At 43.2% G+C, this 65,715-nt stretch overlaps 2 protein-coding genes across 2 annotated transcripts; one reads left to right on the top strand and one right to left on the bottom strand.

Annotated features, from left to right (window-relative positions):
* Window positions 1-5,175: 5,175 nt before the first annotated feature.
* On the bottom strand, window positions 5,176-30,803 carry LOC128330976 (vomeronasal type-2 receptor 26-like). The gene is made up of 8 exons (XM_053264344.1): window positions 30,738-30,803; window positions 28,924-29,158; window positions 20,481-20,580; window positions 16,620-16,911; window positions 14,111-14,959; window positions 12,774-13,001; window positions 11,957-12,083; window positions 5,176-6,080 (listed from the first exon to the last, which is right to left on the bottom strand). Exons 1-8 carry the CDS (start codon window positions 30,801-30,803, stop codon window positions 5,176-5,178), a joined length of 2,802 nt encoding a protein of 933 aa, XP_053120319.1.
* Window positions 30,804-31,487: 684 nt separating this feature from the next.
* Window positions 31,488-60,315, top strand: LOC128330975 (vomeronasal type-2 receptor 26-like). The gene is made up of 8 exons (XM_053264343.1): window positions 31,488-31,554; window positions 31,668-31,816; window positions 37,774-37,886; window positions 39,128-39,419; window positions 44,745-45,605; window positions 51,214-51,441; window positions 56,988-57,114; window positions 59,411-60,315. The coding sequence occupies exons 1-8, from the start codon at window positions 31,488-31,490 to the stop codon at window positions 60,313-60,315; spliced, it is 2,742 nt and encodes a 913-aa protein (XP_053120318.1).
* Window positions 60,316-65,715: the final 5,400 nt, after the last annotated feature.

Here is a 65,715-nt window from a genome sequence, read left to right as displayed (position 1 = left end):
CTAAATTAAAAAAATTAAATGAAGTACATAATTTGGTTAGTAATTGGTTTCAGTATCATCAGCTAAATGAGATTTATAAAAAGGATCTTAAAGTTGGATTTTTGGATCAAATGTCGAGATTTGAGAAGGAGCTGTGTGGAAATGATGAAAGATTAGTCTCTAAGATGTATAAGTTGTTGCTTTTGGAGGATACAAGAGATGAAGTGGTTAAAACGTCTATGATAAAATGGGCTCAAGATGTGGGTCATAATATAGATATGGCTGCTTAGGAAAAATTATGGAAAACTGATTTAAAGTTTACTGCATGTTATACTTTAAAAGAAAGTTATTATAAAATGATGTATAGGTGGTATCTGACACAGAAAAAAATTAGCATTAATGTACAAAAATGTTCCAAACAAATGTTGGAAATGTGGACAATGTGAAGGAACTTTTTTCCATATGTGGTGGTCATGTGAGAAGGCAAAGGCTTTGGGGGATATGATATACAATGAGTTGAAGAAATTTTTTTAAATGACATCTCCTAAGAGGCCAGAATCCTTCCTGCTGGGAATAACTCAAGGAGAGTTTTCCAGAAGAAATTTAACATTTTTTATGTACACAACCACAGCAGCTAGGATAGTATATGCACAGAAATGGAAAGATGCCAAAATGCCCTCAAAAGAAGACTGGTTGATAAAATATGCTGAGATGGCAAAGCTTACAGCACTTATAAGGGATGAACATTTGGAATGTTTCAAAGAAGATTGGGAACCATTTTTACTTTACTTAAAGAACTATCTTTTTAATATGGACTTTTCAGCAGGGTTTGAAATATAGTAATAGCGGGCTGGGTTGGGTAAAATCGAGCAGTAATGTGTGGAGTATGTATGTTTTGAATTATTACAGCAATGGTTTATATGTATTATCACCATGAACCATGCAGATAGGTAAGTGGGAAGTCAATATTTACTTAATTAAATAAATGAATGTAATTTGCATGTAAAGTTATTGTAAAAGCCAATACAATTTAAAATGCAAACAAAATGGCTGCTGCACCGATTTATGGATGCCCGAACGGGCCAAAAAATAACAATGTGGCAAGCAGTGGTGGTGATTTTAGAGGCTGGGGGGAGGCAGGGGAAAATTCGCAGACCCCGCCGTGGTCTATAGGATGCACCCCGAAGGGGCAGAAGGTTAAATTATTATTATTATTATTATTATTATTATTATTATTATTATTAAAAATTGTGAACAGGCCGACGGGGGTACCGGTCAGGACAGAACCGGAAGGGGGCAGTTTGGTTCAAATCCAAACCGCCAACCCCCCCGAACAAACCCCTGGACCTCGAACCCCCAGACCTCAAACCTCCGGACCGGTATTGCATATCCCTACTAGTTTTGTTTTGTTTTGTTTTTTAAATAAAATTCTGAGTGCCTTTCTTTATTTCCAGTTTACCCTATTTTCCCCTGTTCCTTATTCTAACCCTTGTTTCTTAATTCAGTTCATATACTTAGAAGTGGTTCAGTCTGATTTAAAAGGATCTGGAGGGTTACTTGCAAAACTCTTCCCTATGCGCGTTGTAAGGTCATCTGCTACTGTTGTTGAGTTATTTTCAGAATGATATACCATTGTCTAGGGCTTGGTTTGTGTGGACTACAGCTGTACAGTGCCTGTAAGTCCCAAGCCAGACTGATCCAGGTTGTTGAAGCCATGTCTAAGCCTGTTCAGTGGCTTTAGATCAGTCTTCAACGGATGGTAGCCTACTTTGAAGAAGCAGCATGCTTCCTGATTAGGATCAGGGCAATCTCCCTACTGAGGGAAGATTCAAGGAAAGCATAGAGTAGCCCCTTTTCTTCACACTAGCAATTCCTTGAAAGTAGATGTTTTGGGTCTCCAGGATAATAGAAGGCAGGGGACCAAGTTCCTTTCAACATCACCACAACAATAGCCACGGCACCAAAAGATGTTATTTTTCATTGGTATATCAGTACCCCAACCCTTTGAATGGAATATCTATTCAATCTATTCAATCGTTTTATAATTCTCTATCAGTTTGGGGGTATAAAGACCCTGACCTCAGACCAACAAATTCAGCAATCTGAGCAGAATATCCTGAGATGAACTATTCACAGAAGGTCTTTGATTGCATGGATCTCAGTCCCAGAGCAGTGTGAGCATAGCTACTGGGAGAGGCAGAGGGAGAAGGGGAGAGAAATGAGTGTGGGGGAGAGAACATTGCATAAATCCTTAGCTGCAGAGATCTTTGTCCCAAAGCCATCCACCTCCTTGCAAGCCGGGTGGGGCAGTTGTAGATGTGCTTTTGGAGGTCCTTGGCTCAGTGAAATCCTGCCCAAAGTCCTCCTTCAACTCCCTTGGATCCCCTGACCCTTCACCAACTTCAACCTAAGCCTACTTGCAAAGTGAGCACCCAGAACTCTTCTTCCAGACCAGAACATCAAGAGGAGCCTACACAGAACAGGGACAGGTATATTTCCCATTAGGGCAGCCCACCCTCTGTTTCCCTGTTTGAAACTACTCAGAGCCAAAACTGCTGCCACAGTCCATCCCCCACCTCCCTTTTGGAATAAAGGCCCATTCAGCTGCTCAGCCACCACAATTCCCTCCTTGCTCTCCCCTCTTGCAAACTTTCCCTTCCTTTCACTTTTTCTGTTCTTTGAACAATAAAGTAGGAATCCTGGGGGCCGCTTATTAAAACAGTGATAAACACTGACATCACTGTTCACTGATATTCATGTAGTCAGATGCAAAGGAGGGAAAATGCCTTAATGAGAAATAAAACCCCACTGAAGGGGACTATGTTGGGGGAAAGAACATCATTACCATTGCTGCTTTCTTTCTATGTCATTCTATGACCTTATTGGTCACCTCTCATACATGCATTGAAGATAAAATGTGAATAGAGCTGAAGACGTCGAAAAAAGTCAGAACTCAGGAGACAATTTTGAATGCGTGCTAACTGAGCAAAAATGCACCTTTTAAAAGTGGTGATTCTCTTTATTTAGCAGGGGGAGAGTAACTGGCCCTATCCATCCCCAGCACAGCATCCCATCCATTGGCTGTTGCTATTGTAATTTGTGATAGTTTAGCAAAGCACCAAGAGGAAGCTGCCCACTCCTGTTATGAAGTAGCACAGAGCCTTATTGTTGCAGTTAGTCAAGAACAAACATGGATATTGTAGTGCAGTATAAAGTAAATAAGATTTAATTTGAGATAGGAAAGAACTATCCTAACTATGAGCTACATTGTGAATAGGAGGGGAGAGAGATAGATCCTCCCATCTGCTCTCCAAGGAGAAAGGAAGTAGAACTGACTCGCTACAGGAAATACCTGAGAAGTCAAGGCAGGGGTCATAGAGTAGAAGCAAAAAAGGGACAGGTAAGGGGACCCTCAGTAACTAAATCTACTCCCAATGCCCCTAGTGGTCTTTATGATAGTTGGTGCAAAAGATTGATGCACTGGAACAGTTTCTGGTATCTTTCTTATGTTTCTTTTTTATATTGTGAGCCCTTTGGGAACAGGGAGCCATTTCATTCATTCATTCATTCATTCATTCATTCATTCATATGTAAACCATTCCATTTTGGATGGCAAACTATAGCAATATGCTCTATGTGGGGCTGCCTTGGTACCTAGTCCAAAAACAGATGTTGGTACAGAATGCGGCAGCCAGGTTGCTCTCCAGGTCAGCTCGGAGAGAATATATTACTCATGTGTTCAAAGAGCTACACTGGCTGCCAATAACCAATAACTATTGGTTATTGATTAGGTTATGTTTGAGATGACTCCTCTGTATGTTCCTTTAGATGAAGAAAGTTTCTTAAAAGAAATTGCCTTGGGTAATCAGATTAACAAATATGAAAAGGGGCACATGATGCGTTCTGGCACCCACTCCCTGGAATTTGCCTTTTGCACAATTGCTGCACACTGAATTGACACTTTCAATGAGCTGTCCACTAGGGATGTGTAGGAATCGGATATCAAGATTCGATTTGAGTTTGAATCAAAATGTACTGTTCAATTCAAACATGAATTGAATCAGCCCTAAAGTGGCTGATTTGATTAGGACTTCATCTGAATCAATTCAACCTGTACTGTATGGGGGGGAGGAAGGGAGAGGAGTGCCTCTATTTTCAGATCTTAAAAATAACAACAACAAAGAGGTGCAGGGGTTCCTGGAAATTACCTTTATTGTGCAGAGCCCATGGTGGGGGGGAAGACGACGATCTGACCTGCCATCCCCCTGCAGCCCGCTGGCTGCTGCTTTTACAAACAAGAGGCACAGAGGCACCTTTGAGCTGCTCATGGTGGGAGCAGTGCTAGCAGCAGCAGGGAGGCAGTGGCAAAACCTGCCATCCCTCCCCATGGCTGGCTGGCCTGGCCGCTCACACCAGGCTAAGCATGTAAGTGCAGGAAGGCCACTGAAGGGGATGGCCCAGTAGTTTTTTCACTACAAAACCAGTATTTTGTGTACAATAATATTGGTGTTCTCGCTAAAAGAACACCAGGCTATCCCATTAAATGCCCTCCCCACACATGCACAGAGGCTATTGAAAGGTCTAACCCAGTGTGAGAAGCCAGTCTGGCCAGCTGAGGGGAGGGCTGGTGGGGAGGGTCGCTGCTCCCCGCCACTGTCAACTCTGTAGTTACCACTCTCGCCAGGGGATTACACCTGCATGTGGGTTCTTCGGAGTAGATTGAGATTGTGTCTGTGTATCTTGCATGGATCTGCAATGTCTTGTGCAAAATGTAAGCCAAATTATTTTGAGCCTTTTTAAAAAAGTTTAAATATTTTTCTGCCCCTCTAGTACAATGCACAAAATTAATAAGAGCCCGACATTTGTGCATTGATGCATCAATCTATAAAACAGATGAATAGCAGTTAGTGCTATGCTGTTCTCAGCAGAAACCACTAAAAAGAACATCATCTCCTGTGAAATGAAATAGTAGTTTCAGGATTACAAGTAGAGAGGCTCAAAGGAAGTCTGGGAAAAGATGACTGGTGTACATAAAAGATGACTTCCCATTAAGAAAAACTTGGTTCATATTTCCATATTATGATCATGATTATGATTATTAATAATAATTATGGTATACTCATGTACACAGAAATACACACACAAATACAGACAGTTCTGAGTTGGAGAACAATGGAAATGACAGAGTCTTTACATTCAGTAATACCTTCTTCTTATTAGCTGTTCCCGGTTGTTCAGCTGAGGCTTCAGCATTATAATGTAACATTTAGGGGAAAAGATGCAACCCAGCAGCCCAGCACTGGAGGCTAAGATAGAAAAGATCTCCACAGCTACCATGTATTTCCCCTTAGTGCTCAGGTATGTTGGAACAAAGGATAACCAAACACTACAAAACACCAACATGCTGAATGTGATAAATTTGGCTTCATTGAAACTGTCAGGTAGTTTCCTTGCAAGAAAAGCCACTGTGAGACTCACAGTGGCCAAAAAGCCCATATATGCCAAGACAAAGTAAAGGAAAACTACAGAGCCCTCATTACATTCCAGTACAATTTTCTCAACCACTGAATGCATGTCAACATCTGGGTATGGGGGAGATATCACCAGCCACACAACACAAATCCCTGTTTGAATAAGGGAGCAGGAAATAACAATAGAATTGGCCAGTCTTTTCCCCACCCACTTTCTCATGCTGGATCCTGGCCTGGTGGCCATGAAAGCAAGAACCACCATGATGGTTTTTGCCAGCACACAAGAAACAGACATAGAGAAGATGATGCCAAAAGCAGTTTGTCGGAAGAGACACGTCACCTTCTCAGGATGGCCGATGAACAGCAAAGCGCAAAGGAAGCAGAGCAGGAGGGAGATGAGGAGAGTGTAGGTGAGGTTCCGGTTGTTGGCTTTGACAATGGGAGTGTTGTGGTGCGTCATAAATGTCCATAGCACCAGAACTGTGATGAAAGAAAAGGAAAGAGCAAAACTGGACAAAGTAAGCCCCAATGGTTCTTCATAAGACAAGAAGCTTATGTCCTTTGGAATGCATAAATCCCGGTTTCTGTTTGGATAGTTTTCATCTGTGCATTTATTACAGTCATTCATGTCTAGGAAAAGAAGAGATAGTGGTTATATTCTCAAAAGTATGTCTTAAATCTACCACACCCTGTAACTGTTTTTCCTTCCTAGTAAAATATTCTCCCTTCCAATCAGGGGCTCCATTCAATCCTGACCCTGTAATATAAAACTGGTGCGGGGGTGATGTTAATGATTCATCACAAACACCCAACATGGTTAGAAATATAAAAGTCTCTTTTATTATCGGACTTTTTAGATCTAACAGAGTAATTTTGCTTTTACTCACTAAGTGTAAAGGACATAGATTAAATCCCAGGGGTCTTGCTATATTTAGCTATATTCAGACATTCTGTTGTACCTATTTTCATGAACTGTATGTACACTCATATGTGTTTTTGTGTGAATGACTGCACCTGCACTAATTCTGAAAATGAATCGAGGATGGACCCAGCACACCTCAGAAAGCGGGTGGGGGTGGGGTTGCAGCTAGGATAAGCATCCCTGGAGACTGACGGATCCTAGTGGATTCCTGATGGCTCTTGTGGTTTTCCTACTGAGAAAGTGGATTGTTATGGCCATGCTCTTGTTCTCCCTCTGGTATGAAGAGACAGGTCAAGCAATTGACATGGTTGCACATAAGCGTCCACTCCCATCCCACTGAGCCCAAGTGGCCTATGGTATGTAGGAGAGGTATGGGTGAAGAAGTGGGCTTGAGTGTCATTGGCAGAAATCTCAGAGTGAACATGACTAAGAACAGGTTAGGCCCATATCAGGGCCTACTCTGTGGCAGTGGTGGTGGTGAAGAAATCTCTGCTACCATTGTACCTGCTCAAGGTCATCCAGCAGAACTCCTTGGAGTGCTTTGGAGGCTCCTAGGTGAGGGCCTCAAACACCATCAAACTGAACCATCAGCATGCTGTGATCAATTTGTGTTACTTAAAGATAAAAAATTTAAATCATTAATATTTGCTCCAACATGGTTGCTAAGATTTTTGCAGAACTAGAACAGAATGTTAGAAATGCCTGGTAACCTTCTAACAATCCTACTTGGTCCTGTTAGATTGGATACTTTTCAGATTTTGCTACATAAGGAGGTGGACAGGCGACTTGGAAATCTAAGAGCCGGGTCTCACGATCAGTAAGACCTGGTTTGCGAAGTTGAGTGGGGAGAGCGGGCTAAGCCTGCTCTCCCCGCACACAAGCAAGCGAGAGCCCTGGGCGGCCGGATTGGCTGCCCACACGTTCTAGAACTACCGTGCTAGCCCGATTTTCTGGAATCATGAGAATCGTCTCTAAGATTTACCAGATATAGGCTTGACCCTTTGCCCTCATGGTTGGTGAAGATGGCCAGAGAGGATCTGGGTAAAAAGGTAGCTAAAGGGTGAGATGCACTCTGGGCCCCATCTATCCAAAGGGCTGCCCACTTCCCCTACAATGAGGCCACCTCGCATGCCTGGTAATCTGTTTGACCTGGCCTTCTAGGGTTTTTAAACTATTTTTAGACTGTAAAGGTTCAGCCTGGTATTCCAGGGTTTTACAAACAGTTTTAATTGTTTTAATAATGGTTTTATATTGGTTTTACAGTTTTTGATATTAATAGTTAATTGATTTTAGTTTTGTTTTAATGTAAACCTCCCTGTGTCATTTTTGGATGGGTGGTATAGAAATCAGATAAACAAACAAATAAATTACCCTCACCCGCACTGCCAGGAGACAGGGTTTGTTGTGGAGGAAGCAGGGTTAGCTCTGTACTTTCTGTCAAACAATGTAAGAGACATAACAAGCAGAGGCTGGCAGAGATCCAATTCAGACATAACACAGAACTGTCAGTCCAGTGGTGGTTCTGTGCCCCTCCACCGCTCTCCCATTCGCAATCAGACATTGGGGACAGCTGCCTTTCTGAGTCAGCAAGATTGCAGAGAGGTGAGGGAGCTGGCTGTGTGAACGTCCTTCTTGACAGGACAGCCCCCACAGCCAATCAGGCCAGAGTGAGGGAGGAGCTTCCTCCCTCAACTCCAGGTCTGTGGGGCACAAACTGTGGTGCCAGCATTCACATGTAACGCTGCCACAACAGAAACTGAGTTTGCAATACCCAAATTCCACTCTGAACTGAAAGTTCAGAGTGGAGTCTGGGGAGGGAAACCATGGGTTGCTTTCCCCTACAATCTCAATTTCCCCAATTCTGGATGTTTGGGTTAGGAAAACAGAAGTGAAGGGACCTCGGTTTTCCTGATACTTCTGAATTAGGGGAGAGCTTAGCTTTAATTGAGCAAGGGGTTGTAAAAGCCACGAGAGGAGCCACAGGCTGAACAACAGTTCACTCCCCCTACTTTCTCCTTGGTCAGGTGGCAAAAGCATAGAACAGAACAGAAAGAGATAACATGAAGCCCTTCTGCTGCCAATGACTCAAAGAAGCCTATTGGCTCTCCTCCTCTAATCCCAGTCACGGGATTCCACATGGAACATGAATGCAATTGGAGAGCGAGAGAGCCAAATGGAGGGAGGAGCTGGACTGGTTTCCCTCAGTGGGAAAAGAAACAATTCAATGTAAGTGTGTGGGGTGTGGAGAGAGAGAGAGAGAGAGAGAGAGAGAGAGAGAGAGAGAGAGAACACATTTGAATAAGTGCATGTGTAGTGACCTGTACCAGGAGTCAACACCAACTCAATGGCACTTTACCTTAAACTATGTATATGTGAATACCTGTTATTCACATATGAGTATAATTGCATACGTATACACTTTATACAGATTGCATTAAAATTGAACATAACATGTGAATAAGGAGTTATTTATTTAGAATTTACACCAACACCTTCTAGCTTGCGTTTCAAAACAAGAAAGCAAAATAATGTTTCTCCCCAAATGAAAATATTTTTGATACTATTTTCATTGTTTTAATAATACAGCAAAATGGTAAAGAGGATTTTTTGCTGAATTAAAACTGGGGTGGTGGTGGTGGTGGTGGTGGTGGTGGTGTTGTTGGTGGTTGGTGGTGGGGTGGACTGTCTTTGCATAGCCTTGCCAGAAAGAGACATAAATAGAGATCTGGTTAAAAATTATTTCAGGAATAAAATGAAAAAGCATGCTGAAGCCAGTCTGGCCTTTTAAAAAGTGGAAATATAAAGGATGATCTCTGACTGATTGTGAGTATTTTGCAGGTTTTTCTGAGTAACATGATTTACTGAGATAGGGATTGGGGATTTATAGGGATTTATAGCTTCGTTAATATCACGAATTCATTGCTGAGGGAGGGTAAGATGCCTTTTTGTTTGAAGGGGGCAATGATTAGACCACTTCTTAAGAAGCCTTCCCTAGATCCCTCAGTGATGGATAGTTATAGGCCAATCTCCAATCTCCCATGGTTTTGCAAGGTGGTTGAGAGAATGGTGGCTAACTAGCTCCAGGCGGTTTTGAGGAAACTAGGCTTGTGCATTTCAATTCTGGCATACATCTATTTGTGCCTGAAAATGGTATTTTGGATGATTTGTCTACAGATCATGGAAACAATGTTACCTCACAAGGAATGTTTATGTAACAATGGAACTCACTGCTTGTGTAAGAAATTGAATCAATGTTGCCTCACAAGGAATGTGACTCACTGCCTGTGTAAACATGAATTGAATAGGGTGTTGGCTCTTTCTTGATAAGATAGGTATCCAAACCAAATTTACATCACTACCACCAACCACACTCCACCCTGGGCCACCCCGTCCCCCCACCGCCCCCGCGTGAAGCTATACTTTTCCTGAAACCTTCATTACACCCTATGAGGAAAATCTGAAATACTCTTAAACTTCAGAAATTCACCAAAAAGCAGCCATTTGCCCAATTCCTTTGAAATTTTTGTGGTATCTTCCACTCATTGGGCACTATAACCCCCATGCACTCTTTTGGCCATGTGACCCATTTTTTAATCCGAATTAATTCGGATTCCGTTTCAGATTAATTCGGACACAAAACAAAACTGGGGTGATTCAGAAGGCTTAATTTTGGACAAAATACAAAATGGTATTTTGTAAATCAATCATTGATTTGGATTTGGTAGAAATCAAAACTGAAAAAATACAAAATGTGCAACCCTAGAGGTAACTGATTATCTAGACCTATTTCAAACTGGCTTTGGGGCAGGCTATGGGGTTGGGTCTGCCTTGGTCGGCCTGATGGGTGACCTTTTGCTGGAAATCAATAGAGACAGTGTAACTCTTTTGGTACTTTTGCATCTCTCAGCTGTGTTCGATACCATTGGCCATGGTATCCTTCTGGATCGACTGAGGGAATTGGGGATAGGAGGCATTGCTTTTCAGTGGTTCCGCTCCTATCTCTCAGGCAGATTCCAGGTGGTGAGGCTTGGTGACAGTTCCTCTTTAAAATTGGATCTATTATATGGAGTCCCTCAGGGCTCCATTTTGTCACCAATGCTTTTTAATATTTACATGAAACTGTTTGGTGAGGTCATCAGATTTGGTACAGGGTGTTATCAGTATGCTGATGACATACAAATATATTTCTCCTTCTCATCATCATCATCATCATCATCATCATCATCAGGAAATGAAATTCACACACTAAATGCCTGCCTACAGGCAGTAATGGGCTGAATGAGGGATAACAAATTGAAGCTGAATCCAAGCAAGATGGAGGTGCTCCTTGTGGGGGATCAGAATTTAAGGAATGAGCTGGATCTTCCTGTAATGGATGGGGTTACACTCCCCCAGAAGGAACAAGTATTCAGCTTGGGAGTGCACTTGGTATCTCAGGTGGCGCTTGGGAGTGCCATGGTATCTCAGGTGTAGGCTATGTCCAGGAGTGCTTTCTATCAGCTTCGGCTGATTTGACAGCTGTGTCCATTCCTTGAAGAGAATGATCTCAAAACAGTGGTGTATCAGCTGGTAACCACCAGGCTTGACTACTGCCGTGCACTCTATGTGGGGCTGTCTTTGTACGTCATTTTAAAACTTCAGTTAGTTCAAAATGCAGCAGCCAGATTGGTCTCTGGGGTAGCCTGGAGAGACCATATTATGCCTCTCTTAAAACAGCTGCACTGGCTGCCGATATGTTTACGGGCAAAATACAAAGTGATGGTTATTACCTTTAAAGCTCTGAATTACTTGGGTCTGGGCTATCTTAGAGACTGCCTTCTTTGGAATGATCCCCATCACTCATTGAGGTCATCTGGAGAGGTCCGTCTCCAGTTGTCACTGGTATGTCTGGTGGACTCAGAACTGGGCCTTTTCTGTAACTGCTCCTGGTCTATGGAATGCACTCCCGGCAGATATCTGCAGTTTAGGCTCACTGTTGGCCTTTAAGAGAGCCCTAAAAACTTATTTGTTTGGCCTGGCCTTCCAAGGCTTGTAATGTGTTGTTGTTTTTTAATAGCATTTAAATTGGTTTTAAATGGTTTTAATTGTTTTTGAATTGTTTATATTATTTTTAGCACTGTTTTGAATTGTCTGTTTTTACATCTTTTTAAAAGTTGTTGTACACTGCCCAAAGCCTCTGGATAGGGCGGTTTCTAAATGTAATTAATTCATCATCATCATCATCATCATCATCATCATCATCATCATCATCATCCACACTTTAAATTAGACTCAGAAACCATCTGGTTGATAAAGTAAATGTTTGAGACCCCAAAAAGGCATCTCGGGACTTCTTATGGAAAGAAAGCATCCTTTGACCTATGCAAGGGAGCAGAAATATCACAAATTGATGCCCCAACTCCCTACCTGGAAAGTAAGTCCACATGGATATTATGATTGATAGAATTTGAAATTCATGAAAGATCTAGAATCAGCACACATCTCTCTCTGCCTCCTATCCTGTAACAGGATTCTGAAAGAATAACTATGTGGGTACCAAGAGAATCACCTCTTAGAATTAATTCCAGGATCATGTATTTCATACCCTTTTGGTCTGAAATCTCCCCTTCTGGACATGGGATGCAATCATAGCAGCAAAACGGCTCTCCCTCCTTCAGTTTCTTCCTGGAACCGGGATGGCAACTTTTACTACATAGAGAAACGGGCCGCGTCTAATCCATAAATGAAAAAGGACAATGATAATCTTGAGAAAAAGGAACTTTAAATACTTGATATTATGGGGTCGTTTTATCTATTTCTAGAGTAGTATGGGAGCCTGGCTTCTTCATATAGCAGCCTGTTATTAATGGAAATTATTGTTATGCCCAGTGGAGTGGCAGCAACCATAAGGGATGCTTCCAAGCACATCTTCTCAATTGTCACTTGACTGGAAAAGGAGAATGTCAACCTGGAAAAAATGACTGTATTATATGATCCACTCACATTGTTTCAGAAATTGAAACATTAGCATGACCTTGTGGGAATTTGAAGCCTTGTAGGAAGGAAAAAAGGGCAGGCAGCCACACTATTTCAGTGCTGATCCCAAATGGGAAGACTTCTTTAAACAAGGGCTATCACCTCCTGTGCCACCTAATAGCACAGAAGGGAAGTAACCTGCCTAGAGAGCAGGAGGCTGCTGGTTCGAATCACCTCTGGTATGTTTCCCAGAATATGAGAAACTCCTATATCAGACAGCAGTGATATAGGAAGGTGCTGAAAGGCATCATCTCAAACTGCACAGGAGAACGCAATGGTAAATGCCTCCTGTATTCTACCAAGAAAACCACATGGTTCTGTGGTCACCAGGAGTTGACACCGACTTGACGGCACAACCTCTCCTTTCCTTTCCTATCACCTCCTACCTGATTGAACTCTCTGTGCCATGATATGGCATCTTCACTGATGGTGAATGCTTGGTTTGATGGAGCCTTGTAATCCATCCTCCCAACTTTCACTCTGTGAAAGGATTTGTTAGCAGAAGTAACCCAGTTGATCACATCAAATCCAGCCACTATCTCACCATTCTGATCAAAGGAAACCTCTTCGCCAGCACTATTGTTAAATGAGATACCTCTCAGAAAGTGATGCAGCTAGATGGAAAAGTGAAAAGCAAGAGATTAGGAAATGCCACAGTTGCTGCATCTCCCCCAAACAGAAATACATTAAAATTCAATACTCCTACACTACTCTTTCTATGAATGTGTTTCTGTCCTCAACTTGTTTTTCAACTGAATGTTCACAGTAAATTAAAAGTAAACCATCACTCAGGGACTTGGAAAGAATTAGTAGAGTATTTTCTTTTATGTTTTTAAGCCATATGGTGTTGATTAAAGAATCAAGACAGTTTCTACTTCATTCATATTCAAAACCTAGTTGGTGTATTCATTTTCTCAGCTGGGAAAGAGATCAGAATTCAAAAAATTAAAACTCATTTCAGAGGGCAAGTAATAGGAATGTTGCAGAGAGCCATCAATGATCACATGCATTAGCGACTTTTAAAACTGAAATTAGAGGTCCCAACCCTCCCCAACATTGGTCTTAGATTGTTAAGTTTACAATCTTATAATAATGCTGTACCATTTTTAATTATATTTATTGGTATCCATCTCCTGCTTTAATTCCTACCTATAACTATATTTTAAAAGTGATTAACAGGGGACACAGCCTCTGAACAGAAAGAAATGACATCTCTATTTATTAGGACCTAGAGTGGACAAATTATGAAAATGCTATGTCTTGATATTTTCTGTAGGCAGCATGGAAAGAAATACACCAAGTCCTACACTGTGAAAGCTGTCAGGAGACAGAATCTGGGAACACACTGGGTACACTTTTCTCCTTAAAAATAAGTGTTCCAGCTTCATGATGACCACCTCTTTCTTGTACTGTCTAGAGAGTAGAAGTGATGTGGCAAAGTCTGTGTGCTTGACATGCAAAGAGTTATTTTATTTTTTCAGCATGAATCTTTTCATTATTTCCCCCACCAAATTTTAAAATGTCCTTTCCATGTTGTGAGGTCTTTTTGTCCCCAGTGACATAAGTATATGGTACATTTGTTTGCCTATGCAGTGTAATAAGGGTTGCTGGAATCCCAGGCTCTTTATTAGTAAAAAGTGAATTCTTAGACAGTATATTGAGGGAGTGGTAGATGAAACATCACAGAGTACTTAACCTCATTAAGGTTGCTTGAGTCCATTACCTGCCACCACTGTCGATTCTGGAGCCGTCCTCCACCCATCATTGCTCTTTGTTGAAGTCTTGATGAGATCATGGCATGTAAAGCATGGGCCGCAGTATAGACCGCATGGTAGACATTGTAGCTATGGCCAGTCATGCTCATTTCAAAAACACACCCAGGAAGACTCTGCAGCTTCTCCTCCCCTGTGCAAATATCCCGCCCCACCTCATCCAGCAATGCATTGGAAAAGACACAGCCAAAAACCTGTTCCCAGAAGTCCAGGAAAAAATCATCCCCTGCTGTCAGGTTTCTGTTCTCAACAAATTGATGAAATCCAGGTAATTCACTAGAATGGATCGTAAAGGTTATTGATCCGTGAAATATGTCTATATCCCAGGTCCTTTGAAAGACAAATGAAGTCGGCTCTGTCTGGGCTGTTCCTATCCACACTTTACCTTTTGGTGCATTTGTTGCAAGCTCTAGTTCTGATAAGTATCCAACAAACTTAAACAATGCCATGGAGTAAGATTCTCCATACGCCAGTGTCACATTGGCTTTGCTCTCCATGACTTTATCATGTATTTTTGCCCCATCTCTCATCATGTCCATAACGTCTGAGAGAAATGCTATTTGTGGGATTCTTTCTATGAACTCAAAGCAAATACCACTTTTGGAAAACAATGGAAAGACAGTCTCCACACATCTTTCTCCATTGTCATTGTCCATAACAAGGATCCCAATCCATGTCCAGCTGAAATGCAGAAGTAAAGAGAGAATCCCCTGATACTCAAGTTGTTCATTTGGGAACAACTGATAGAATGGAAGTCCTGGGGTTTTATCATTCATCACTGGAGCAGGACCATAGATGAGCTAAAGAGAAGGGGAGAGATAGGAAAAAAACTATTTATTAGCACTTCCAAGAAGTAAAACACTTCACAGACATTTATAGTAATTGAGAAGATAGAAGTGAGAGCTGTTCTCAGATCCTGCCTAAACATATCTGAGTGGTAGCAGCAAAGGTAACCTGAAGTAAGGTGACCTTCACAGAGGGAACTGGAACCATTTGTTACATCACAAATGTTACAAATGGAGGAATTTGGAAATGTACCTACTCACAAAGCCCCATGTAGACTTTCTGGAGCTCTGTGAGTAGGAAATGTGGTAATCAGTAACTTCTGGCAAGAATGTTGCCATTGGTGCTGCTGTCCTACTGTAAATAAAATAAATTAGAAGTGCATCTCCCACCACAGTAAGAGGAGGAGAGCCCACTCAGACTGCTCCGCAGCAAAGAATTCCAGTAACCTCCCTGCTGAATTTTATAAGTCTGATTTGGATTGGTCTCTGGGGTTGCCTGAAGAGATCATATTACAGCTATTTTAAAAGAACTACACTGGCTGCCAATTAGTTTCCAGGAGAAATACAAAGTACTGGTTATTACCTATAAAGCCCTAAACGGCTTGGGTCCAATGTATTTAAGTGAACTCCTTCTCTTTCATCAGCCCTGCCGCCTATTAAGATCATCAGAGGAGGTCCACTTGCCGTTGCCACCAGCTTGATTGCTAAGGGACCCTGAAACTGCTTCCTAACGGAATTAGAGTTTCCTCTTCTCTTAATGTTTTTTAAGTACTTGAAAGCATACCTGTTTGGTCAGGCTTTTAGTTTATCATTTTAAAGCTTGGGGTTTTAGAGTTTTGATTTGTATGTTTATATTGTTTTAATTCTGCCCATGTTTTAATGGTGGTTTTTAGGCTTGGACCCATGGATACCATTGGTCGATGGGTAGCCTGACAGCAGGTAGTGTCCTGTTCTGGCTGCCTGGTTTCCAATGCTGCAGGGCCTTGGAGCTGTCCAAGGGAACACATTGACTCCATGCCAGTCAGAGTCTATTCTCATGACTACTCTTGATATCATCACATGGCCCCATAGAATGTTTTGCCTGTGGTAACTATTCATTGTGCTGATTGTGGTCATGAGAACTCAAGTATATCTTGATTTATCATTAGAGTAGCTGGATTATTTTAATGGTTGTTGAACAATTAACATTGGGTTTCTAAGCTTAAGTTCATCAAATTACTTCCTGTGCATCCATTTTTGTATCCCAAACACAAAATCACATCTGGAAGAACAAAGAACACTAGCCGACCCCACACAGAGCATCTGTGCACTCTTTGGGGCTGGCGGTTACCTCTTCCCCCCACCACCACCACCTTCTGCCCCAGTCTCCACTTCTAGGCCCAGCCGCCTCTCCTCCCCATCGCCACTTCTCCCCCCACCTCGCCCACTTTCTCTACCCTATCCTGGGCCTTGCCTCCACAGCTTGGCTGGGCCCTCTGCTGCCTCTGGCCTCTGCGGCCAGGCCTGCCGCCGCCACAGCAACCAATCCTCCTGGGTGCACCTCAGCCAATCAGGCCCGTCCACCGCCCAGCCAATCAGCTGGGCGCTGGGAAGCACATTCAAAGGCACACCCAGGAGAATTATATATAGATGTATATCAACACTTAAATATCAGTATTTCATATATAAATATTACCTGTGGAATTTTGTAAATATCCAAGACAGTTGCCACATTAAGGGATGTTAAGGGGTCCAGTCCCCCAATGACTGCTTTCAGGTTATTCTGGGTATCACAAAGGTAGTTGGGGACAAATCTCTCCAATGAGGATGTAAGTAGCAATGTTGTATGATAAGTCCATTTTGCATTGAAATAGCTGTCATAGATGTGGAATCCCAAAGTTGCATTGGGTAAGATCTGAGGGTTTTCATTGATTTCCTTTACTGCAAATGTAAAAGCCAGGATGTGCTGGTAGTTCTTACTCAGTACACTAGAAAGAGAGTGAGATTCTTTGTCAGAATGACAGCCAAAACTTTGTGGCCACTTTATTAGCATGTTCGACATATTTTCCCATTATTTCTAATCGTTTCCCCTAACACTGAAGTAAATAGTCTCAAGGCAAAAACAGAGAATTTGGAGAAAGCATCTGAGAAAATTTTCACATTGGATAGATTTCAGTTCTGATCCTTGGTAAAAAATGATTTTTTAACAATGCATCATGTAAATAAAATTTAAAAAGAAGAGAAAAATATATAAACTACTTATGAAATGCATTGCTAAAGTTCAGATCGAGTTTTGCAGATTATAAAACAAAACCTGGCCACTGTATTAATATTTTTTTCATCTGGGTTAAGTAATAAAAACTTCAAATAAAAATCATCAGAGTGTCCTAAAAACTTAGACAATAAGGGGGAGATTAATCTTAAGCGGGCTTCCTTTAAAAAAATCACAATGTGAAGCTCACCCTCATTAGAAAACTGTGACAAGGTAATCTGCCTGCCTGTCTTGTCTGTACAGTGTAAACAAGACCTGTAATCTTCCTTCATTGCATACTTTATCTTGAAATCACATCTCAAACATCTTTCTCATTTCTTGTTCATGGTTGGCTTCCCCCACTTGCATCTATAAGTAGCACAGTGTATATTTAGGCTCTTCAAGAACCCAGCCTCCAGAGTCAGTTTGTCTCCACTAAAGAATATGGGATGTCTGTGAAATATACATATGTAGTAGGGATGTACATGAAATGTATCTTACATTTTGTTTTGAGCTGTAAATGAAATGCAAATGGCCAAAATGTTTCATCAAAGCAGCAGTCATACTGGTTGTTTCAACGGAACAAAACTCAAAATCTTTTGAGTGTTTCAGCCATAGGAGGGAAAGGGGAAATGTGAAACATCCCATTGTTCCCCAAAGGTAGCTCCTAATGACACAAACATGGGTTGGGTGGTAGGGCATGATGGGTGCTACCTACCACCTAACCCACAAAATAAATTGGCAAGTGGGAAATTTTCAATAAAATGTTAACCTTTCCCCAAAACCCACATAGGACCTAAACGGTAGTGTGAATGACCTTATTATATAGTTTGCCCGAGTGGGCACTGTAACAAGGGGTTATGATGAAGAGAAAGAGTTTCCTCTTTGGGTCCTTCATGTGTTCTGTTTGATTGGAATTTCTGGGTCATTTCTGTCAGGGACAGAGCCACCATTGACCTAATGGGTTCAACAAACCCAGGCCGCAAATGAAAAAGGCCACTGAGCCCACAGGGGGATGTGGCTCAGTCTCTGGAGAGGTCTGAGCGAGCTCTCCCCCGCCTATGCCCAGGCTCCTGAAAGCCCCAAGCGAGTTCTCCCCCGGTCATTTTATGAAGCATTTGCTGCCTGATAGCACTTATTTCCCATTCTTTCCCTCCAGCAAGGGAGAGAAAGGAAAATAAATGCTGTCAGGCAGTAAGCACTACCTGAAATGACTAGGGGAGAGCTCACTCAGGGCTCTCTGGACCCCGAGCCATGCCCCCAAGTGGATGATGTCACATTTTAAGGGACGCTACTAGAGGGCCTTCTGGGTGGAGCTGGAAACAGTCCACCATTCAGCAGGCTCCATGCCTGATTTCTGTTTCTGTTACTCTTTCAGTGGTTGTGTGAATCAGCATCTTTTTGAACTGACCTATACATGCCTTTTGTGTGTCAATTAAACCTGTTAAATTTCCACTGATGTTTGCTCTTTTCTCTGGACAAAACATACTCGGCAGCATATATATCTGTAGTAAGTGATGGTAGCTCGATTGAGTGCTTCACACACACCCCAGCCAAGCTTCACATTCTGTGAGGTTTGCGGAGCCCCTGAAGCATGTAGGATGCCAATCATAGTCACTGAGCCATGAAGGCCAATGGACTATTCCCATTGGACTACACTCTCCAAAGGTGCTCACCTATCAAACCCCATTACTCCCAACATCCACTACATGTGCCTAGTTGTGACCTAACTAGCTAAAGGGAACAGAAAACATAATGGAAGAGGGGAGGAAAACATCCTCAAATTTGGGAAATCTATTGAGGAGCAATAAATTTCTACTCAATCCCGATAAGGATGACGAGCAAAGCACATTTCTTGCCCTGGGGGGGAGAAGGGAAGCCTTAGTCCAGGGGATGAAATGTTGCAAATGGCCAGCCAAACGCCGCTGCTCCATGATCAGCCAATAGCCCCTAGTCTCTTGCCTTCCTCAATGAAGAGTGAATCTATAATGGTACCCTAGCACAGGACAGGGAAGAATGGTCACACCCTTCATTACAAGGTTCCTCTCCTCAATTTTCCACTACATACAGCCCAAAGGAAAAACCTGTGGAGCATATCATAGAGCTGGAGAGACTATACCTGGAGAGAAGCTGTTTGGGATGGAAATGATCCTAGGGTCATTCCCCAACATCTCCTGTTAAAGGCCTCCACCTCAGGCCTTGCAGAGGAGCTTCCACTTTGAATAAGCCCTCCTGCATTTGACCGACCAATAATCTACATCAGTATCAGACTGCAGCATATAATCCTTCAAGGACCTTGGTCATAACAAAAACAAAAAATCACCTTTAAGAAATGTGAGGGATGCTAAAATAATTTTGCTAGAATTAGTACTAAAAGAGACATCTCTGTAAATCTATGAGGCTATTCCCACGATCAGCCAAAATTGGGCTAGGGGAGCCTAGCCCGATTTCAGCTGATCGTGGGAGCCACCAGGCTTGCAGGCGAGCTTGGTTGCCTCCCTGCGGTTTACCTTCCAAACAACCCCTCCCCTTAAACCGGGTTTTTGGAGCGAGTTCTCTGCAAACCCGGTGTTTTTAATCGTGAGTAGCCACAACTCAGCTACTCATGAGTAGACCCCTGGAGGGGAGGCGAAAAGCCACCTCCCGGCTCCGGAGGTCTCTCCAGTATGCCCTGTGCACTCGCACAGGATCGGGGGTCGCGCAGCCCCTGGAAGCTCCAGGATGCCCTGTGCACTCGTGCAGGGCATACTGGAGCTTCCAGGGGCTGCGCGACCTCCGATCCTCCCAGCCCCCGCCAGCTGCATCCACCCAGAACAGACTGGCCCACTCTCCTCACAAACCCCATAGAGGCTCTTCTCCGTGATCATGAGAAGAGCCTCGAAAGTACTGAGGAGTGAGGGAAACATAATCAGTTTATATTTCTTTGGATTGCTGTGTCCTCTCGGAGAGACAAAAATGGATCAACTTGCTTTTTAAAAATTAACAATTTTTATTGAACAGCTATATGGTTAGGACATAGAATGCATGTCTGATGCAGATAGCAAAAAATAAAAAAAAATGCAAATGAGATTCAGATTTAGAGGGAAACCCTTAAGATGGGGGGGGGGAGAGAATAATGGTATGACTCTGAACATCAATATCTTAAACCAACAAAGAAGGTAGTTCTTATTTCCCCCTTAAATCTGCATTCAATAAATCACTCTATCTGGGTTGTAGGTGCTAGGGCTGATTATCCAGTCACCTGAAAGAAAAGAAGACAAAATGTGGAAATAAAGCCAACATGATTTTAAAAGTCTGATTCCTTACAGTAGTTCCTTGGGCAATGGAGGTGGGGGTTCTTCAGTGAAGTCAATTGAACTGGAGATAACAAAGGCCTGAGAAGTAATGCCACCAATGATGAAGTCTCCTGATTGAAGATACTCATGGAGTGGAGAGTGTGGGTCATTCACCATGCATTGGGCAACATGAGCCCCGCAAACCATATTTGGAAATAGTATCAGAAGCAATAACACTAGTATTACCATCCTGAATACATATCTCCATAGATACAGTTTCTCCTGCTGCTGATTCTGAAGGCTGGAGTGTAAAGTGTCAGTGATCCTCAATTAGTTTCATAGTCTAGCTCTGAATCCTTCAAGATACATCTGCAATATCATTCACAGCCAGTTATTAGCTGTGTACATGGTCACTGGAATTTTTCCATAGCATGTTTCGTGGGTAGGAGAATTAATGATAGACTATGTGATAATTAAAGAGAAGGAAGACAACAATTAAAAGTTGGAGACTCCCTGTGGAATCACTGAAGCAAATATGTTTTTCACATCAAGTTTCTCCCCCACATAACTGGAGAGGAAGTTACTTTGGCTTGAAATGACCCACAGAAATAATAAAGATTTATTCAGAAATTGTATTATACATACTTATCTGTAAAACTGTACCTGTTTTTGTTAATGACTGGACATGTGTTCGTTTTAAAAGTGTAATCTGCGTACAGGCCCCCTAGACTCCATGTTACAGATAGGAAGTGCACTACTGTATAGGGATGTGCAAAACAATTTTGGTACAAAATGATTTGTACCCAAATCAGGCCGTTTCAGGTGATTTGTCAACAAAACAAATTGCCCCTTTGCACCTTCCGAAAGTTCTGTTGCCCAAACAGATTCCCCCTCTTTCAGCTCTGAAAAATGTGTTGTTTCAGACCTCCATTTTCTAGTGATCTCTGAGTCAGTCTCCATTTTGTTTTTGATTCTATTTGAATTTCCCGCCTTCAGAACAGTGAACAAAAGCATGGGCTGATCTTCTGAGGATTCCCTCCTTGGTCCCGATTGATTCCTTTGGCTCTTGCCACCTCTGACTGACCCCACATTGTCCAGGGGAAGGGTCGAAGAAGGGGCAAGGGTGGGAGGGAGGGAGTTCAAGGTGGGATTCATTCATACATTTCATTCAGATTTAAAGAGGCAGCAGCCTGCCAGCCACCATTCTGCCTTGTTCATCCACTCATAGGAGGAGGGAGAGAGAGAGAGAGAGAGAGAATGAACTTTGCTTTGCTTTGCTTGCCAGCCTGCCACCATGCCATTTCCCCTAGGCCTATTGCCTTCTTCCTTGCCAGCCTGAGCCCAGCCTGCCCACCCAGCCTGCCTGCCTGCCCCTGCTGGCTAGTGGCTAGTGTGGCTACCAGCCTAGGAATGGATTAAAATTTCTCTCTACTGCATTGCTTTTTTGTTTTATTTATTTTTTAATTCTAAGAAGAATTCTTTTTTCACCCCCTTATGACTCCCTGTCTGTGCCAGCAGCCAGCAGCCCTAGCCCCTGTGGCCACTGGCCACCTGGACGGCCACCCCCATCCCCCCAATTTTCCAGGCTTTTGCACCAGCCCACCCACCAATCTGAAGACTGAAGAAGAAAAAGAAAAATTCAAGAAGATTGAAGAAGAAATAGTAGACTCAGAGACCAGACCACAGAAGTGGAAAACTGGGAGAAGCCCTAGCCTGAGTGTGTGTACCCCATTTACACACACACACACACACACACACACACACACACACACACCCCTCTGGAATTCTGTATTCTTGGGGTTTTTTCCTGTTTGGAGGGAGGTTTTAGGTTGCAATTGAATTTAAAAAGATATGTGTTGTTTATTTTAGAAGAAGTTTAAACAGGGGTTCTGTGTGGGAGGAATCCCCATTAGCTAGTAAGGTAGAAAGGTAGAAAGGTAGCACAGCCTTGTGGTTTTAAAAATTTTTGATCCATTTTTGATCCATTTTTGATCCAAATCAATTTGGATTTGGATTCAGAAAAAGTTGGATACAAATCGAATCAGGGGTGATTGGTGGGGTGGTGGTGGTCAGATTTGGACCTAAAAACAAATCGGGGGTGTTTGAATTCAGGTACAAATTGAAATGAAAAAATCGATTCATGCACACCCCTACTAATGTATATGTGTTGAACATAATTTGTGAATAACTCTATGTGTGTACAGATGTATACATATTACACTATACTCTGATTTTACATCCTTCAGAAACAGTGTGTGAATGACACTGGCCAACCCACACATGTGGTATGCAGTGATTTCTCCCCTTTGATAAATCACTAAGCTGGTGCAGTTACCTGGCTGGTGGAGGGTTCAGGGAACAGAGCCAGACAGCCACTGAAGCTCTTCTCAGCATTTGAGAGGCATTCCTGCCTTCCTCCATGGTGAACAATTTGGATCTCAGATGGTTATCCCTTTGGTGGCCAGCTAGGAATTTTGATTCCACATTAAATAGGCTGAGGATAAGGGATGTTTTTGCCAAACTCATAAGCCCCTTTTAGATGTTTAAAAGAAAAATGGTGTTTTTAGTCACAGCACTGAAAGTGGTGGGAAGTTCTGCCCTGGTACTGTTACTCACACCCTGTCTCTAGCCACTCACAGTTCCGGCAGCATCTGTGTGAAAAGAAAAGCACTGTAACCATGATGGATAAGGCTGAACCTTCCAGTCTGCTTTCCTCTTCCTGTCCAGGACCATGTGTCAGGAAAGACTGAGGTGGAGGAAAAGGTCAGTACCAAGTCTGCTGGAATTGGCAGTGGAAATGACCCTGAACCCACTGCACACATGGTCTCACCCAGCCCAATTACTGGCCAGGATGGAGGCAAAGGGGTTGGCTGGCTCTTGAGAGGCTTGAGGAGGCTCCTTCCTACTTGACTGCACCAGCTTCTGCTTAGAGAAGTAAAAATTGATTAAAATTGATTCAAGCTCGTATCAGGGTGATTCAAGTGATTCAAACCCAAATTTAATTGCCCCTAGAAGAAAGGACCTGATTTGTATTTGAATCAAATCAGTCCTATTTTGAACTTGAATTGATTCAAGTGATTCAAGTGGCAAGCACCATCTGGGAGGGCTGTTTTCCCTTGCTGATTGGTTTTCTGGCACTGACTTCCAATTGACTTGAGATCATTGTTATCATTCAAATCAAGTGTTATAATGTGCCCCCCAACTGTGCCCCCATTGGCTAGGAGGAGGGTGTGGGGAGGGCGGAGGCCAAAGGAATGATTTGCAAAATGTATTTAAGGGGCTGCCTTGAGGAAGAGAAACAGAGAGCTATTTGTGCCCCAGGAGAGAAAGATAACAGAGAGAGACTGCAGCTGCAGCCACACTGAGAAAAGAGAGTTGTGGTGGTAGAGAGAAAGAGATATTGGACAAATACTGGACTTCTCTCTCTCTTTCTATCTATCTATCTATCTATCTATCTATCTATCTATCTATCTATCTCTCCCCTTTTAATTTGCAGTGCCAACAATTGCTTTTATTTTGTTTCTATTTTTAAAAAATTGTATCAGCAGCCCCCAGTGGCTTTAAATTGGTTCCTTTAAAAAAAATGAATTTCTTGTTCTTGCTTGTAGCCAGCCCCCAGTGGCTTTAATAATTAGGTTCCTGTGCTGATTTTTTCTACTTTCTTAATTGTACCAGCAGCCCGCAGTACAATTATTATCTAGGAGGAAAGAGAACATCTTGTTGATAGATCACATACTGAACATGCTTTGAAATATAACGGTTGTTAGCTGCATTCAGTTTTGCGAGTCTAACAAAGGGACTTCATTTTTACCCACAAAGCTCTAAGGACCTAGATTAAATCCTAGAGTTCTGCTATATTTATCCACGTTCAGATATTGAGGTCATGCACACAACGAAGACTCGTGTGTGTGCGGGGGGAGAACAGGCAGGGAGGCAGGCATATGATCAGAGGTGCTTAGAGGACCCTGCCACTCACTGCACCACATGAGCAGCACTGCGGCAAACAGCTGAGCAGGGAGATGGAGGAGGAAGTCCTCCAGCATCCCTCGATGCACTGCACTAGGAGCATGGTGCATTGAGGATTATTCCATCAGTCTGTCACTCTTGCTATCCAGCTCAGTGTATGCTCAGGCTGCATGCAGCCCATGCAGGCACACAACCCCAGCACCCTCGAACCCTTAACCCTGGCTAAAGGCCTGGGTTAAAAATAGGGTTAGGTGGGGTGGGAGCACCAGTATCTGGAGCACTGGAACCACTCCACAGAGGCAGCATAACCCAGGCCCATCTGCCTGCCTAGCCTGGGTTAGGCTGCTCATGAGAACCTAAACCCGGTGACCTCTGTCCTACACACAGGAGCAGAACAATCACAAACTAGTATACCAACTCCCTTCCTGGAAAGACAGTCCACAGGGATACCATGGTTGATGAAATCTGAAAACTTGGAAAGATCTAGAAACAACATGCTTAAATTCTCTTTGCCTCCTTTCCTGTGAACAGGACACTGAAATGGTAAATTTGTGGTTACTAAAAGAACCTCCCTTTGCATGAGTTCCAGGATCATATATTTCTTGCCCTTTTGGTTTGAAATCTCCCCTTCAGGACATGAGATGCAATCGTAGCAGCAGAATAGCTTCTCCTCCTTCACTTTCTTCCTGGAACCAGGATGGAACTCTCACTAACATTGTAATATGGGAGCCAATATTCTGTGACTTCCTTCTCTGCCAGCATTTTAAAAAAATAGAAATTCTGGGGTTATAAGGGGAGGGGAAAATAATAGGGGATACATCCAATTGTCTTTTCTCAGTTGTCACTTGTCTGGAAAAAGAAAGTGTCAAGCAGGTGGAAATGAGTACTGTATATGATAAAATATAGTTCAATACATTGAAATATGAACATAGGTCTTTGGGAATTTGAAGCCATGATGCTGGGAAGCACAACTTTAGCCCTCCACCTGTTGTTGAGTTATGATCCCCACCATACACAGTCACAGTGGCCCATAGTCATGGATTATGGAAGCTGTACACAAGCTGGAGGCTTAAAATGCAGTCCTGATATATTAGAACGGGCAGTGGGGAGGCTCACATATTTGTGATACATCTTGGCAACAGATGGCATATCTTGTAATTTTTTAATGTCCTTTAAAATGCATTTAAAAATCAGGCATATGTCACAGCATAATTTTGTATAGTTGTATTTGTTGGGGGGGGGGTTGCGGGGAGGGGGAGATATGGTGTTTCCTGAGTTGCTAGCCTCTGAAATTCCCATAACAGAATACAATCAACAAAGGATGTTTAACATTGATTTTGCCCAGTGAGTGTTCTGGAGCCAGAGTTGGGAGGGGCAAATCCTGGTATGAGCTTTTCTGGTATTGAATGTACTGTTTGATAAAGGGAGCCAGGGAGCACACTGGCACTTCTAGAGCTAAACAGAAGTTCTCTTCCTCCTTCCTTTCTTTTCATGGGCTTTTAATTTCTCCCTCCACTGAGGCAGCAGCAAGGTACCTGCTCAAGGCTTGCAAACTGGGTGAAAGTGGCAAGTGGCAAATTGACTTTGGGGGGGTGGGGGCAGCAAGATGGCAAGGGCCCTTTTAAGGGTGTACAAAGCAGTGTCAGACTTCCAGAAAGTTTAATATGAACTTTCTACGTCAAAGATATACTGCCTATACAGTACATAAGGAGATTCCACTTAGCCAGCATGTGTAATAGCTACTGTTAAATTCCCAACAGTAAATCCCCACATTCCTAGTCAGAGTTTTCTTTTCAAAAACCTTGCAAATTCAGTCATCCAAAACCCTTCACGTTAAGATGCTTTCCATTTCCACTCATGCTCTAAAAAGCATAGAAATTGCTAGGTAGTTCCCATCTTAATTTCTGTTCCATATAAGCTATAAAGCCTATGTACAATCTTGTATATACTGAGCCCTTTCTCACAATCAGTGAGAAAGGACTTGAAGGAAAGTGGGGAGGAAGGCTGCTAGCACTTACCTCCCCGCAGATGATCTTTTTTTTGTCCTGGGCAGGTGAAGCACCCACCCAAATGATTGCCAGTAGCTGCCAGCAGCACAAAGGGCAGAGGGTTGGGGGATGGGAAGGGGCACCCCGCCACCCAAAACTCCCCTAATGCACCACACAAGTATAGGGTGCATTGTGAGGATTCCCATGACACCATCTGGGGACTCTGCAGTCTCCCAGCCCGGGTTACAAGCAACTGGGGCTGGCAGATGACCAAGAAAATGAGATCAAGAGACCAATTGTTCTCTCAGTACCATTTTGCAGGAGGGTTCCACCGGCGGGTTTGCTGTGAGGTGGTGTCAGGAGCTGCTTGCCTCTCACTGCTTCACAAGCAGCCAAAAGCGGGTTTGGCTGTCTTAGCCTGCTCTTAGCTGCTCATGAAAACAGCCTCACTGTAATCTTTGCTTAGTTAAAGCCAAATGTAAGTGAAAGCTGGAGTATGAGAGACACATCCAGTCCTGCTGTCTTTATGTCTGATCTGAGAAATATGTATGTTTCTCTAGAGAGATACATTTCTCTTTCCCTGAGGAAACCTGTTTCAATTCTTGAGGAAAGGATTGGTATCTCCCTCCCCAAGTATCCTAAGCAGATGGCCAGAGTAACTTTCGATAGCCTTCTGGAGCATTGACTATTTTTATCAAACCACACGAATATAGGAACATAGGAAGCTCCTTTCTACTAATTCAGACCATTGGTTCATCCAGCTCAGTATTGTCTACAAGCTACATTGACTGGCAGCGGCACTACAAGATTACAGGTTGGACTCCTTCCCCATGCCAACTGTATTGAGTCACTGCTGCTCGTCAGAAGGACAAGCCAGGAACTCATTGTGACTCCTGTTGTTGCTTCAGGACATTCTTACCTGGGGATCAGCAAAAAAAATCCCAGTGGGCTGGATCTTATGTTATACAGACTTGCAAATAGGAGTTGTCAATACCACAGTATCCATATTACTAAAAAGTACACTTTAAAAAATATTATGAGTAGGTGGTGGGGAAAACACCACAGAACTCTTAACCTCATTAAGGTTGATCCTGACCCAGAAGATAGTTGGAGAATACTAATACATTTTTAAATATTTTCCCCATCTCAAATGGGGTACGATTCACCCTCATTTAAACCAAAGGTTAATTCAGCCTAAATCTGCATTAACAGAACTGGGGGAGAAAAACTCAATAAGCCAAAAATACCTTGGAGCTATTCTGACGATAAGAACATAAGAACACAAGAACAGCCCTGCTGGATCAGGCCCAAGGCCCATCTAGTCCAGCATCCTGTTTCACACAGTGGGCCACCAGATGCTGCTGGAAGCTACAGGCAGGAGTTGAGGGTGTGCCCTCTCTCCTGCCATTACTCCCCTGCAACTGGTACTCAGCGGTATCCTGCTTTTGAAGCTGGAGGTGGCCCACAGCCCTCTGACTGGTAGCCATTGATAGACGTCTCCTCAGTGGCTATTCTGATGATCAAGGGTGCTTAGCCCGCTTTCCACCAATCGTGAGACTCACCGGGCTTGCAGCTGAACCCGGTTGAGTCACAGCGAGTCACCCGCTTTTTTAGCCCTCCCCTAAGCCCAGGTTAGCGGAGCGAATGCTCCGCTAACCTGGGCTTCCTGATCGTGAGTTGCCACGGTGCAGCTCCATGCCGCAGCTACTCACGAGTAGACCCCTGGAGGGTAGGCGAAAAGCTGCCTCCCAGCTCCGGGGGGCTCCCCAGTATGCCCTGCGCACTCATACAGGGCATACTGGAGCTTCCAGGGGCTGCGCAGCCCCCGAACTCCACAGCCCCCACTGGCTCCATCACGGAGCTGGCAGTCATGGGGGCTGCTGATGCGGCTGCCCAGGGCTCCCACCCTGCTCGTCTGCAGGGAGAGCGGGCTGAGCTCACTTAGCTTCACAAACCAGGGGCGATTCTCATGACCAACAAAAATCGGGCTAGGAGAGCCTAGCCTGATTTTTGTTGGTCGTAAGAACCACCGTGCTTGCAGCTGAGCCCGGTGGTTCTGGAGTGGGTAACCCGCTCGAGAACCCCTGCTAAAAAGCAGGTTTGCAGAGCAAGCACTTCAGCAAACCTGCTTTTTAGGCTTGTGAGTAGCCGCGGCATGGCTTCGCGCCATGCCTATTCATGAGTAGACCCCTGGCCGGGAGGCTTAAAAGCAGCCTCCTGGCTCGGGGGTCTCCCCAGTATGCCCTATGTGCTCACACAGGGCATACTGGGGCTTGCAGGGGCCGCGCGGCCCCCACTCCCCCTACTCCCCGCCAGCTCCATCTTGGGGCCGGCCATTGTGTGGGCAGCCGATCCGGCCGCCCAGGGCTCCCTGCCCGCTCGTCTGCAGGGCTTAGCCTGCTCTCCCCACAGTTCTAAGAAAAGCGGGTTTTACAGATCGTGAGACCTGCCTCCAGGTCTCACTCATTTAGTAACCCACTCATTCAAAATGGAAAAAGTTCCTTAACCAATGAAAATTACTTTCCACCTGCTTAAACAAGCTCTTCCTCAATATTGCCTCCTCATCTATGCTAAACGCTTGGTCTGGAGGAGAGTGGGGATCCATCCTCCCAACTTTCACTCTGTGAAAAGATTTTTTGGAAGACATAGCCCAGCTGATCACATCAAATCCAGCTACTATCTCCTCATTCTTGTCCAGAGAAAACTCTTCTCCTGCACTGTTGTTAAATGAGAAACTTCTGAGAAAGTGATGGAGCTAAATGAAAAGGAAAAGGCAACAGATTAGGAAATGCTACACGTGCCATATCTCACAAACCTCTGCCCCGGATGGATGGAGTTTTCCATTTTTCCTGCACAACACTTGAACAGGTGGACTGCGAGTAGAATAAACAGTGCATCTTTGAGCATCTAAACTACGTGACCTTCATTCTGTGATCATCAGTATTTTTTGCACTAATGCAGTGTTAGCTTGGATGTCAGCTAATATTTATAATATAAAGCTGCTTGAGCCTCCCTGACTCACCTGAAACTCCAAGACCAAACCATGGAAGACTGAAACATGCTATTTTCATGGGTATGTTTCAGATTTTGTCCAGACCAAAAAATCCAAAACCCCAGAAAAGTCATTACTTTCCCATAAAAGCTGGAAAAACCTTCCCACTGGAGAATACCCCTCCCCTTGGCCTCGTGCAGAGGGGAGGGCGATTTGTCCCAGCCTCTCTGCACGAGGCCCAAAAGAAGGCTCATGGGTTAGGGGACAGATGGGAGTGGGCTTGCGGCCATTAGGAGGCCAGCTCCCACCCCGAGTACTCAGTTCAGACCAGGCTTCGATGGTTGTAGGAGCTCCTTGATGGCGCTCCTACTCAGGCCTTGTTGAGGGCCCAGCGACTGGGGTGGCCAGCTTGGTGTGCTGGGCCGTGGTGGTGACTGTTTTCAGGGCGGTAGCCCCCTGGGCAGTGGCGCGGCTGGGGCTTTAGGCAGCGAAGCAGCCGAGCGTTTCCTGGGGCATCGGCCCCTTAGCGGCAATTTCGGTGGCAAGGCGGCAGCTTTTGGCGGGGCTCCAGCAAGGCCGGGCCTCTGGAGCCAGCCTACTGTGGTGTCGGCTGCACCCAGCAGCAGAGGCGGTTTGACTTTGGGGCTTTGCCCCTTTGGGGGCTTGATAGCTGGTACCCTTGGTCACTGGGCCCTCGGGCGCTGGTCGGGTCGGAGGCCTTAGCTGAGAGGTGCTGCGGTGTGCGCCCGGGGGTGGCTTTTGGTATACATTTAAGACTGATTGGGGTGTGTTTGGGCCCCCTCCCTGGGTAGTGGGGAGTAGTAGTTGGGTTTGGTATAAATTAAAAAAACAAACCTTAATTAATACAGATTGATATATAAGTAAACAAATATGCCCAGGAGGGCTAAGAAGGGTGGCAAGCCTGTTCAGCAGCCCAAGCAGCCTGCACCTCCTCCCTCTTCATCAGATGATGAAGATGAGGAGGTGATACTTATTCGGGGCTTGATCAACAGGATGGAGGCCTTGGAGAAGGCCGGGGCTGTGCTATCAGATAAAGGGGCGGGTCCTTTGGGGCTGCCAAAGAAGGTTCCTAAATGCACCTGAGGGGTGGCAAGAACACAATTACTAAAGTCTCTTTCTGATAGGCTAAGTGCATTGGTTCTACCGGCAGATCCTACTGTTTCAGTGGTTCCTGTTACAATGATGCCTTCACCTTCACCTGTGGTGCCAGATGTTCCTTTGCCTGCAGACCCGAACCTTTTGGATCCTTCAGAGCCGGTGGCCCTGGGTGAGCCCATTGCACCAACACCCCCCAGCGGTACCGGCCAGTGGCCTGTCTTACCCTGGCTGGTCCCTGCTTTGGGCGGATGGGGTCCCGCCCTTTGCTGGGCTCCTTACATACAGCCATGGGGGCTGCGGTTCACATCTGGGGCTTCTGGGTTCATACCAATTCCTCAAGGGGCGACCGAGCAGGTCTGGTCAGGAGTTCGGCCCACTACCAGCATGGTGGGGATGACTTTTGAAGGCCCAGCCAACTAGGGGACCTGCGCTCCTTAAGCATATGGACATTATTCACCGGGCGGTCTCCGACTTTGTTGGTTCATCTTGGATTAGATATGATGAAAGTTTTCGCATGTGGGCAGCGTTAGACCCCTCCCTTCCATGGGACACGCCCGTGCAGGAGTTGTGGCTGGTGATCATGTCTCCCACTTGACCTATTGACAGGGACAGCTCTGACAGTGAGTGTCTGCTTTCCAAACCACGTCTAGGAGTGTCTCCTGTAGCGGCAGGCCAGCAGGGGGTTCAACCGCACTTGGTCTGCTGGGAGTATAACAACGGTGGCCACTGCGCCACACCGGTCTGCCATTTCAGGCATGCATGTGGGCTCTGTGGTGCCAAGCACCCGAGCTCTACCTGCCCCAGAGCAAAGTCAGGGCGTTCGGGGTGAATTTTAGGGCAGGAGGTAATGGTAAAGGGGGTCCCCCCCCCCGGGAAAGGGGGCCCAGCCTGTTCAGGCTTGATGTCCTTGGGCGCTTGTTGCGGGCATATCCTTGCAAGGCAGTGGTGGCTTATTTGTTTTCTGGGTATAAGGATGGGTTTAGGATTCCTTCCTTATCTCTCTGTGTCGGTCATGTCCAATAACCTTCGATTAGTGGTAGGTATGGAAGAGGCAGTGCATAGGAAGATCCACAAAGAAGTTGCTTTGGGCAGGGGTTTAGGGCCATTCGATAGCCCCCCCCTTCAAAATTACGGGTATCTCCCTTGGGTGTAGTCCCCAAGAAGGCGCTGGGTGAATTACGTTTGATTCACCATCTATCGTATCCCAAAAGGTCTTCCATCAACGATGGGATACCGGATGCCCTGTGCTCGGTGCGCTACATTTCATTTGATGAAGCGGTCCGAATGATCCGGGACCTCAGGGTAGGGGCTTTATTATCCAAGTGCGATATCGAGTCTGCCTTCCATCTGTTGCCAGTTCACCCAGCTGACTTTGATTTGTTAGGTTTCTGTTATGAGGGCAAATTCTATTTCGATTTGGCTCCTCCAATGGGTTGTTCCATTTCTTGTGTGGCCTCTGAAGCTTTTAGCACTTTCCTTGAATGGGCACTGAGGCGTAGGGCGGGCCTGAGCTCCACCGCTCATTTTTTGGATGACTTTCTTTTTGCTGGGAGGGGCAATTCTGCAGAATGCCTGCACCTGTTACATTCCTTTATTCAATTAGCACAGGAGCTAGGGGTTCCCCTGGTCAAGGATAAGATGGAGGGCCCTGTCACCCGGCTTTCCTTCTTAGGGATTGAGTTAGATACCCTGGCAGGCTGTTCATGTTTGCCGCTGGATAAATTGCAGGTCCTTTTGAACCTGGTCGCAACCCTTGGACCTGCCCGTAAGGCCTCTTTGAGGGAGCTCCAAGTGGTAGCTGGGCACCTTAAGTTTGCTTGCAGGGTTGTTGTCCCAGGGTGAGCGTTTCTACGGTGCCTTTGTAATCTTATGGCGGGTCTTAGGGCCCCGCACCACAGGGTGTGCATCACTGAGTGTGTTAGGGTGGGTCTGGCTGTTTGGGAGTCATTTCTTAGGGATTATAATGGCATTTCCTTCTGGAGGTCCAAGCAGCTCCTGGAGGTTGAATTGCAGGTCCATTTGGATGCCGCGGGTGGGGTTGGTTTTGGCTTGTATTTTAGGGGCCGTTGGTGTGCCACTAGGGATTTAACTTTCCTAGAATTCTTTCCCATCGCAGTGGCAGTCCACATTTGGGCCAAGGAGTTTTCCAACTCCACGGTGCGGTTTTGGTGCGACAACCAGTCAGTGGTGCAGGTGGTCAACTCTCAGACCTCCTGTTCTCCATGGGTCATGGGGCTGCTGAGGGCATTTGTCCTTCAATGCCTTAGGGCTAATATTCTGTTTGTAGCGTGCCATGTTCCGGGGATCAAGAACGATATTGCTGATGCCTTGTCTTGCTTTCAGGTGGACAGGTTCAGGGAGCTAGCGCCAGAGTCTGCTCTATACCCGGAACCCATGCCGGCCGCTCTGTGGCATCTTGGCCAGTAAAGGCTCAGAGGGCTATAACAGCTTCATTAGCGCCCAGCACAAGGACGAGCTATGCTTCCAAGATAGCAGCCTTCGCATTCTTCAGGAAGATGGAGGGCCTTGATGAGGTCTGGCCAGTGCCAGTTGTTCAGTTATTACAGTTTCTAGTCCAGTTTCAGGATGTGGGATGGGTTGTGTCCACTTTAGGTGGCTACATCTCAGCACTGTCCTTTGAGGCTCAAGCGAGAGGGATGGGGGATTGTACCGGTGACCCGAGGGTTGGGAGGATGCTAGAGGGTTGGTCCCGTGAACTTCCTCCAGCTAGGGATCACAGGCGGCCATTTACCTTGGACCTGTTGTTGGTTCTGAGTGGGCAGCTTCAGGGGTGCTGTGGATCCCAGTGGGAAGTTAACCTTTTTCAAGCAGCTGAGCTTGTGGCCTTTTGGGGGGCTTTTTGGCCTGGAGAGTTGTTGCCTTGGAGGAGGCTTTCCCCCAGGGACTGGTGCTTGCAATTCACTGATCTGTCTTTGGGGAATAGAGAGGCGTGGGTCCTTTTTAATTCTCCAAGACTGACCAGCGTGGTAAGGGACACATTGTATGGCTCTTGGCGGCCAGTGATTCCACACTTTTCCCTGTAGTTGCCTTGCGGCACAATGTGGATATGGGGACCTTGGGGGGGGGGCCTTTTCGTTCAGGAGAGCGGAGATCCACTGACTCAATACCAGTTCCTGACTATTCTGCAGAAGGCCTTTGATTCCACGGGTGTTCCAGCCATGGGGCTGACTTTGCACTCTTTTCGCATTGGGGCTGCTACCATGGCTAGCTGTTTGGGATTTCAGGAGGATGATGTGTGAAGAATTGGTCGCTGGAAATCCAAGGCGGTGCGGAGCTATGTGCGCTAGTTTGGAGGATTGGAGGATTGATGCAGGTGCTGGCAGAGCAGCGGCTCCAGTTTGGGTCCTTGTCTGTGGCCATTCGTTGGTCTTCTGGGCATTCAAGAAATCCAGCACCTCCCAGTGGAGAACCCAACTTGGTTTGATGGGCCTCAGTTTACTGGTTGGGTATGCAGGGTATGGCATGGAGCCAGTTGCTCCCTGCCATTTGGGATCACTTAGCTAGTTTTCCTAAGCTGGATATTCTTGTTATTCACCTTGGTGAGAATGATTTAGACAAGTGAACTGGCCTCTCTCTTATCCAACAAACCTCCTCCAACTTTTTGACTCTGAAGGGCTGGCTCCCTCGTCTACGCATAGTATGGGTCAGCTGGCTGCAGCGTAGGGTATGGCGGGGGTGCAGTGCATGCGTGGAATAGAACAGGCACAGCGCAAGGCCTCGGCTGCCATAAGCAGGCTGGTTGTGGCCAATGGGGGAGGGGTGCTGGGTCAACCCGGGCTTTCAGCCCATTTCCCCCAACTCTTTCGCCCCGACGGGGTACATTTGTTCAAGGCTGGATGTGACCTTTATTTGCAGAACATTTGGATGGGGCTTGTGGAGTTTTTGGAGAGGTGTTGGGCAGGGAGGTCAAGCTAGGCTAACCTCCCTGTGTAGCAGGAACAGTGCAGGATGGGGGGTATATTGATTAGGAGTAAAACCTCCAGCATAAACAGCTCTTTTCACTATAACGAAAGTTCAAGTGTTGAAAGCAGAGAAGGAAGAGATAGCAATGTGGCTAGAAAGCCTGATTTTAGGGAGCACAGAGTGCACCCATCTATGCAGTTGGAACTGTGGGAATACAGTCTCCAGTTTGAATACTTCAGTTCATGAGATCATGAACTTTTCACCTGCCCATATTTGGTAAAAGCTCACACCTGGTCACTTGGCATGAGTAAAGCATGGGAGAATGCACCCTGAGGTCATAATAGCTAAGACTGCAAAGGGTCATCCCCAAGCCACTTGCCCTTGGAACCTACGTGGGGGAATCTGCAAGGCAATCTACTTGGACCTTCATCATACTGCTTCTCAAGTGTGTGAGTTGTAGCACTACACTATTTGCCCTCTATTTCTGCCTCTTTTCCTGTGAGATCTGCCCATGTAACCCATCAACAAGTACACTGAATGCACCAATGGGCCCAGGAAAGGTAAATCTAACCTATCTGCCTCTTCAAATCTCCTTGCCCCCTTTTCTCTCCCTACCTTCTAGCCTTTCTGCATCAAACCTTAAGCGGATTCACCTACAATTTTGACCTTAAGTTAAATTCCTCCTAGTCAGATTTGGTGAGACTAACTGTTAAGATGTTATTGCCTTGTTTAACTAACTTGCGCCTTCCTGTAACACCATTTCATCGTAAATAAATCTGTTGCATTGCACTGCAGAACCACCAAATTACCCAGTGAATGCATTAGCATGGACTTAGGCTATCCCGAATACAGAGCAGTCCCACAGAGAAATATCTAAATTGGATAATTAGAATCCTTAAAGAACTGGCACTCACCCAGATCTAAGGAGGACTGTTGCTAAAAAAAAAAATGAAGAGTTTTAACAGTATGTGGAATATTTCAGAATTCACTAACAGACAGAAAGAATTGCTTACCAAACTGATTTCTGGGGAGGAAACAAAAGAGGCAATATGATGCTTAAAGAATCATTCTAAAGGCCCAGATCAGTTGACCTCAGTCTATTATAAATACTTTCAAGAAATATTAATCAGCCCACTGACCCAGATTGTGAATGAGATGCTACATTGCCATACGTTGCCCTCCTCTTGGTAAGAAGCATTTATCTCTCTTATCCATAAGGAAGGGAAGGATCCAACGTGCCCAGAATCATATAGACCAATTTCTCTATTAAATGTGGACTACAAACTCTTTGCTGCGATTTTAGCGAGAAGATGTCACTTCTCTCTCAGTCCAACCTATTTCACGGGGTTGTTGTGAGGACACCACTCTGGGTTCCTTGGAGGAAGAGCAGGATATAAAATGTAGATCATCGTCGTTGTCATCATCATCATCATCATCACCATCATCTCCCTCCTGCCCTACTTCATTCCATTGCTATTCATTGGCCATCCTGGGAAGGTGACGTCTCCTCCAATAAACTGCTTTGGGCATCATCTTCTCAGAGGCTGTTGCTTGTATGTTGTCAAATACCACCACCGTGGTTCTTCCTTTCATAGCCACCAGGCCAGGATCCAGGATGAGGAAGTGGAAGGGGGAAGACTAGATCACTGCATTGTTCTCTGCTCAAGCAGGCATTTGTGCAGTGTGGTTGACAATCTCTCTGCTTTCCCAGATGTTAACATGCACTCAGTGGTTGGCAAAATTATATTGGAATGTAATGAGGGATCTGTAATTCTGTTTTACTTGGCTTGGGGTTACATAGGCTTCCTTGCAACAGTCAGTTTCATGGTGAGGTTTCTTACCAGGAAGGTGCCTGACAGTTTCAATGAAGCCAAATCTATTACTTTCAGCATGTTGGTCCTTTGTAGTGTTTGGATATATTTTATTCCAACTTACCTGAATACAAAGGGAAAGTACATGGTAGCTGTGGAGACATTTTTCTGTCTTAACTTCCAGTGCTGGGTTGCATCTCTCCTCCTAAATTTTACATTATATTGTTGAGGCCTGAGGTGAACAACAAGGAACAGCTCATAAAAAGAAAGGATTTGAGAATATAAGGTCTATCTTATTCGCTTAATCTTCAATTTAGATTATATATATAGATCTCCCTCCTTCCCTGACTCTCCTTGTGTGAATGTTTCCTTCTTATCAACTGCCTGATACAAATCCGCTTCAGACCTGGACTTGTCTCCAGCCTCATCTAGCTTCTGACTAAGTTTGAGTTGAGGCGAGGCGAGGCTGGAGGTGAGAAAAGCTGGAGGTGCCTCCAGGATCGCATCAATCTTCCCACCTTGACACGCCTTGAGGCTTCCACCGCACCCCACCACCACCAGCTTCCTTTCCAGCCTAGCCTCGAATGTCCCCTCAAGCCTCACCTCTGACTTGAAATGGCTCAACTTGTGAACTGCCAAATACATCTGCACCAAACATAGTATACATGTTAAGATTATATAGGATATTAAGCCCTGATATCCCATATAAGAATTTGAGAAACCATTTCAAGACGGTGGCTGTGTGTGTGCCCCACTCCCAACAATTTTGCAATGCCTGGAACAAGTTCTGGAATGTCCCAAAGATACTTTCTCTTTTAAAAGCTTTATTCCCATATTGAATTTAGCTGATTAATACTTGTAATATAACAATTCTATTGCAGCTAAGTAATTAATTATATATCACCTAAATTAACACCATAAAAATCAATAGGTCTTATTTCAAAGAAATAAAGAACTAATAATCAGTATTACTTTGAAATATACCCTGATTTCTGTTTGAGAAACTTATAAAGATCATTCGCAGAACTAGCTGTATATTGTTAAAGACACCTCTGGACTTGTGTAATGTCTCAACAGGGCACAAAGAGAAGTGTAATTTCCTCTCCATTATGAGGAGGAGAAAACTGCTGTACAGAACTGATAAACATGTTTTCTTCAACAATTCCACAGGGAATCTCCAATTTTTAAGTGGTACTTCCTTCTCTCTAATTGTCACATCATCTGTAATCTGCGACCTATAAAACCCATTATGGGATATCAGTGGCCATTTATGCAGCTAACAATTGGCAGTAATGTATGAGAAATATATAGGTGCAGTGTTAGACTGAGGGACGTGAATCTAATCGTTGATCAGCCATACTTTAAACTTTTGCCTCCAGCCTTCAGAGATGGAATACTAGAATCAGCATGGTACTCAGCATGGTATTATCAGTGCTCTTGCTTCTGGTCCTGCTTACATATACAGCATGCAAGGCTCACATTATCAAATGCAGGCTTAATAATCCACACCCTCTGCTTCAAAAGTACCAGCAGCCAGGGGATCTCATCATTGGTGGCATAACTTCTCAGATCTTCATTCTCTCCAGTGAAATAGACTTTGCTGAAGAACCCCAGATGATGTTGTCTACTGAGCCTCTGTAAGCAGTAAAAAAAAATAATTATGAAAGAGGATTGCATTTCAGTGTTTTGTTTTGTTTTGGGTCACTAGAAGATTAGTCCTAGGAGTTACACTCCCAAAACAGTGGTGTTTTGATTTGGAATTTAGGAAGAATGCTCTCACTTGCATGGGTTTAAGATGTTCCTTTTTGTACACACTTGTGTGTCACACCAAGATTCTCTGCCCCATCTCAAGGCTTTCTCTCTGTATCTGCTCCTGCCTTCTCAATCTCATTTAAAGCATATTTTATAGAAAATATGCAATGTCTGTATAGAGGCCATACATTCTTGCTCATGCTTAGAAATAACAAGATAAGTTTTTTCTGTTCTGTAGGACATAGTCCAAAAACAATTAAAAATTATGCTTCTCTCTCTCTCTCTCTCTCCATGAAATCAAGATTTAAAGTCATATCCATTAGATCTCCCTGACCATAGCATAAATATTTTTGTATCTCTCAGGTTTCCTGCAGGTGGTCTTTATGAGCAGGACCCTTGAAGAATTATATGTAGCTTCCTTATACAAATCCAGATCATTGATTCGTCTAGCTTGGTCCTATCTGCTAATACTTCAAGTTGCTTCCCTAAGTCTGAGGTGGAAGCTGACCACTTTCTACTAACAGGAAAGGCTGGGGATTGAATGTAGGTCCAATTAAAAGCACAGCAGGTGTTGTACATCAAGTTATGTCCCCTCTCCAGCTATTCTCCCTTTAGTTTCACATGTTCATTTGGTAAAGTGTAGCTATCCTGCAATAAAGAATATACCTAGCTCCTCCATGTTCAAGATTCTCAAGTTCATGATGATGCATGGGATACCTTGCTGTAGCATCTTGATTAGAATACTATTACCATAAACTAGTATTTAGAATGAACCGCTACAGTATTACAACTGTTGGCCACATGATGCACTGAACAAGTATTCCCCCACCCCACCTTTTCCATCTCATTTCCCCTTTTATCTACTTCAGTCTTTCCCTTTACATTCCTAATTTCTGGAAGCTTTAAACTGGAGCTTAAGAATTCCATGAAGGTCTGGATATTTTTCTCACATCATTTCTATTTCTGTACATCCTGAGTTTCCTCTACAGTCCAAATGGCATGAGACCATTTATATTGCTATTAGAGGGAATGATTAATAATAATGGGAAAGAGGTTTAAAATCAGTTACAATGAAATTGCACACTTTCAGCAATACTTCTGATGATGAATACAACTCTCATTCTAGGTTACTGGCTAAGAATTATCAACACATTCTGTCCTTTGCATTTGCAGTAAAGGAGATCAATGAAAACGCAAGGCTCTTACCCAATATTACTTTGGGTATCCGCATCTATGACAGCTATTTCAATGCAAAGCAGACATATTATTCCACGTTGCTACTTCTATCCTCTTGGGAAAGATTTGCCCCCAACTACCAATGTGATATCAAGAATAACTTGGCAGCAGTCATTGCGGGACTGGACCCTCTAACCTCCTTTCATGTAGCAACAGTCTTGGATATCTATAAAATTGCACAGGTACTGTATGATTTGTGTTTAGAATATTGATATTAAACACTTTATTCACACTTTGTCCTTCCAGGCCAGCCATTAGCTGCTACCAGAGGCCCCACATTGTGCCCTGAACCTGCAATGCTGGAGGTCCCCCTACTGAGGTGGCAGACAATATTGTTTTGCAAGATGCAGTAGCTGCAGTAGCAGCATTCCAGTTATTGACTGCTGTTTTCCAAACTGCATAGTGCATCATGTAATGCCATGAGTCTCAGTGGGGTATTGTGGGTTAGAATACTATCAACTTCTTTTCTTCTCAACACTCCTGATGGAACTCTCAGCCTACATAATGGATCTCTGTGCTGGAGAGGAGAGCAGGTCTTGTGGTAGCAAGCATAACTTGTCCCTTTAGCTAAGCAGGCTCTACCTTGGTTGCATATGAATGGGAGACTTGACATGTGAGCACTGTAAAATATTTCCCTTAGGGGATGCAGCTGCTCTGGGATGAGCAGAAGGTTCCAAGTTCTCTTCCTGGCTTCTACAAGATAAGGCACAGAGACACTCCTGCCTACAACCTTGGAGAAGCCGCTGCCAGTCTGTGAAGACAATACTGAGCTAGATAGACCAATGGTCTTACTCAGTATATGGAAGCTTCCTATGTTCCTATGTTCCAGACACACACATCCCTTCCAAACTGATGTCTGTGTAAATTCTATGTATTGCATAAATTTGTAGGGAAATGCATATTTAAATCTGTACTTCTTCACATATTACTGTTCTGGGTGTTTGCATAGGAAACATTTGAAACGACTTCAGAAATGTATATGTTTAACTAGGCAAAGAGGCACCTTTTAAACATGGTGATACTCTTTATTTAGCAGGAGGAGAGCAACTGGCCTAACCACCCCACAGAACAATAACCCTCCAGTGACTGTTGCTGGTGTCTATCTTATGTTTCTTTTTAGATTGTGAGCCCTTTCGGGACAAGGATACAACCTATTTATTTATTTCTCTATGTAATCCGCTTTGGACACTTCTGTTAAAAAGCATTATATAAATATTTGTTGGTTGGTTGTTGGTAGGTACATCTTTCAATGTAGATATGATTCGTCACTGTCATGAAAAACAACTAGTGATTATTTTTTGGAACAGAGCAAAATGGTAATTGTAGGAAAATGAGAGAAATGAAAAATGTGACCATCTCTAAACTGAGGCGGGTAGGGCAGAGGCAGATGACATTTGGAAGAATAGGGATGTGCACAAATCAATTTTTTGATTCAATTTGTGCCAAAAGCAAATCACCCCTGATTTGTTTTGTATCCAAATCTACCCCCACAAATCACCCCAGATTTGATTTGCATTTAGTTTGATTTGATTTGGATTCTGACTGATTTGGACCACTTATCAAGGTCACAGGGACACCAAATATGGGTGGTGGTTAGGTACCCATGGGTGCCACCTAGTACCCAAATCTCAAGTCAGTGGGATACTTGGTTGATTTTTAATTGATTATTTTGTTTTTTACTGATTTTGAACATTTCCACCATAGGAAACAATGGGGATTCGAAATTGCCATATCCTAACACTAACATGGATCCCCAGCTTTCATTTCTTTTAGAAGCTAAGTTCTAGCCCTTGTAGAAGTGGAGTTATGGAGCAAAATGTGCAGTCATTATATTTCAAGTGTTTGGATTCTTTGGTGTATAATAACTTTTCATCATAGAAAATCCCTATGAAGATTCATTATATGCCTTTGTTTCTTTTCTTCATTTTGACTATCATTGGACTGTGCCAACTGTCAACTGTCATGTGTTAACTACACCATCCCCCCCCCGCCCCACAAAAACACAGGCTGGGGTACTCAGTTTATTTTTTAGGTATTTTTGAAGTGTTTTGATTCTTTAGTGTCTTAATTACACACCTTCATTTCTTCTGTTCTTTTTGCCCCAATGCTTTGCAGCTGGGAGTGGGGAATTAGTGGCATCCCATGTTTCAACTACCCCCGCAACCCACAAGCCACTGAGTACTCTGTTTATATTTTAGGAATTTCTGAGGTGTTTAGACTCTTTTGTATGTAATGAATCCTCATAGGGATTCATTATGAGGAAAGGTTATTAGATACCAAAGATCCTAAACACTTAAAAAAAAAATCCTAGAACATAAACTGAGTAGTACCCCCACTGCTTTGCGGGTGGGAGTGGGGTGTAGTTGGTACATGGCAGTTGACAGTTGGCACTGTTGAAAAGATAGTCAAAATGAATAGAAGAAATGAAGGTGTATAATGAATCCTCATAGGGATTCATTGAGGAAAAGTTATTATACAACAAAGAATCCAAACTCTTGAAAAATAGTGACCACACATTTTGCTAGAGCCTAGCTTTTTCCCAAAAAAATGAAAGCTGGGAATCTGGGGGAATTAATAGAAGGGATTGGAAGCTTGAATCGATTTGAATTGAATCAAGCGAGATTTGATTTTTACCTGAATCTAGCCAATGGACCACAGGGGTGATTTGTTTTGTCTCCAAACCACCCAAATCAGATAGTAGATACTTTGTACCCAAATCAGTTTGCACATCCCTAGAAACAAACCTTTGTCTTATCCCATAGGAAAGGGAGGTGACTGTAGCAGAAGGCACCTTGCCAAACAAATTGGAATTGGCAATGACCCATGACTACTTTTGAGCTTGTGTGGAGAATTAGCAAGTTTAGGGGAGCAGCCCATTTCAGAATAACTTTGTCTAAAGCTTTAGTCTTGGAAATGACTGGCAGAGAGTTTGAAGTCACAAAAATAGAATCAGGTTTGTTTTAGGATTTAAGGGTACAGAAGAGAAATTTTGATTGGAAAGCAACACAATATTTATTAACAAAACCAAGAAGACAAATAAATCAATAGGCCTACATTAAAGCTCACAAAGAGGAACTTTGGCTTGAGATCCACATTAAATCCACTCAAGGCTGACCAGAGAAACTGTTTTAGAGAACAGCTTTGGATTTAAAGAGAGCAGGAAAAGAGGGGAACAAGAAGCTTTTGGGCAGAGATTAGATATAGCTTAGTCTGTCCAGTGGGGTGTGTGGGCACTTGTAGCTTGACCAATGTTGAGAGACCTCATTCCTCTGGGACAGGCGGGAAGGCAAAAGGGAGGAACTGGGGACCTAAGTACCACACAATGGTCTGAGAGCCAAGAAAAATCAAAAGGGAGTCTGATCTCAGAAGACCAGTATCTCAACGTAGCCAAGCGTGCTACACAGATTGGGATTAGAAGAAGGGCTGATGTGAAGGCAACAATTGGGAAAGGAATGAGAGTCCATGGAACTCAAGATGATATAGCTAGTGCCCAAATGCACAAACACACAATGGGTGAATCCAAGGAAGAGACACGTTTGGTGGTCTCAAGAGCTGAAATAGGCAGCATCTTGCCCTGAGGTGGAATGCTGACCACATCTTTCTGTTGAAACGGGTGACAATGGCGATAGACTAAAAAGGACATTGTGTCTGGTTCAAACTTTGCTGAGTGTCCTCTACCAGCAGAAAGAGGTGAATAGGCTGTGAAACCTGGAATGAAATGGGTGCACTGGAGCTTGTCTCATGTTCAGGAAGGACCTTGGGAGTGCCGAGGAATGTTTTAACAAGCTTGCTTCCCACGCCCCAAGCCAGCCATTAACATTTCTGTTAGAGAAGGAGATGATCCTTTTACCTCATCTATCCTTTCCTGTGGAGGCAATAAGTTTGAATTGATTCGATGTGCCAACATAGGGGGAGAGCATTTGGCTAGTTCTTTAGAAAAATAGCACAATTAACTCATGTCTACTCCGGCTTCCTCACCTGGATTGGGATCAGGGAGTTGAGCAGAGGCATAGTCTCCCTACAGTAGTCAGTTAAACATGACCTACAGCCATCTTTCCTATGCTACTTGCCAAGAGAGATACCCCATGAGTTAGCTCATGTGAGCTGAACGCTGAACTCACGATCCTGTGAGTTCAGAGAAGCAAAATGGAAAACAGGCCTGTAGCTCCAAATCAGGTGTATGGGTGCTCCTGGGAGTCCCCAAACAGGCTATCTGGGTAACACTGCCTGGTTGTTTGAAGAAAGGCATGTTGTGGGAACATACATTCAGGAAACCTGTAGGCAGAAAGTGTAGTTTAGGAATATCTAAAGTAAACTCTGCATTGGACCCAGCAGATAATTTTGAAAATTTATTTCACTTCTATGTATACAACATCACTCAAATGTTTTGAGAAGATAATATATGGATAGTTAATTGTTACATGTTTTCTCTGTCAGTTATTATAATGCATCAGGATTTTGGGGTGGATTTCTACCCCCAGTTGCATAAAGCTATGTAAAGAAGCAAACCACTGCACTCCCAACTATGCTCTTGTTGTCAAACCCTTACCTGGACTCTGGCACATGATATATCCACAAATATATCCATCAACTATGATATTTATGTAAAAAATAAAAATATGACATAGTGTAGAAAATGACCCCAAAATGAGTGGGATTACTATGATGGGGTGGTTTCTATCCGATTCCCATTTTAACCCAGTTGCGAGAAAAACAAACCCAGAAATGAATGGAATCCCTATGGTGTGGTGGTTTCGATCCTATTCCCAGGTTAAGTCAATTGGTAGGGGGAACTATCCGCAAAACGAATGAATCCCTATGGTGGGGTGGTTTCTATCCCATTCCCATTATAAATCAATTGGGAGGAAAACCACCTTGGGGGAAAATGGGCTTTCTGTGGTGGGGTGCTTTCTATCTCATGCCTATCAAGCCATTTGGGTTGAGGGAACACCCTGCCTCTCTTTGGAAACTTCAGTTTTGTTTCTCCTGATGCTGATAGTGTCTGAAAAGAAGTCTGAGTCACTGAACAGTTCTGTGTTCCCGAGTTAGGGCAAATGAAATCAGGCCCTCCAACAGTATCAGATCTAGTGTGTGGAACAAGTAAAACATTCAGAAGCTTCTGACCTCACAGAAACAGATATTTTAACCACCGGAACAAAGTCAAAAGTATCATAACTGTTGCAATCCTCTGGAGTGAAATGTTACATTATTATGGGTTCTGTGACCTGAAAAAAGTTGAGGAGCATCCAATGTAACCAATGGAACTATTTGGGAGTAGGCAATCCAGATCGTATGTAAATAATAATAATAATCAGAACTCCAGATGAGGATTAAAGAGTGGGAGATGCAAACCAGCTAGTCTGAGCAAGATTCCTCCATCACTGGATCCACTACATAGAGTTAGGTATGCCAGTGTTCTCTCTGTCTAATAACTGAAATGCTGTACAGGAAATGCATGCATGAATTAATGGAAAACAATTATTCTTATGTCTCCCCCTTCTCTTTAGGTCATCTATGGTCCTGCTCCAGTGATGAATGATAAAACCCCGGGACTTATCTTCTATCAAATGTTACCAGATGAGGAAAATCAGTATCGAGGGATTCTCTCTCTACTTCTCCACTTCAGCTGGACATGGATTGGAGTTGTTGTAATGGATAATGATAATGGAGAAAGATTTGTGCAAACAGTGTTCCCATCATTTTCCAAGGGTGGTGTTTGCTTTGATTACATAGAAAGGATGCCCCAACTACCATTTTTCTCTGAAATATGGAGCGCGTTGGAAAAGGGGGCAAAAATATATGATAGAATTTTAGGTAGCAAAGCCAATGTAGTAGTGGCATATGGAGATTCTTATTCTATGGCATTTTTTAGATATTTGTTATATGTATCAGAATTAGAATTGACAAAAAATGCACCAAAAGGTAATGTGTGGATAGGAACAGTTCAGTTGGAACCTACTTCATTTGTTCTTCAAAGGACTTGGGATATACAAATATTCCATGGTGCAATTTCTTTCACAATTCACTCCAGTGATTTACCAGGATTTTACCAATTTGTTGAGAGAATGAACCCTACCTCTGCTCAATGGGATGGTTTTATCCAGGACTTCTGGGAGCAAGTTTTCAGTTGTGTATTACAAAAGCCAGGAATAGATTTGTTGGAGGGGAATACCTGCACAGGGGAAGAGAAGCTGGAGAGCCTTCCGGGGCCTATATTTGAAATGAGAATGGCTGTCCACAGCTACAGCATCTACAATGCTATCTATGCAGTGGCCCATGCTATCCATTCCATGTCCTCTTCTCAACTCAAACACAGAATAATGGCAGGAGAAGAGCGTCGGCACCTTCCAAAGCAACAGCGGTGGCAGGTAATAGCCTGAGCCCTCATGAATGAGGGTATTGTATCATTGGATATCATAATACACTGCAACCTGTGTAAAAAGCTACTTTGCCTGTGTTCCATTTCTCATGTTATCTCCTGTCCCCTTATTGTATTCTACCCAGTAATTTTTTGCAGGTTGTTTGTTTGGACATTTGTACCAGTGGGGATCCCATCGAGTGTATGTGTTTGTGGGGGGTCGTCAGACAGGGAAAGGGAGAGAAAGGAGAAGGAGACAGTGGAGTTCGTGCTTAATAAACCTTTTGTTAAATCGACATAAGATTTATTTGCATGTATGAGGGAAGTAGCTATAAAATACCCCTCTAGCTTGGAATAAAACAATTATCCACTTTATTTATTTACTCATTCATTCATTCATTCATTCATTTATTATTTCTATTTCTAGCCCACCCTATATAGAAAGGTTTCAGAGCTCTTCAGCCACCATTCCTGATGACCACTTGGCTGTCTCTGAACTTTTGATGCCCTGCACGATGCACAGGGCAACACTGGCATTTCCAATTAGCCAGCACTGCTGAACATGTGGAAGCTCTTGCCCACACACCTGCAGAGCACTGACATATACTGAAGACATTCAAGCTCAACTGCACAAGCATGGGCTCATTGATTTAAGGCAGTGTGCAACTGTGCTCTTATGCAACACTGCTGGGGCTGCCTTCACGTGTATAGCAACACAGACTATTGGAAATGTCAATGTTGCCTTTCACATCATGTATTTATTTATTTTATTTATTCAATGTCTATACTGCCCTTCCAAGATGACTCAGGGCAGTTTGCATTAAAACAGAACAATTAAAATTAATTAGCAGTTTAACCAGCTTACAACATTAAAACCATTTACAACAATTTAAAAAACCTGGTAGAATTCAGATTATGGATTTCTGCAGGGAGTACATTCCACAGGCCAGGAGTAGCTACTGAGAAGGCCCACCTCTGAATTGCCTCTAGACGCACCAGTGGTAGTTGGAGACGGACCTCCTCAGATGATCTTAATGTGCGGTGAGGATCATGCAGAAGAAGGTGCTCTTTAAGAGAAGCTGGACCTAAGCGATTTAGCCTAGGCCATTTAGGGCTTTAAAGGTAATAACCAACACTTTGTATTTTGCCCGGAAACATATCAGCAGTCAGTGCAGTGCTTTCAAAACAGGCATAATATGGCTTCTCTGAGTTGCCACAGAGACCAATCTGGCTGCCACATTTTGAACTAACTGAAGTTTCTGAACTACATACAAAGGCAGCCCCATGTAGAGTGCATTGCAATAGTCCAGCCTGGAGGTTACCAGCTGATGCACCATAGTTTTGAGGTTGTCCTCTTCAAGGAATGGACACAGCTGTCGAATAATCCGAAGCTGATAGAAAGCACTCCTAGCCATAGCCTCCACCTGAGATACCAGGGTGAGGCCTAGATCCAGGAATACTCCCATGCTGTAAACCTGCTCCTTCTGGTGGAGTGTAACCCCATCATGCATAGGAAGATCTAATTCATCCCTCAGATTCTGAACGCTCACAATGAGCACCTTCATCTGCTTGGATTCAGATTCAATTTGTTATCCCTCATCCAGCCCATTACTGCCTGTAGGCAGGCATTTAGAGAATGAGTGCCATTTCCTGAAGATGAAAAGGAGAAGTAGATTTGGGTGTCATCAGTATACTGATAACACCCAGCACCAAATCTCCTGATGACCTCACCCAGCAGTTTCATGTAGATATTAAAAAGCATTGGTGACAGAATGGAGCCCTGAGGGACTCCATATAACAGCTCCTGTTTTGAGGAGCAACTGTCGCCAAGCTCCACCATCTGGAATCTACCCGAGAGATAGGAGTGGAACCACTTCAAAGAAGTGCACCCTATCCCCAACTCCCCCAGGAGATTCAGAAGGATACATGGTATCGAACTCCACTGAGAGATCCCAAAGAACCAATAGAGTCACACTCCCTTCGTCTATTCCCCAGTAGAGGTCATCCATTAGGCCAACCAAGACTGTCTCAAAACCAAAGCCAGCTATAAAGCCAGTTTGAAATGGGTCAAGATAACCAGTTTCCTCTAAAACTGCCTGTAGCTGGTCGGCTACACCAACCTCTCAATCCCTTTGCCCAACCAAGGGATATTGGAGATTGGCCTATAACTATCCATTGCTTAGGGATCCAGGGAAGGCTTCTTAAGAAGGGGTCTAACCATTGCCTCCTTCAAACATGGAGGCACCCTCCCCTTCCTCAGCAATGCATGTATTATATAAACTACACCACTTCCAACAATCTCACTGCTAGATAGGAGGGAGATTGTTGAGGCTACATCATGGGGCCACTAAATGTAGTTATTAGAGTATGTGTACACTATCACATGCTGTTATTCTTTTTCTGAAAAGGCTGGTTTTCTCCATCATTGTTATCTCTACCCTCTTACCCCCAGTTCCAGTGCCATTTCTAGTAATTAAATGAAGCATTTCACAGGAGCGGTGTGAAGTGCCTTGTGGTGGTTTGCAGGGAGAGCGGGTTTAGCCTGGTCTCCCCGCACATGATCAAACATGTAGCCCTGGGCTGCTGGAATAGCTGCCCACACAACTACTGGCTCCATCAAGGAGCCAGTGGAGGGTGCAGGGATCAGGGGACGCCCAGCCACCGGAAGCCCCACACAAGTGCATAGAGCATTCTCAGGGCACCCCCAGAACCTGGAACCTGCTTGCAGCCCCCCGGCCAGGAGTCTATTCGTGTGTCGCCATGCACCACGGGGGCACATGAGCAAATAAATGAGATTAACGGAGTGCTTGCTCCACTATCTATTTAAGGGGAGAGGGATTTAGGTGGGCTAGCTACCGTGAGCCTGGTGGTTTCAACGAACACAAGAAAGCGGGCTAGGCTTCCCTAGCCTACTTTCTGGTGATTGTCAGAATAGCCTCAATGCCTTTTAGTGAAACTTATTATTCTTGTGGTTTTGGGACGAAAAGAGCAAACACATCATTTCTACTTTAGGTAAAATATTTTGAAGATTTTCTTCAAGGTTTTGAAGAGTTTGTTTGGCAGAATCACTTTGTTCTTGTGTTTTCTTTGTTTTCATGATTGATAATAAAAAAGGAAGCTCTTTTGAACCCAACAAAGTTCTAAGAATCTTTCATAGAGAGATCATTTTGTACTGGTGATTAAAGAAGGGGGTGAGATAGAGAGTCATATCATTGACCAAAATCCAGCACAGCCCTCTGGCAACAGAAGGAGGGCTGCAGATATTCAAGAAGCTTTCAGCATTTTTGCATTAAAGGCTTCTTTGCATAGTTGACCAGCTGTAGGGAAGGAGCAATTATCACATCTGTCTCTTCTCTCCATAAGTCCTGTCCACTTGTCTATGCTCCAAAGGCTGCGCAGCACATAGCAAATGGCCTGATTGACTTTCCAGGAGCAATATTTTATTCTATGAAACCTTTGCTAACTTGGCAAAGAGGCACCTTTTACTACAGTGATTCTCTTTATTTAGCAGGAGAGTAACTGGCTCTATCAAACCCCAGAACAGTACCTCCAGTGACTGTTGCTGGTGTCTATCTGATGTTTCTTTTTAGATTGTGAGCCCTTTGGGGACAGGGTTCCATCTTATTTGTTTGTTATTTCTCTGTGTGAACCGCGCTGAGTCATTTTGGAAGGGCGGTATAGAAATCAAATAAATAAATTAAATTAAATTAAATTAAATTAAATTAAATTAAATTAAATTAAATTAAATTAAATTAAATTAAAATAAATTAAAATAAATGAAAGATGGCTGCAGAATCATTTGTGTGTGGATCAAGTAAGCCACCACAGCAAGTTTAAAATGTAAAGTTGAATTCCCTCATTCAGATCAGAGGCTGATGATTTGTTGAGGCTCTTCCGCTTCTGCAGAACCTACGCATTGGTAAACTCCAACAGCTGATTGCTGCTGCAGAATAGTCCCTCATAAATTTAATCTAGGGTAATGTTAATAAGGGGAGGAAAATAATGGGAAGGTATTTTAACCCTCATCTGGATTTGGGGGTGGATTTTGACCCTCAGCTGAATAAAACTATGCTCTTTTTGTAAAACTTTTATCTGCACTCTGGTACAAGATAGTATGGCCCCGTACCTGTTATGAGGGATTTCCTGTTAGCTATGATATCTAGATTATTTTTTTTAAAATGACACAAGGTAGATAACTATGCCAAAATGATTAGGCTTTCTATGGTGGCGTGGTTTCTGTCTCTTTCCTATTATAAGTTAATTGGTAGAAAAAACACTCCAGAAATTGGCTTTCTATGGTTTGGTGGTATATATCCCATGCCCATGTTAAGCCCTTTTGGATGGAGGAGGATACCTTGGCCACGTTGGAAAATAACCCGTGGTTCCACACCCTGCCCCTGCACTTACCTGTCCATGTTCAGGCGAAACAGACAGTAAAGGACGCTGCAGAGAGGTGGGGGAACTGGCTGTGCAGGCTTCCTCCAGGCATGGAGGACAGCCCCAGTAGCAAATCACAGCCAGAGAGAGGGAGGAGCTTCTTCTATCAACTCCAGTTACAGTTAGTGCAACCTGTAGTTGAGCATTTGGAAGTCACACTGTTGGCTGCAAACTAGGGTGTTGCACAGAGCCCAGCCCAATCTGGTTCCATTTCTGGTCAAACTGGAAAATATACAAAGTATACCGCATAGTCCTCCAGAACATTATTTGTATAGCACAGGGGTCTTCAGAGGGAAAGAAAGCTTGGGGGAAATCTTGACACACACCCAGGTGTATTGCAGTGCCTGAGGAGAGGTGCCAAATGTTGCCCTGTCCCATATCCCTGGTGTGGGCCAGCTTCCTTTCAAAATGGACCCATCCAGGTTTTGAGAGCACCATGGGGGCAGGGATGAGGGAAGGTTTTCAGGAATCTCATCTTCTCTCCTGGTGATTGTTGCAAGCTTTGCAAACAGTGTGTGGAGAGGCACTCTTTGCAAAGGATGCAAATCTCAAAAAGATCACAAGGAGCTACTCTGATGGTGGGGGGGCGGGATTTCCCCCTCAGATAGCATCCTGCTCCCCATGTTCTATTAGGCTTGAACAGAGTATGCAGGACATGGGTATCCTTTGATACTCATGTGCAGCATTACTGCGGATTTCAACCACAATTGGCAAAGAGACATAGTGTGAGCTGTTCCTTTTACATTAGCTATCCAGATGGATCACCAGAATTGTAGAAACTGTAACTGAAATTTCTGAAGACATGGAAAATATGACAAATACAACGAATATTTATATACCACTTTTCAACAAAAGCAGTTTACACAGAATATTTTTATACTGCCATTCCCAAAGGAGTTTACATAGATACAAATACATACATACATACATACATACATATGAATGGCTCCCTGTCCCCAAAGGGCTCACAATTTTAAAATGAAACATAAGAAACACATATTCAAAGAACTTGATTGGTTCAGAATAGTCTATGGTTAGTTAATACTATAGCCAGTTTTAGCAGAAGATAAAGCTTGCAGCCATCTAGGGCAGATGTTTGTATGTTTCAGTCTTTTAAAATACCAACAATTATTTACTGCTGTCCAGCTGACATTTTCTAATCTCTTGCCCTTTCCATCTAGCTTGATCACCTCCTGAGAACTCTGTCATTTAACAACTCTGCTGGGGACACAGTTTCCTTTGACCAGAATGGTGAGAGAGTTGCTAGCTTTGATGTGATCAACTGGGTTATGACCGCAAATCAATCCTTTCATAGAGTGAAAGTTGGGCAGATGGATCCCCAAGCTCCTCCAGACCAAGCGTTCACTATTAATGAGGATGACATTGCATGGCACAGATATTTTAATCAGGTAACATATAATTGTCATCAATTTGGAACGTCTTTCGATCTTCAATAAATACTAGTGCAGTTTGATTAGCCCAATTTCCTAAGGGAAGGAGGCTTATGAACCTATATTCCTGAACTGTTGCATTCTAGTAATGCTAGGGCTGTGCAAACACGTTCAACGTCAGACACGTTAGACGTTGAACCGGTTCTGTTCAACTATTCGGGGTCGAACTGAAACACCCCTAGTATGATCTGACCCTAGACCGCCCCACCCCCGGCCAGTTCGATGGGTTTGCAATTTTTTAAAAAAAATTAAAATAACATTATTTTTTCAAACTTATTGCCTCCAGGGGAGTTATGTGAGTATTGCAACTAAACCTCCCTTAGTTGTAAAATTGGCCTGGCCTTGGTCAAGCCAAGCCATGCAGAGGCCCATTGCGCAGGAGCGGCAGTCTCCAAAATGGCCACAGCGCTGGGGGGGAAGGCCAAAAAAATGGGCTGAAGAATGGCAACTAAGGGAGGCCAGCGGGGGGGGGAGGGGGGAACCTTTGTGGAAACCCCCACCCTCCTGCCACCACCACCTTGGATAACTACCCCAGAGGGTGTAAGTTCGATTAAAAAAAATTGAAGAACATTTTTGCGAACGTACCCTGGACCTAACTGAACTGGGGTGGGGCGGGGGTTGAGGGGCTGCCAGACTGAACTGCCTCCATCCAGTTCAATTCCAGTTCAGACTCAAACCGAATCAGAGCAGCCAGTTTCATGCACACCCCTAATTACTGCTGCTGATTATTGTTTATCCAGTGTAACAGAACTGCCCCAGAGTAGAGTTCTCTTAAATGGAGCCATGCACCCCATTTTCAAGCATGTTCCACCCAGTGCCATGTTTCCAGTGAGGCTGAGATACCCCACTGCTTTAGCGGGAGCTCACTACCAGCTGCCTTACTGCCTTTCCATGTTGAATCTGACCACCAGACTGGCAACGATATACACTCACAATGCACAGTTCCAAGTGGCAAAGGTGCCCATTGGCAACGCACTGTTATCTCTCCTAAGGCAAGGAAGTTCTTTCTTGGAATGATTCACCTTTCTTGAGGGGGAGTCTGAACGGCCAGGCATATCTCATTAGAGAGTGGTAAGAGTGTCATCTTTCAATCTTTTGCCAGCTGCCAGACCAGCAGCCATGCTGCCAACATAAGGGGAAAAAGGAGGGATCCACAGTATCCCAAGGAGAAAAACAAAAAACAGACTGTGGACAATAAATCTGATAAACAATTAAATAGAAAAAGGATTTAATCAAATAACATACTAAACGTAATATAAAATATACCAAAAACCAATGTATGTACAGAAAGTGTATGACTGAAATATACTGTACACAACCAGTCAGGTAAACATCTACAAACAGCATATACACATGAATGAATACAATGCACATAAACAGATAGTAAATAGTAAACTCCCACTAGGAGCCCCAAGTCGGATGGAAGCAAAGGAACCTAGCAGCCAAAAGTTGGCATCAATATGTGGCTCCAAAGTTGCTCATGTTCACAATAACAGCTCTTGTAGTTATCTTGTAGTCTGATAGTTGGGAGCGATGATTGGGGATGAAATCAGTTGTACTCAAGGTTTCAAAAGTTGATAACAGGAAAACAGTATATGCTGTGTAGTCTGCTGAATGCCGACTGAAGAGACTGGAAAAGGCAAAAGACTGGAAAAGACACTACAGCTGCCCCAGGATAACTAGCTGTTTCACTGAATGCTTCTTCAGGAGCACATCTCATCCGTCTCAATTGTTATATTAATAATAATACAGTCAAAATAATAATTAATAATAATACAGTCACATAAAAAGTAGTTACTATACATAAAGAGAAAAGCTGGTCAATATCAAAGATAATGTATAAATATACTCACTTATGCAAGCTCAAACCATAGTAACACTGAATGTCCCTCCAAGCAAGTAGAAGCCTAAAGCATACTAACTCTCCAATAGACTCCACAGCTTATAACAGAATGCTAATTAGCAGAAAAACCTCTGCAGCTGTATCCCAAAATAACAGTAACTATTTAGCCAAACCAGATAACCAATCATTAAGATGTTTCTTTTTAGATTGTGAGCCCTTTGGGGACAGGGATCCATCTTATTTGTTTGTTATTTCTCCGTGTAAACCGCCCTGAGCCATTTTTGGAAGGGTGGTATAGAAATTGAATGAATGAATGAATGAATGAATAAATAAATAAATAAAATACAGAAAGCTGACAGAGGCACCACTCAACAATGCCGTAAAGCCTGCAAACTGCTCCAGAGGGACACAGAGAAATCACACATAAGGTGGTAATAGCCACAATCATAATGAACAATACCTAAATAACAACCCCAAATAGTGACCACTGCAAAACAACAACATCAAAATTCAAAAGGCCATACCACCCCAAGGGGGCAGCCTCATATCAAAGAGGGTCTTCCAATCCCCAACCAGGGAACTACATAGCCCACTAACTGGCAAAACCCAGGAGAGGAGGAAGGGAACAGCCAACCCACAAAAACCCAACCAAAACCGGGAACTAGATAGGTCCACAGGAGAGAGGCTAAGGTCCATACACAAAGTGCAAGGATGTCAAAACAGTATCAATGTGCTCCAAAGAGTCACAAGAAGCATGACAGATCATTATGAGACTTAAGACCTCGAGGTGTCTCCGTAGGAAAAAAAACTGTATGAAAAAAGCCTCTTTCTGAAGAAGAATACGGCGGACATCTTCTAAAACAAAAGAAGACACCCTGCATTTATACAGAATGAAAAACCACATATCATCCGCAGAATGTTGCTTGTCCATATAATGAGCTACAAGAGGAGCCTCTGCTACTTTGTGAAGAATGTGGGAACGATGTTCAGCAATATGAATTTTGGAACTCCTATCAGATTTACCAATATACCAAAGGTTGCAAGGGCACTGGGTGACATAAACTATAGCCTTAGAGCTACAATTGGCAAAAAACTGAAGAGAAAATGGTTTATTGGTAAAAGGATGATATATAACCTTAGATGGCACGGCTAACGTACACACAGAACAGTGGCCACAAGGAAAAATTCAACCATCTCAGGATCAGGCTTGTGCATAGATAAGAGATCAGTTCTAATTAGCATGTCCCGAATGCTGGAGGTCTTCCAATAAGCAACCAAGGGTGGAACCTCACACCACGGTAACTCTGCCACAATATGCCAGTACCTATTGATAAAGTTCTTAATCTTGTATGCCAAAGGGGTATATTGTAATGACCATATAAGGCGAGATGGTTGACAACGAGCCATGGTGTCAAACAACATATGATGATCTCTAGAATCGGCCCGAGATCTGGCTTGACGAATAAGCTGTAAAGGGTAGCCCCGGTCACTTAATTGTAATTCCTAGCTCATTGTAGATGCTCAGAATCTGAGGGAAGAGATAGATCACCTTGTGCATGATGGGGCTACACTCCCCGGTAAGGAGCAGGAATGCAGATTGGGAGTACTACTGGACGCAGGCCTTACCCTGGTATCTCAGTTGGAGGCCATGGCTAGGAGTGCTTTCTATCAGCTTCTGCTGATTCAACAGCTGCATCCATTCCTTGAAGAGGATGACCTCAAAACTGTGGTGCATCAGCTGGTAACCTCCAGGATCAACAATTGCAATGCACTCTACGTGGGGCTACCTTTGAACGTAGTTCAGAAACTTCAATTAGTTCAAAATGTGGCAGCCAGATTGGTCTCCGGGGCAACTCGGAGAGACCATATTATGCCTGTTTTGAAACAGTTGCACTGGCTGCCGATATGTTTCTGGGTAAAATACAATGTGCTGGTTATTACCTTTACCTTGTTGTTGTTATTGTTTTTGTATTTATGCTGGCCTTGGGCCGAAATAAACAAATACATACATACATACATACATTTAAAGCCCTAATGGCTTAGGTCCAGCTTACCTTACAGAGCGCCTTCCTCTGCATGTTCCTCACTGCACATTAAGGTCATCTGAAGAGGTCTGTCTCCAACTACCACCGGTATGTCTGGTGGCGATTCAGAGGCGGGCCTTCTCTGTAGCTGCTCCTGGGCTGTGGAATGCGCTTCCTGCAGAAATGCATAATTTGAACTCTTTATTGACCTTCAGGAGAGCCCTCAAGACTTATCAGTTTGGCCTGGCCATCCAGCATTATTAAATTGTTGTAAGGGTGTTTTTTTTAATGTACTAGATTTGTTTAGGGTTTTTAAATTGTTTTTTAACTGATTGTTTTATGGTATTTTAAAATATTTATTTTTATTGTTGACTGAGTTTAACTGTTTTTGTTTTGCTTGTAACCTGCCCTGAGCCAAATTAGGAAGGGCAGTATAAAAATTCAATCAATCAATCAATCAATCAATAAAATTACTGATTCACTATATGATTAAGGATGAGTCAGTTTTACCACTTCCTGGCAGTGTTTTAAGTATGAGAGAGTCTGCTTCTGGCCATAAAGTGCAGATGATGGCTGATTCTGGTTCTGCATATACTATCATTTCCCATTTGATTAACAAGAAATCCCATACTACATCGGACATGCAACTGTAGACTTCACACTTCCACCCATGCAGATATGGAAGATTCCCTTTTGCCACAAATGGATACTTCACTGCTGTCCGGGGATACAAAAGATGTAGTGCAGAAGGGAAAGTGCATGTGTCACAAAAAGGAGTCTAGATTTTGGGCTGGAAATATCAGAAAGATCTCTGGATAGTGTTAGACCCAAATAGCACAAATCCTTTATTAAAGGTGAAGAAGCATCCATATGCTGATATGATTTCAGATTTCTCTAATGTTTTTGCTGATACTCCTGGCACTGCCATACATTTGAAACGTAAAATTCAGGTGAAGGCTAATGCAATACCTGTACAACACAAAGCGAAGAATGAGATGATCTTTCAAGACTAGAGCATGCTGACATCATAGAGCCTGTTGGTTCATCAGAATGGGTCTCTCCCATTGTTCTTGTGTGGAAATCTAATGGTACACTTTGAATGTGCATAGATTTAAAAGATCTGAACTCAAGCATGGTAGTGGATTGTCATCCATTACCCAGTATCAATGAAATGCTGCTTACTCTGAATGAGGCCTCTGTATTCACAACTTTGGACTTGTCTTTAGCCTATCATCAAATTCCTCTGCTCAAAGTTCTCACAAATAAACAGCACCTTCCACAAAAACACTAGTGTTCTAGTGCAAAAAACACTAGGCTATCCCATTTGAAGGATGGGATAGCCTGTTGTTTTTGCTAACAGTTGAGTTAGCTCAGTGTTTTCACGCTACAACACTGGTGCTTTTGTGGGAAAACACTGGGCTACTATTTGGGAGGCTGATGGGGGTGGGAGTTAGAGAAGCCCCTGCCACAACCACTGCCATTTCTAGGAAGTGGATTTCCCATTTTAGCATGGTGGCAAAAGATAAAGCCATGGCTTCCATACAACTATGGCAATATATCAGAAAGCTTTGGCATCTTAAAAATACCTGATTCATTAGTGTGAAGATCATAAGCATTGTCTTTGAATTATGGATTAGGTACGGCCTCTTTCTCTGTGCAGTGAGAGTTGCTATCCTGGTTCCAGGAAGAGGGTGAAGGAAGGGGAGCCATTTTGCTGCTATGATTGCATCCCATGTCCAGAAGGCAAGATTTCAAACCAGAGAGGTATGAAATACAGATTCCTGGAACTATTTCTAACCAAAGTTTTCCTGATACCCAGATTATTATCCTTGGAGATCCCAGACCAAAGGACACGAGAGAGAGAGTGCGGTGGGTTTATCTTTATCTTTATCTTCCATACAGAATTGCCATTTCAGGATGGTAATTGGGGCTGCCACTTTATGGTGGCTCTGCTCCTTTCTGGGGGCCAAGTGTGTGATCCTGGTGATGAGAAATTATTTTCAGTCTTGTTCTGGGAGTTGTTCAGGGTTTGCTTTTGTCTCATATCCTATTTAACCTTGGTATAAAACCACTGAGCCAGGGTGTACAGACTTATAGTTGATGTCCATCTTTCTCTCTCCTTTTCTTCATAATCTGGTGTGAAAGCCACATTCCTGAACTCTTTCCTTTGTATCCATGCCTGAAATCAGTAATGGGCTCATGTTAGTCAGATATCCTATTGTTAAATGAAGGCAGATCATCTGTTGCTTTATTTATGCTTGTACAAGGGCTATATGTAGTCTTTGTATGACGTACGTTCTTGTATAGTTGTATATGTAGTCCTTGTACAGCTGGACCAAAGGAGAGCAGAGTTTCATCTTGCAGGCACCACTTCGGAGGGTAGTGTCAGAGGGTGTTCCTTTTTAGTTATGTAGACTCTAGATGATTCTTTGCTAAAGGCTTTACATTGGTTACCTGAATGTTTCTGAGAAGAATTCAAAGTGCTGGTTTTGCCATACATTTTCTTTGTCTTGGCTACCTTAGTAAATAACTTGACTGATATAAGCCTTTGCAGTACTTAATTATTGCTAGTGAAGCCATTCTTTGTATTCCAGCCCTTTCCTATGGACCCTGGAATAGTATTTATTGTCTAATAATATTTCATTTCTGCCTTGGTTAATGTTCTGCAAAGATCGTTGTTTCCCAATAGGATGTTACCAATACAATCTTTTTGCCATATTGCTATTTTGCTATAATCTGCAAACAATAAAAATAACATCAAATTATAGAACTGCAAATGTATATTCTACAGGTGAAACTCGGAAAATTAGAATATCGTGCAAAAGTCCATTAATTTCAGTAATGCAAATTAAAAGGTGAAACTGATATATGAGACAGACGCATTACATGCAAAGTGAGATAAGTCAAGCCTTAATTTGTTATAATGGTGATGATCATGGCGTACAGCTCATGAAAACCCCAAATCCACAATCCCAGAAAATTAGAATATTACATGGAACCAAGAAGACAAGGATTGTAGAATAGAACAATATCGGACCTCTGAAAAGTATACAGTGTACTGTGCTTGATTGGCCAGCAAACTCGCTGACCTGACCCCATAGAGAATCTATGGGGCATTGCCGAGAGAAGGATGAGAGACATGAGACCAAACAATGCTGAAGAGCTAAAGGCCGCTAATGAAGCATCCTGATCTTCCATAATACCTCATCAGTGCCACAGACTGATAGCATCCATGCCACGCCGCATTGAGGCAGTAATTGCTGCAAAAGGGGCCCAAACCAAGTACTGAATACATATGCATGCTTATACTTTTCAGAGGTCCGATATTGTTTTATTCTACAATCCTTGTCTTCTTGGTTCCATGTAATATTCTAATTTTCTGGGATTGTGGATTTGGGGTTTTCATGAACTGTACGCCATGATCATCACAATTATAACAAATTAAGGCTTGACTTATCTCGCTTTGCATGTAATGTGTCTGTCTCATATATCAGTTTCACCTTTTAATTTGCATTACTGAAATTAATGGACTTTTGCACGATATTCTAATTTTCCGAGTTTCACCTGTACAATCCTTGTCTTCTTGGTTCCATGTAATATTCTAATTTTCTGGGATTGTGGATTTGGGGTTTTCATGAGCTGTACGCCATGATCAACACAATTATAACAAATTAAGGCTTGACTTATCTCACTTTGCATGTAATGCGTCTGTCTCATATATCAGTTTCACCTTTTAGTTTGCATTACTGAAATTAATGGACTTTTGCACGATATTCTAATTTTCCGAGTTTCACCTGTATACATTGTTAGAGTTTCCTTCATTTAATGTTCCCAATCACTAAACCTCTATGGACATATTTCAAATAATGCTCCATATATGATCAATCATTAACATATCACTAGCTATATGTTAATAGATCCGCAGTGAATGTGCCCTTGGATTCTAATGGAGAAGATTCTATCTAGGTGGTTGAAGAGTTACAGAATGCTGGTGAGATTTGTGACATATTTTTGAGACTGAAACAACATGTTTGCTCTTCTTATTGTTGTTTTTTTACAGACATGAATGACTGTCTTAAATGCACAGATGAAAATTATCCAAACAGAAATCAAGATTTTTGTATTCCTAAGGAGATCAGTTTCTTATCTTATGGAGAACCTTTGGGACTCGTATTAGCCAGTTTTGCTCTTCTCTTTTCTTTTGTCACTGTTCTAGTGCTAGGAACATTTATGAAGCACCACAACACTCCAATCGTCAAAGCCAACAACCGGAGCCTTACCTATGCTCTCCTCATCTCCCTCTTGTTTTGCTTCCTTTGTGCATTGCTGTTCATTGGTATTCCTGAAAAGGTGACGTGCCTCCTACGACAAATTACTTTTGTCATCATCTTCTCAGTGGCTGTTTCTTGTGTGCTGGCAAAAACCATCACAGTGGTTCTGGCATTCATGGCCACCAAACCGGGTTCCAGGATGAGGAAATGGGTGGGGAAAGGACTGGCCAACTCCATTGTGCTTTCCTGCTCCCTCATTCAATCAAGCATTTGTGTTGTGTGGCTTGCAACCTCTCCCCCATATCCAGATATGGACATGCACTCAATGGTTGACAAAATTATACTTGAATGTAATGAGGGGTCTGTAATCTTCCTTTACTTTGTCCTGGCCTATATGGGCTTCTTGTCCATTGTCAGTTTGACTGTGGCTTTCTTTGCCAGGAAGCTACCTGACAGTTTCAATGAAGCCAAGTTCATCACTTTCAGCATGCTGGTCTTTTGCAGTGTTTGGCTATCCTTTGTTCCAACCTACCTGAGCACTAAGGGGAAAGACATGGTAGCTGTGGAGATCTTTTCTATCTTAGTCTCCAGTGCTGGCCTGCTGGCTTGCATCTTTTCTCCTAAGTGTTACATTGTATTGATGAGGCCTGAGTTGAACAACAGAGAACAGCTCATAAGAAGAAAGAGGATGTAAGGTCTATGTCATATGCTTTATTCTGCTGTTTCGTTTTCCTAAAATCCAGTTGTCCAGTTTCTGGAGGTTTGCATTATTTGAAGTAATAAATGCCTATAATTCAAACCCTTTTTCTTTACTTATTTCTGGCTTTGTTGTGTTCTCTCTCTACCTCAGACCTATTGAAGATTGCTTTCTCTATGACAATGTTTTCAGCTGACTTTAAAATGTGCTTCCTTTAAACAGCAGTCCTGTCCTGTAATTCTTCTTTGCCCTGTAATCTTGTTATTTGCAGGGCCGACTAGTGAATTCAGGAAGGACAGGAGTGTGGCAGATGAGGAGAAAATGGCAAAAGCCAACATTTCCCTCTTACACAGTGGCATTTAACAGATTTCCCACAACTTTGAAGGACTATAGCTCACGGTAGAGCAGCATCTGTTTTACATGCAGCAAGTCTTGATTTCAGTCCTTGGCATCTAAAAATAGGTCTGAGAAAGACCATATTCTGAAATTGATGATGATGATGATGATGATGATGATGATGTTTATTTGTTAAGTTTATTTGTTAGCTGCCCCATAACAAATTGTATAACCACCATCAGTCAGCATAAACAAATGCTGAGCTACTGTATTTTCCTAAATCCAAGATTAGGTTTCATCCACGTTCTTTAAAGTTAGAAATCAGGGCATTGTCTTAAATTTAAGAGTCCTCTTACTTTCAGGTAAATACAATATAACCTGGACTTAACCTGCATTAATTAATGTGGTCTTCTTAAATTCAAGTCATCTTCAATTTGGGTAAATATGGGTAGATGTACCAATGGTCTGACTCAGTATGGGCACTTTCATATGGAACCCTGAGGCACACCATACAAGAGTTCAGATTTTGAAGTACAGCAGTATCCAAGGGACACGATCTGGAACCTGCCTGAGAGGTAGGAGTGGAACCACTGCAAAGCAGTGCCTCCAACTCCCAACCCCCTCAGAAGCTCCAGAAGTTTACTATAGTCGATAGTATCGAAAGCCCCGAGAGGTCCATTTGTTTGACGTGGCTAAAAGAATGGATAACATTAAGAAACCCTAGAATACTTGATTTGGAAGGATTTGATAGAAGGTTTGGATGGCACTCATATCTGTGGTATGAAAAAAGCAAAATACATAAAGACTTTTTGAACCATTATGTAAGAAGGAGTTTAATGAGGGTGTGGCTAAAATATAAAAATTGGTTGGAACCTAAAACTCCGTTATGGATATCTCCGACTGAAGCCTTATCACATAAAGAAGTAAATATGCAAACACATTGGGGTACCTATAGGGATTTGTTATATTTCCAGGAAAAGGACTGTAAGTTAAAAAGTTTAACTGAAATACAAAATTTGGTTAGAGATTGGTTTCAGTATCATCAGTTAAATGAAATATATAAGAAGGATTTTAAAGTTGGATTTGAGGATCAGATTTCGAGCTTTGAGAAGGAATTATGTGAAAATGATGAAAAATTAGTTTCTAAAATGTATCAACTTCTACTTTTGGAAGAGACAAGAGAGGAAGTGGTTAAAACGACCATGATAAAGTGGGCTCAAGATGTGGGTCATAATATAGAAATGGCAGCCTGGGAAAAATTATGGAAAACTGATTTAAAATTTACTGCATGTTATGCTTTAAAAGAAAATTATTATAAAATGATGTATAGATGGTATCTGACACCAAAAAAATTGGCATTAATGTATAAAAATGTTTCAAACAAATGTTGGAAGTGTGGACATTCTGAAGGCACTTTTTTTCATATGTGGTGGACCTGTGGGAAGGCTAAAGCCTATTGGGATATGATATATAATGAGAAAAAGAAAATATTTAAAATGACATTTCCTCAGAAGCCAGAATCCTTCCTGCTGGGGATAACACAAGGTGTAATTTCTACAACTAACTTAACATTTTTTATATACGCTTCTACGGCGGCCAGAATTATATATGCACAGAAATGGAAGAGTAATGAACTGCCTTCAAAAGAGGATTGGCTGATAAAAGTTTTGGAATATGCGGAGATGGCAAAACTTACAACACTGATAAGAGATCAAAATTTGGAAGGCTTCAAAGAAGATTGGAAACCATTCTTGTTGTATCTAAAGAACTATTTTCCTACTATGGACTCTACAGCAGGGTTTGAAATTTAGTAAAAAAAACTGCAGGTTGGGTAGATTAACTGTGTTTGTAAGGGTTTAAATTTATGTTTTGGATTATTATTATAGCAAGGGTAAACTCTATAGCCGATGATTCACGAAGAGATGTGTGCGGGAAGTCCACTTTTGTGTATATTGTAATGAATGACAATATTACTATTGTTAAAATCAATAAAAATTGAATTTGGAAAGAAAAAAGAAGAAAGCCCAGAGAGGTCCAAAAGGACCAACAGAGTCACACTTCCTCTGTCCATTCCCAACTGGAGATCATCCAGCAGGATGACGAAGGCAGTCTCCACCCCACAGCCAGCCCGAAAGCTAGTTTGAAATGGGTCAAGATAATCAGTTTCCTCCAAGACTGTCTGGAGCTGGAAGGCCACCTCCTTTTCAGTTACCTTGCCCAGCCATAGAAGGTTAGAGACAGGCCTGTAGTTGCTCAAGTATGAGAGATCCAAGGTAGGCTTCTTCAGAAGAGGTCTAATAATTGCCTCCTTAAGACAAGGAAGCATCCTATCTTCCCTCAGAGATGCATTTATAATCTCTACCAGGCCTTCTACAACAACCCCCCTGCTAGATAATTTAAGCCATGTCGGGCAAGAGTCAAGAGAACAGGTGGTAGGCTTCACCATTCCAATCAGCTTGTCCACATCCTCAGTAGTCACAAACTGGAACAGATCCAACCTAACCACACAAGAGGAGTCGCTGGACACCTCCACATCAGACAATGAAGTAATTGTGGAGACTGAGTCTAAGTCGCCCCGAATACGAGAGATTTTTCCCACAGAGAATTCATTCAAGAATTCACTTGTCTGCTAGTTGACTCAACTGTCACAACTGTGCTGCACTTTCTGAATACATAGAATTACACAACATTGCTACTCAACTCCAAGCATGTATACTTAACTGAACAACCTATGCAAGCCCATTTCCACAGCAACGTGACTACTCAATTACTTGTGGATGCATAATGATAGCATTTGGGAGAGGAGGAGGGCCAAAATAATATGTTTTCCTACAAGTTAGCTTTCTGTGGCCCTGTCAATAATGTACTTCCATTACCAGACAGCCATGTTTGAGGGTAGTGCAGCAGGCACCCCTCTATGTGACTGAGATAACAACATGGAAATGTGGGACCACAGTCTCCATTTTAGATGTTGCAGAAGCACTGATTCAATGAGTTCATGAACAAATGGACTTTTCACCTTCCCTAGCCAATAGACTTGGCTCCAAATGAGTGGATAACACAGGCTATGTTGGCAGTGTGATCCCAGGTCTGGCAGCAGATAAGAGCCTGGAACAGGATGCTCCTACAGATCCAAGGGAGATATGCCTGGCCATTAAGACTCATCAGGAAACAAATCTTCTCATCTCACTAGAGATTACAGTAAAATAATCTCTGCTAACTTGGTAAAGAGGCACCTTTCAATGTCATGATTCTCTTTATTTAGCAGGGGGAGAGTAACTGGTCCTATCCACCACCAGCACAGTATCTCCAGTGACTGTTGCTGGTATCTGTCCTATGTTTCTTTTTAGATTGTGAGCTCTTTGGGGCAGGGTTTCATCATATTTGTTTGGTATTTCTCTGTGTAAACCGCCCTGAGCCATTTTTGAAAGGGTGGTATAGAAATCGAATAAATACTAAAGAAGAAGAAGAAGAAGAAGAAGAAGAAGAAGAAGAAGAAGAAGAAGAAGAAGAAGAAGAAGAAGAAGAAGAAGAAGAAGAAGAAGAAGAAGAAAAGCAGCTTTACTGGGAACAGCCTATATTCTGCGACGATATCTATAACAACAGCAACAACATTGACAATAAAATTCAGCCATCCTAGGTCCTTGGGAAGGACTCGATGTCTGGATAAAACAAACCAGTCAATAACACCTGTATGACTGTGTAAACAAGAGATAATAATAATACTCTCAGGAAGAAACACAGATAGTATGTTTCCCAATTGCTTTGTACAGTAAAGAAATTGCCTGACCAAGTCTCAGTGGAGAGTTACTCATTAAAATTACAGATATGTGGTCAATTTGCCCTTGTGGGCATCCTGTAGTTGAGCACTAGGGGTGTGCACAAATCTGGTTTGCCCAGATTGGAGTCGAACCAGAGTTCGACTCGACCAAATCGGAGTCGAACCAGACTGGGCATATTCTGTTACATGCACCCCCGAATATCCCCGAACAACCGCCAGTTCAGTTCAAGTTCAGGGGTTCATTTGTAAAATATATATATACTCTTTTCTAGTCACAAAAATCACTGCTGCCATCCCGGGGGCTTGTCCCTCCCCCCACCTGCCTCCAGTATGTTATAAATACACCCAGTTCAAGTGGGGGTTAGTAGTGGTTTTTGGCCCATTCCAAGCTTCTCCTCCTTGGTGGCAGCCATTTTGTAGGCATGGCCAATGGTCCTCTGTATGGCCAGGTAGAGGCTCATTGGCCATGCGCGGCAGCCTCCAAAATGGCCACTGCCACAGAGGAGGGACCAGGACCAGGCCAAAACCCTTCTGAACAGGGTGTATTTGTAACATACTGGAGACTGGCGGTGGGAGGGGCAGAAACGGAGAGTTATGCAATTCTTTTAAAAAGTTTTAGATAGATAGATAGATAGATAGATAGATAGATAGATAGATAGATAGCAAATCAATCCCTGAACCCAAACCGAGGGTTGGGAAGAGAACTGGTCTTGTGGTAGCAAGCATGACTTGTCCCTTTAAGCTAAGCAGGGTCTGCCCTGGTTGCATACAAATGAAGAATAGAAGTGTGAGCACTGCAAGATTTTCCCCTTACAGAATGGAGCCGCTTTGGGAAGAGCATCTAGGCTCCAAGTTCCTTTTCTGGCATCTCCAAGATAGGGCTGAGAGAGATTCCTGCTTGCAACCTTGGAGAAGCCACTGCAAGTCTGTGTACATAATACTGAGAGAGATGGACCAATGGTCTGACTCAGTGTATGGCAGCTTGCTATGTTCCTATGTTGTTCGGCTCAAGATCCTGCCAAGCAGGGGCAGGTTCAAGTTAGTTAGGCTATGTGATAATGAAAGTGAAGGTAGCCACCTATTAAAAGCTTGATATTCCCTGTGGAGTCACTGAAGAAAACATGTTTTTCACATCTGGGTTCTCCTCAACTTAACTGGAGAGAAAGTTAGACTTTACCTTGAAATGTCCCACATAAATAGTGGAGTCCTCTTCGGACCATATATAGTAATTCCACTCACGTGTGTACACATGTACATTTTGTTGTGTGAATGGACAGCAC

The sequence above is a fragment of the Hemicordylus capensis genome, chromosome 6 (assembly GCF_027244095.1).
Source record: "Hemicordylus capensis ecotype Gifberg chromosome 6, rHemCap1.1.pri, whole genome shotgun sequence".
Lineage (NCBI taxonomy): Eukaryota > Metazoa > Chordata > Lepidosauria > Squamata > Cordylidae > Hemicordylus > Hemicordylus capensis.
This window is presented reverse-complemented; position numbering and strand designations above follow the sequence as displayed.

Coding starts and splice junctions, on each gene's coding strand:
- LOC128330975 (XM_053264343.1), top strand. CDS start 31,488: ATGGGTTTAGGATTCCTTCCTTATCTCTCTGTGTCGGTCATGTCCAAT. Junction 39,420..44,744: donor ATATCTATAAAATTGCACAG/GTACTGTATGAT, acceptor CCTTCTCTTTAG/GTCATCTATGGTCCTGCTCC. Junction 45,606..51,213: donor CAAAGCAACAGCGGTGGCAG/GTAATAGCCTGA, acceptor CTTTCCATCTAG/CTTGATCACCTCCTGAGAAC.
- LOC128330976 (XM_053264344.1), bottom strand. CDS start 30,803: ATGGCTGTATGTAAGGAGCCCAGCAAAGGGCGGGACCCCATCCGCCCA. Junction 20,581..28,923: donor CTTGTTTAAGCAGGTGGAAA/GTAATTTTCATT, acceptor ATCTTCAATCAG/GAGACTTCATCATTGGTGGC. Junction 13,002..14,110: donor AGAATCGACAGTGGTGGCAG/GTAATGGACTCA, acceptor TTTTCCATCTAG/CTGCATCACTTTCTGAGAGG.